Genomic DNA, 72,089 nt, shown 5'->3' with positions numbered 1-72,089 from the left:
AATGCAGACAAGATAAGAAGGGAAGCAATAAACTGGAAAAACATTTTCACAGTCAAAGATTCTGATAAAGGTCTCATTTCTAAAATATATAGAGAATTGACATTAATTTATAAGAAATCAAGCCACTCTCCAATTGATAAATGGTCAAATGATAGGAACAGACATTTTTTAGATGAAGAAATGGAAACTATTTGTAGCCATATGAAAAGATGTTCCAAATCATTATTGATCAGGGAAATGCAAATTAAGACAACTCTGAGATACCACTACACACCTCTCAGATTGGCTAGGATGACAAGAAAAGATAATGATGAATGTTGGGACACTGATACATTGTTGGTGAAATTGTGAATGCATCCAACCATTCTGGAGAGTAATTTGGAACTATGCTCAAAAAGTTATCAAACTGTGCATATCCTTTGATCCAGCAGATAAGACTGGACTTATATCCGAAAGAGATCTTAAAGAAGGGAAAGGGACCCTATGTACAAAAATGTTTGTGGCAGCCCTTTTTGTAGTGGCTAACTGTGAATGGATACCTATCAAATGGAGAATGGCTGCATAAGTTGTGGTATATGAATGTTATGGAATATTATTGTTCTGTAAGAAATGAGCAGCAGAATGATTTCAGAAAAGCCTGAAGAGACTTACATGAACTGATGCTGATTGAAATGAGCAGAATTGGGAGATTATTATTCACTTCAACAACAATATTATATGATGATTAATTCTGATGGACGTGGCTCTCTTCAACAATGAGATGAACCAAATCAGTTCCAAATGTTCAGTAATGAAGAGAACCAGCTATACCCAGTGAAAGAACTCTGGGAAATGAGTGTGGACCACAACATAGCATTTCCACTCTTTCTGTTTTTGTCAGCTTGAGTTTTTGTTTTTCTTCTCAGGTTATTTTTATCTTATTTCTAAATCCATTTTTCTTATGCAGCAAGATAACTATAAAAATATGTATACATATATTGTATTTAACATATATTTTAACATATTTAACATGTATTGGACTACTTGCTATCTAGGGGAGAGAGTGGGGGGAAAGAGAGGAAAAGTTGGAACAGAAAATTTTGCAAGGGTCAATGCTGAAAAATTATCCATGCATATATCTTGTAAATAAAAAGCTATAATAAAAACAATATCAGATTCCAAGTCTTTCGATCCTTTAAAATGTAAGCTTCTAGGTCCTGGGTAATTCTGATTGTGGCTCCTTGGTATTTGAATTTTTCCTTCTGGCTGCTTGCAATATTTTCTCCATGATTTGATAATTCTGAAATTTAGCTTTTTGTTCCTTGGAGTTTTCATTTTTGAGGTCTCTTTCAGGAAGTAATAATAAATTCTTTCAATAGTTCTTTTACCTTCTGGTTCTAGAACATCAGGGCAGTTTTCCTTGATGATTTCCTGAAAGATGATGTCTAGGTTCTTTTTTTCTTCATGGTTTTCAGGAAGTCCAATAATTCTTAGATTGTCTTTCCTAGATCTATTTTCCAAGTCAGTTATTTTTCCAATGAGATATTTTACATTTTCTTCTATGTTTCCTTTTTTTTTTTTTTTTTTTTTGGTTTTGTTTGACTGATTCTTGAAGTCTCATTGAGTCATTCACTTCCATTTGTTCTAAAGTTTAGTGAATTATTTTCTTCAGTTAGCTTTTTTTTAATCTCCTTTTGAATTTGGGCAATTAAACTTTTAAATGAGGAATACCATTTGTTCATTGCATTTTTTTCCATTTCAAACATTCTGTTTTCAAAGAATTGATTTCTTGTTCATATCTATTCTGTAAGGAGTTATGTGCTTTTCCCATTTCACCAAATTTTTAAGTAGTTTTCTTCAGGCAATTTCTATTTTTCCAAGTGCTCATTTCATTTCACCATCTTTCTTCTAATTCTTTTAAGATCCTTTTTGAATTCTTCTAAGAGAGCCTTATGAAATGGGGATCAACTCTTATTATCCTTTGGGGCTTCATCTGGAGATGATTTGCCTTTAGGATCCTCAGGGTTCGAGGTCTGTTCTCTTTCTCCAAAAAAAGATATATATGGGATCAGCTTTCTTTTTGCTTGTTTTGCTCATTTTTTAGAAAAGATTGCGGTCTGCTCTTAAGGCAAAGGGGTAATAGCCACTTTAGGTTGCCCTGCGGCCAGTTCTGCTGACTTATGATGCTGGGTAGGCATGGCCAGGTCCTGCATTTTTGTCCTGGGATTCAAAGGCTCTCAACCTGCACTGGTTGCACTACAACCTTCACTCAAGGCTCTGTACTGGCCTTGGGTGTCTCACAGCCAATTTGCCAATCCACTGGCCTGCTACCAGAACAGAGCAACCCAAAGTCCCCCATTAGACTCCCCAGTGTGGGAAGCTGCAAAGCCCTGACTTCCTTCCCCCAGGCTCCCCTTGGCAGCCTCTCCCTCTGCTCAATTGAAATAAACAGTATCTTCTTCTGAAAATTTGTTACACTCCAATTATTTGTGGGTTCTGTCACTCCAAAACCAGTGCAGAGGCTTGATCTGAGGGAGATGAGGAGGAGTCCAGATAAAGATGTGTCTATTCTTTGCCATTTTGGCTCCACCCTGGATATGGCTCTTTTCAATAATCTGTTGACTCAGGCCAATTCCAATAGACTTGTGATGGAGAGATCCATCTGCATCCAGAGAGACTGTGGTAATTGAATGTGGATCACAATATAGTATTTTCACCTTTTTGTAGTTATTTGCTTGCTTTTTGTTTTCTTTCTAATTTTTTCTCTTTTTGATCTGATTTTTCTTGTACAGCATAGTTGTTGTGGAAATATGTATAGAAGAATTGTACATGTTTAATGTATTGGATTAATATCTACAGTAAGGATAGGGGGAAAGGAGGAAGAAAAAAATTTGGAACACAAGGTTTTGCAAGGGTATATGTTGAAAGTTATGTTTGCATATATTTTGAAAATAAAAAGCTATTGTTTAAAAAAATAATAATCTCTATTTCTTGCTTGGTCATAAATTCCTCTCTTGTACATAGATATCCAACAGGTAAATTATTCTTTGCTGTACTGACTTACTTATATTATCACAATTTATGTCTAAATCATGAACCCATTTTGACTTTATCTTGGTATAGTGTGTGAGAGGCCTCTGATGATGCATGTTACTCATCTCCTAACAGAGAAGTGATAGACTCAAGGTGCAGAAGAAAACATATACAGGACATTCCAAAAATCTTTACAAAAAAAATCCTTTACACATGTTTAACTTACATCCCATTGCTTGGTATATTAGGGCGGGGGGAGGAAAAATTTGAAACACCAAGTCTTACAAGGATGAATATTTAAAACTATCCTTACATATATTTGGAAAAATTAAATCCTATTGATTGAAAAATTAAATGAATGAATGAATGAATGAATAACTAAAGACAACCACAAAAAAATGCAGTCCTTTCATCTGTGTATAATTCTTTTGTAAGGTTTTTGGAACACCAGGTATTTTGGCTATGGTCAGTGCATGAATTTGTTTTGATTGATTGCATATTTGTATAAGGATGACACCTTTTTTCCCTTTTTGTGAAAAGAAGAGAGAATAAGTGTTATTTCTTTTAAAAATAAAATTTTATTTAAAAATTAAGAAATAATGTATAAGATTTCTTGAATCTCTAGAGCTTTGATTTTATGAACTCTCACAGGGCAGATAAAGGGAAAATTTGGCTGGATTTTTAAAGGAAAATTACAAATAAATTGTATTTAATACAATTAATTAATTAATAGCAATTAATATGCTTGAAATACTCAAGTATACTCAAATTAATGTTTATAGATGATCTAAAGTGATGTGATTTTTTTTTTTTTTTGCATCCTCTGTCTTCCTTATTACAACTTTACTATTATCACTGGAGAGAGTAAACTGAACACTTAAGATTAAGGATCATTTTTTAAAATTTTCTTTGTTTACAGATTACCACTTTTTAAGTTGTCAAACTAAGTCCACCAGTGTCCTTCTGGAGACATACTTGAAGTCCTTATATAACACTTGCCAGAATTCATATTTTACTAGCAACATATTCAAAAACCTAGGTTCACTTCTATGTTACAATAAGGCACAAGAATAGGACTTTTTCATAAATTGATACCTATGCTAAAAAATTGTTTTCTTTGAGGCTTTCTTTTAACTGTTTTTTTGTAATTTTCTTACGGTGAGTTTGTATCTTCATCTTCACTATCACCATAGTGGCTTTTTATGGTCAGATTCGTTTTTATTGTTGCTTGTTTGCTCATTTCCCAGCCTATTTTTTTTTTTAAACTTTGAACTTGATATTCAGCTAAAGGAGAATCACCATCCCTTGCTTCAGACTTTTTTGCACAGCTACTTCTGGGAATTTGTAAGTTTTCAGTGCTTCCAAGGTAATGTGATCTGGGGAAAGATATGGTCACTATTTTCCAGGCCTATGCTCTAGTCCTTACCCAGATAGCAGCCTTGCTCCACTGTAGTGAAGTACATGTACTAGCACTTCTTTCCACCTTGCAATTTCTACCAGAGCCCATGCTCCCTTATGACCAAAATAGCTCCTCATTCAAAATTAGATAAGTACAATATCTTGCCAAACAGTTCCAGGTCATACTCCTGTACTAATCCAAGAAGTTTCTGTAATTGCTTTCTGACTGGTTTTCCAAACTCTTTATTTGGCTGAGAGCTCACAAAACTCTCTCCAGATGTCACCAATGATGCTCTAGATCAGTCCTTATCCTACTGTCAAATACCTCTTTTTTCTGACACCCTAAATCATCTTGGGCTAGAAAAAAGTTTCACCCCAGCCTTTTGTTGAGTGTTCTAGAAATTTGATTTGATATATTATTTTAAAGTCATTTGGAGAGGAATATTGGAAGAACTTGGCTGAGTTGCTGCCTCTATCTACCATTTTGGCTCCAAGGTCCCCACCTTGGTTCTTCAAAGATGAATAGCTGTAAGGGAAATGGGTGGGGATTAATTAACTTGCATAATTCACAAGTTGGATAAGAATAATTTGAGAAAAGTGAGAGAAGAGGTAGGATCCTGGACCAACTAGGAGGCTATTAAAATAGTACAGTAAAAAGTAATGAGTCCCTGAACTAGAAAATTTGCTGTTTAAGGAGGGAAGGAGTCCAATTACTAAAGCAAAATTGATAAGAGTCAGCAATTGATTGAATATAAGGGATGAGAAGGATGATGACAAAGAAGGAAGAGATGAGGGTGACTTAATTTGCAGACAGGAATAATGGGGGCATCCTTGATTTTAAAAATAGGAAAGATAAGACAAGGATTTGTTTTAAGGAAGGAAAGATAAAGGATTCTGTTAGGCATGTATTGAATTTGAAATATCTGCAAGACACTTAGTTGAAGATATCCTATAGGTAGTTGATCATACAAGATTGACACTCAGGAGAAAAATGAAGATTTGTAGATTTGGCAGTTCTATGTATAGAAATGGTAATCAAATCTACTGATGAAATGTTGAAGAGTATATAGAGGGAAAAGAGAAGAAGGTCCAAGACAGAGACCCCTCTCTATAATATTATTCTGTTTATTAGTGACATACTTGTCACTGTGCAACTTTGAAAATATTGACAGAAGTGAGACATTTTTTCAAGGGGCAATCAGAGTTGATTTAGCCTCCTGAAACAAGAAAGTGTCTTTATTTTCCTAAGGATAGGAGTGCTGAAAGTAACATTTTTCCTTATTGTTTTACATTCCTGCAGTTGCCTCTGGCCTCTCTAGATCTAGTAGGATCTGTAAGAATCTGTGCAAAAATTCATTGTGGGACCCTATTGACCCTTCACTCAAAGTCTACTTAAAGCTGAAAAGCATCAGGAATACAATGACCCTCTAAGAATGCTTTTACATTACATAGGTTTACAAAGGAAATCAATTATATTGAAATACAGTTAATAGAATATTTTTAAAAGGTCAAAGACGCCAGGTTAAGTGTTGCATCTAAACTAATGTGATGCTCCCATTTATGATAAAGTTTTATAGGTGAAGGAAGGTTAGCATAATTGAATAAAGCTCAATCATCTGAACTCCATGATTCTTATTCAAACCTCTCTCAGGCCTCAGAATCTCTGTAGAGTTTTCTCATATGTATATAGACAAAAGATCTATTAAAACACTTGTGAAAATTCAGCACATGATGGTGTAGAGACCTTTAGAGACAAATATTGCCCCTATTCTGAATCCCCTTATCCTCCTTAATATTGGATTCATGGGAAGGTAGTAACTTTCATTATTCCCATTTTCAAAAGAGATGACTGACTTGCAGAGACATTAAACTAGTTTCTGGCTTTCCTCATCAAGCAAACACATGGGTGCATTAAAATTCTACCAAATTTTCAGAAATAGCCATGATACCTGAGAAGATTCCAGGGATTTGAATTCAAGTCCTCCAAATACAGATTCAAAGTTTGACTACATTACAATATTGTACTTTCAAATCTACTTGCAATCACTATGTGTTCTAGTTACTTTTTTTTTTTTTTTTAGAATTACAGGATAAATTTGAATTAATTGGTGGGTTTTGGAGTAAGTAATAGGACAAATAGAACTCAAGAGGGGAAAGCAAGCATATGAAATTTAGGGCCCTAATTTACAGATGCTATTTAGAAATCTAAAATTTGTTCTTTGCATACAAATTTACTTATTATGCATTGCTGAGAGCAATGAGTGAAATGGGGAAAAATTTCCAGGTCCACAGAATGGTTTAATTTAGTCCCATAGGCTGTGATTTAGCCAATGAATATTGTTAATGTTTCCGATTTCCTAGGGCTGTCTATTTCAGAAACTTAAGAGAAACAGGTTTTCATTTAGGTATTTTAAAAATAGAAAGAGGCAGTTTTGAAAAACAGGTAACATTCTGATCTATAAGTTAGGGAAACTTGGATTCAATTAGTGTCTCAGCCAACTATAACTAAGTAATAAAAGAGTCTTATATCTTAAATGGTCAAAAGAGTTCCCACTAAGTGGGAGAAATTTATAGAGAATTCCCCATGGTCATGAAATCACAGATGATGCTCATATTTTAGAAAGAAATACTTTGCTTACATAATTCTATCAAAAAAATGAATAAAACCATTTTATGTGTCTACAATGTGCATTAACCTGGTTAATCCCTGATGAGTTGACCTTATTCTACAGGGTAGGATAGTTGTTTAACCTAAACAACTATCCTCCTGCACTGAAATAAATGAAAGAAAGAATAGCTTTTTAACTGAAGTAAGAAAGAATTAAATGACATGAGTAATAGTCTTCATATTTCAAAAATTATAACAATTAAAAAGTTATATATACATGTTATATATGTGTATATATGCCAAATACTGAAGCAATCATCAGTGGGATTTTAAAAGAACACAAAATCATCATTTTTAGCTCTATTTCTGCCTTTAGGAAAGAAAATGGACTTTAAAACCTTGGAGAGTTCCTAACAAACAGACCAGCTTCCAAACTTAGGGTTCTGTATTGGTGATACCCATAGAGCTTATGGAAATAACTTTGACAAACTGTAAATCTCTAAAATTTGAATCAATCCACAGATTTTTTTCACCATATATGTTTCTGGTTTTTTACTATAATTTTCATCCCAACCACGACCATCCCCTTTCACTATTTATGGAAAAGAGAAACTCAAAGTGTCCATCTGTTTCTTTCTTCTTGTTCCTAGAAATAAAGTACACACACACACACACACACACACACACACACACACACACACACCACTTCTATGTTTTGGAACAATACAGAACTGTGATCTAGAATGAAGCGAGAGATAGAATTAATAAGATGTGAGTGACTGAGTGAGTGAGTGTGTGTGTGTGTGTGTGTGTGTGTGTGTGTGTGTGTGTTAGGAGGAAATTAACAGAGGCGTTCTAGGCAAATGCAAGTGGTACTACTCTTCCCCTTAAAGAAGTAAGCTCCCCATATAGAAGTTTTCTCTTAATAACTGACTTTCACCTTCTATCTTCCCTCTTTAAAAAATAAACAATTATTGGCTTGGAAAAGTTTAGATACTGGTTTAAGTCGGTGCAAACTAGCCTTTCAACATTCAGAATGTCTCCCTGACTTTATTATTTTGTTCTGCTTTTTCTGGTCTTTCTTTATGTCCTTTTAGGATTTCAGAAGCTCAGAAAAGTAAGAAGTTGAATAGAGAATTAAAATAAAAAAATTAAATGAAAATGAAAAATAATTGAATTAAAATTAAAGAGTGATTAATCCATGAATGAGAGTGAAACAAGAAAGTGGCTGTAAACAGAAGTCAAGTGGGACCCATATTTCACTCTTCTGCTCCCTTGAACTTCCACATGATTAAGAGGAAAAGCATTAATGAAGCACTTAGTGCTATTACATGTTACAATGCTTAACAACCCAAATATTATCTCATTTGATCCTCTCAAAAACTTTGCAAGGTAAGTGCTATTATTATCTCCATTTTATAACTGAAAATACTAACTGAGACAAAAGTTAGTTGAACAACTTGCCTAGTAAGTATCTGAGGGTGATTTTAAACTCAGATTTTCCTGACTTTAGGCCCACTACTCTTATCTATTATACCATTATCTGCTCTTAACATACAAAAAATTGTGAAGTTCTGCCCATTCTTCTACCTTAAGGCTTCTCAAGGTATTAATTCTCCATAAGTCATCTCTTGATGTCTCCTTGTGGATTATAGCTAACTTTGTGTTACCAAAGGTTATGCAAGAGGAAATCAAGCTCTAATCAGTTCTATCATGTTGGAAAGTCTCCATAATTACTCCATTATCAGTATGAGTTGGTTTTTCAGTAAAATAGAAGTGGGAATATATTGATTCATGTTCAATGGGCATTGCCGATCCCCATCTTCACAGTGTCACCTGGGTCGCACTCTGATTAGTTGCATGTATCTGCTGCATGGATGATTCATCAAAATATAGAATGTTAGATAGATATGGAAGGGAATTTAGAGACCATCCAGTCTGATTAAATTAAAATTAAACTGAAACCTTGAGAGTTTAGATTACTTATGGGAGGTTCAAAGCTATAGTAGTAAATGGAAGAACTGAGATTCAAATTCATTTTTTCCTCCTATGAGTCCCTCCATTACCCAGCTTGGACAAACAAACATAATTAGGATGTAGACACTGCTCTCAAGGAACTTAATGTTTTAGTTAAGGGACAAAAGGGAAGCAATGGATAGAGTACTATGGCTGGAGCCAGGACCACCTTAATTCAAATCCAGCCTCAGATACTGAATAGCTGTGTGACTCTGGGCAAGTCCCTTCAACTCTGTTTTCTTAATCCATGAAGAAGGAAATAGCAAATCACTCCAGTACCTCTACCAAGGAACTATTGGACACTATTGATATGATATAGTCCAAGAAGAGACATGACAGAACAACAACAAAGGAACAAAAAAGACATAGGAAAGTTATCAAATATCTTTACAGAAGGGAACCAATGAATAAGTGTGTAATCTATGTTTACATTTACTTTTTCAAGGCAACAATACAGCAATAGTCTTTTAATTGAGGACAACAAATATGCATTAATCACACTGTATGCAGTAAAACACTGCTTTTGGAATTCAGAGAGGAATAGGATACAATTGTTGCACTTTTTGCCCTTCCAATCTACTAACAGAGATAAGACAGGAATACAATTCTAATGAAAATTAGTATATATCAAATGATGTAGATCTTGGAAACATCATTAGATAATAAAACATATGTGTAGATTAATCGGTTAAAATCTATGAACCAATATAATAATTAGAAATAATCCACATACAAACATTGGGGTAAACAAATATTTGGGTAACGTGATGGAATTTTTTTTAGTCTTGATTTTTTCATTAAGAAAAGTTAAGGAGTTGGGATTAAGCCATCAATCTTAACTAATTCAGATATTTTTCAGGCTGTCCTATTATGAAAATTAGAACCATAACTAAGACTCTGATTTGCTCTAAGGATTCCAAAATCAAGCATCCAAATGCATGCTTCCTCCTCACAATGATCCTCCTATATTTTGGAACTGTACCTCTCTATCCTCTGCCAACCTCTCTTCAACCATTCTCCATTCCATCAAAAAGAGGAAGCCTCTCTAGACCTCACATTCCAAAGGACCTTTTCCTATCCCTGGTCTCAATCTGTTCATCTTTTAGAAGCCAGTCTAGCAACAGTATACAGGATTATCCACCCACAAATGCTATCCTGGCATCTCTGTCTATCTCTGGGGTGGTTTTTCTCTCCCTTAGAACTCATTTACTAAAGTCTTAGATATTTTCCTAACTTTTCAAGTCTTCCTTGACATCACATGGATTTTCCCAAGTGCCAGAATTTATCATTATACTTTTAGCCAAAATGTTGGTTTCTAAGTCCTCAGGATAAAATGTCATAAGACATATAGAACTGAAAGGTCCTGAGGGATCAACTGGTCCAAACCTTCCCTTTCCCTCTGAATTTTGCAAGTAAGTTTGCTGAGATTCAGAAAAGTAAAATAACTTACTCAAAGTCACACGTGTATGTAAACTGCACATTAAACCAAACAACATTCTATTTGCAAAAATATTTATATTTGTAAAGGAGAGATATACAATTTCCTCTCTTCAATTAATGTACATAGAAAGCCCAAAAAGTATTTCACAAAGTGATAACAAGATATTAAAATGATTGTAGTCATATCTACTCTCTTAACCTTTTATAAAGATTTCTCTAATTGGGTTAAGGAGAAAGAGATTGGTCAATCAATAAAATTAGTCATGACCTTAGATACTTTAAAAAGATAAACACTGAGTGAATTTTAGCAGTTTCTGGAGGATTTTAAAGCTGGAAGTTTTGTGTGGAGAAGACCATCACATGGATATAGGAGGGAATTTCCCTTCCTTCCCCTTTTCTATCATCAACCTTAGTTGCTAGCAACAGAATGAGAGCATCCCATTCATTATATTATTAGTTTGACACAGTTTGAGACATAGTTGTGGGAGCAGAGATACACATTCCAAAAAAAAAAAAAAATCAATACATACAGAAAGACAGGCATCTGAGAGAGGAAGAATCTTCAAATTTCATAAATTTTGACAATTAAGATTTGGGTTGTGCAAAAGGGTCCCACTAGAAACCTATCATGAGGATTCTTTAAAAAGGAAAAAAATACTTTTAAGCTCTCCAATAGCAGAAGTTGCAATTTGCCTTTGCCACATGCGTATACTACACATGTGTCTCACTAATATTCAACTCTAAATTTACTCTTATCATAGATGTATATATTGTAGAAAAGTGCATTCTAGATTTATGGGAGCATATTTTTTTTTTGTGTAAGTGCTATTCTTGATATGCCATTTAAGTAAATGCCTTTGCCAAGAGTTAATGTCTTTACTGGTTGACATTGGGAAAAACAAGCCCTCTGGTGGGGGCTTATAATTTAGCTTAGTTTGGAATGTAGAACCAAAAGGTTACCCTTAGAACCTAAAATAATAGACACCTTAGGGGAGGCTCAAACTACAAGTTAAAGGTGAAATTGGGAAAGCAGATCAAATAGTATATTATATATTGATTAATAATAAACATCATTTGTGCTCTATAAAAGCCATCTTCCAATGGAGATAACATGGAAATGGCCTTGGTTCATGAATTCTACTAAAAGAGTATATGTTACAAAGGCTTCAAATATGAATCAATAGCTGTGTGTCTATCATCTAAAAACAGGAAGCTAAGTTCAAAGAAATTTGTTACTGGAAGGTTGACCATCAAGTACTAAATTATTCAACCATGGCAACCCATAAAATAGGGAGAAGTTAGGATCTGTGCTGATAGAGGAAGTACTTTCATCAACAAAATCAAGGATGTTTCATATGAATCAACAAAAATTGAAATAGCTTTAAAGTTGTGATCCACAAACGTGTGTTGAGTGCCTATTATTTATAAAACAAGGCAAGAAATAATGTTAATGGAACAGACTTGGTACAGGATGGATATGCATTGCAATGACATCTTAAGATGACACCAGGTAAATATTAACAGTGTTGCTACATGCAGGCCATGCTTGGTTTTCTGTAAATCTATGGAAAAGAACACAGTCACCTAATTAATTAATTAATCCGTGAAGAGACTCCCTTCAAACCTTACCAAGAAGTTCCCTTATTATGGATCTAGGCCAGCTTCCTGGCCCATCAGACCATGTAACTTCACATGACTAGACAAGAAGGAAACTCTTATTAATCCAAGTTAAATATTGTTAGTCATAAAATATTACCATAAAATTATCAGACAATTATCAGAAACATGGTGTTTCTACCCCCTCGCCTCATATATAGGAAATATTCTTACCTAATCTATCCTTCTGTAATTTACATGAACACAGGAAATTGAATTTCATATGATCATATAATGATATAATATGGTAAACTTAATATAATATGAATTATTACTAATGAATATAACATGGTAAAATTATAAAAAGAAACAATTAAGTATCTAACTTAAAGTAAAATACTTTACATACAGTTGTCTGGAAATCTCTGCCTGCTTATTCTTCTATTTTTTTGGGAGTGTTTTGGGGGACCACCTTGCATTTTTATGCTATGGAGAAGGAAAAGATAAAAGCAGGAGGGGTATGTGCATGTGTGTATGTATATATGTGTGTGTGTGTATTCCAAGTTTTTTAAACAAAAGACACTATGAAAGAGAAATATCGGTCTCCTGCACCCTTGTTCTTTCTTATTCCACTTTTGCAATAATTATCATACTTTACACTCTTCAATCTAATTGGAGTAGAAATAATGGATTTTCTCTTTTATCATAATCTTATGTACATATATATATATACATCCATGTATATCCTTATATTCACATATATACATGCTACCTATATATGAGTATATTTTATATGCCTTTTGTATATACATATATATCATATGTGTATACATATATACATGTTTATACATTATATATGAGTATGTGTATACACATATACATATAGCTATACATGTTTTCTCCTACATGTATTATTGGCAAAGATCTTTTGTTTTTATTTTTTCCATCCTTAGTCCTATAGGGCTGAAAGTAGGCAATTGATGTATACTTTCTGATTATTTGATTAATTCTCTCACTTCCATTCTATGAACCTGAAATCTCTCCAAGGACTCTACAAGGGAGAAGAGGCAGTCAAAGGTATTCTTGTAAGGAAGAAAGAAAACCTGATATTCCATTGTTTTTCCCTCTGTTCCCAAACTATCACTACTTTAGGCTCTGATGTAGATGACTAACTATAATGGAAGGACTTACTAGAAGCATTCTGACCCAGATCTTTTCTACTGGTTGGAGGAGTTAGGAAGAAGAGAAAACAGGATAGGATGGGACACTGAGCCCAGTCACATTCAAGTAACCCATCAATCAGATTAATGAGATTGAAGGAAGATGAAATGAAATAATTTAGCATACTTCATCTCCATTCTTTACTGGCTTGGTTCCTTTCTATAAGCCATAGTAATCAGTTCTCTCAAAGACTTCTTGCATTCCAGGCTCTTTCATCCCTACTGAATTCAAAACAATTGAACAAGCATTTATTAGGTGCCTACTATATGCAAGGCACTGTAGCAGGCATGAGAAATACAAAGACAAAAAACACCCTTTTCTGTCCTCAAGGATTTTCCATTTCACTGGACATCAGGAAGAGAAGGAATAGTTAAAGAATTTGAGCGAATGAATAATGCCTAACTTTTATTAGCAGTGAATATATTTTGTGGAACTCTGTACAAGTATTAAAATTGGCTTATTTAGAAGGACTCAAGTAATTAATTCAACTATAGAGTGAGAAAAGTCAGATATCTTAGTCAAGAAAACATTGAACCAAAACAATAATGGACTAAACGTTCTCTAGTGCTGAACTACTAGACATTGTCCAGGTAAATTTATTTGCTGGGCTACCTCTAACAGCTTCAAAATTTAGATTACCCCTGTGAGATATCATTGTTAACTGTGGGAGATCCTACCCTAGGCCTGGTAGATAAATTGCATTGTCTTCATCTACAAACATAACAAACACAGTCCTTTCAAATCAAAATTCAGCAAAAAGTTCATTAAGTCTCTCCAGGCCTCTCTGAAATCATCCTATTGATCACTTTTTTTTTGAACAGTAATATTCCATAACATTCATATACCATATCTCATTTAGCCATTCTCCAACTGATGGGCATCCACTCAGTTTCCAGTGCCTTGCCACTACAAAAAGGGCTGCTACAAAATTGTTAGCACACTTTTCTATTTTTAATGATTTCTTTGGGTCCAGTAGAGACACTGCTGGATCAAAGAATATGCATAGAGAGGAACAATATTTTTTAAAAACCTGTAGCATAGAAATATGTGTCATAAAATATTAGCATGAAGTAAGAAAAAATAAATATGAGAAATTCAGAGAAATAAAGGGAAGACTGGTATGAACTAATGCAAATTAAACATAACCAAAAAAAAAAAAACAAAACACTATACACGATGACTTCAATAATATCAATGAAAAGGACAATAAAATGAAAGTTAGATTTATTTAATTGTATTGATTGATCTTTCCTCTATAGAAAAGGTAAAGATGTTAGAAACTATAAGTGTAGGATGCTGCTACATTTTTGTCAGCTGGCTTTGAGAAAAGGGAGAAGAGAGGTAGAAATGATTATGAGATAGAAACAAAAAGCATCAAGAAAATAATACCATCAAATAAAATAATACTAAATTGGGAAATTAATTTCTGGCAAAATATGGGAGATAGTATCATTAGTGCATCATATAATAAATAGGACATGTATACACACACACACACACACACACACAGCCTAAATCTTGTTCTTATTACTATTTCTTCTTACCTGAAATCAAACCCTAAAATATATACAAAGTATTCAAGGCCATCATCACATAACATCCAAAAGATATGTGCTCTTAGCAATACCTCGCTCTGATCAATCAAAAAATAAAAAATAAAAGGGACCCTGGAAGCTATCTATTGGCCTGACTTCACAACCCGTCTAAGGGATTAATTATTTTCAGTTGTCTGGGCACTGAGTTTCTTATCACATATAGTGGTCTCACAACATAAACTTCAAACTTCTGTTAATATGGACAGATAGACTTTTAAAACTCTAGCAGATAGTGTACAATTAACTCTATCCTGTCAGCTGGAAAATCAGTCACTAGCCGCTCAAGTCCTTATTTGATCCTCTTTAGAGGGGAAAAAAAAAAAAAAAAAGATTAATTTAGCCAGAAGATACATGCTTGGGGCCAACAGAGTAGAGGTTAAATCTAATGATGATGAACATTTTAGGGGAAAGGAGTATAATTATAATTTCTTTCTAGAGGCATTTATTAAACAATCACTATGTACAAGGGGCTATGTTAGATGCTGGTTATACAAAGACCAAATAAAAAACCCTCCCCTCAAAGAGCTTACATTCTGCCAAAGAAAATGAAGCATTTAAACAGATAAATCAATCAAAGACATTTGAAGAGGGATGGTATACAAGGGGAGATCAGTAAAGCTTTCTCATGAATGGTACTTGAGCAGAGCCTTAAAGGAAGACAGATTGTGTCTTTTAAGTATCCTAAGAAGCAGTAATAAGAAAAAAATGTCCTTTCTAAGATGTAAGATTTGTACAATGACATGGAGATGGAAGATGCCAGAGAATCACAAATAAATTAGTTTATCTGCAACAAAAAATAAGATAAAATGTATGGAAAAGTAGGTTAGATCCAAATACTGAAGCTCAAGCATTTGTATTTTATTCTAGCAACAAAAGAGAGCCATGGACAATCCTTTAGCAAAGGAGTATCAACTCTATACTTTCTAAAACTTATTTTAGCACCTTTGTGGCTGAGAGATTAGAGAAGCAAAAGACTGGAATCCAGGAATCTAGATAGAAAAGAATTGTAATAGCCTAGGCAAGAAGTGATTAGAGGTCAAACTGGTGGTTATGTTTTCAAAGAGTAGAGAACAGATATATTAAAGGAATATTGTAGATAAAGTTAACAAAACTAAGAATCTGGCCATGAGTATATATTTATAAATGCATAGAGTTCTAAGCCAAACTAATGAATATTACTTTTTTTTTTAAAAAGTAGTTTCATAGTTAAAAATAATTTATCAGCCCATGTTATAATGGTGTTGTTTTAAACCAGTCTGCTGGGTACCTGAAAGTTGTATGCAATAAATGAATTTGCTACTCAAACTATAAATATATATTTTGTGTATGGAGAGAAATGGCTACAAAACTAACTATGGATTATCTACATCAATCAATCAGAGACATCATCATGGATAACTAAGGACATCTCTGATAATCCACTAACCTGGACAGTAGGGACATGTTCTTCTGACACAGAAATTGAGGCCATGATTACCAATTTAGTCTGAAAATAGTTCTAGAATCAACAGTGACCACAAGTTTCATTTTAAAGCAAAAATATCTATTATATGCAGAAGGTTTATTACTTCTACTTTCTGGTGTACTGCAAAGATTGTTAATTTGTTAATGTTTGGATTTAAAGATAATGGTTCATTATCAACATAACTCCTTAGAAATCTACTTTTGATTCTATGCTATATATTTTTAATCAATGATTTGGATAAAGCATAGGATAGTCCTTAATCAAGGATTTGGATAAATATAGAATGTTTATCAAATTTTACAGAAGGGAAAAATTTGGGAGGAATAGCTAACATTCTGGAGAACAAAAGGACTGAAAAAGATTATGATAAGCTAGAGAATTATGCTAAATGTAACAAGAAAAACAATTCAATAGGAATAAATTCAGTCTTTGGGAAGGCACAATTAAGGAGCAGCTATTGGGGAGGGAGATAAGTTTAATATGCACAAGCAATGTAGTAGCTAAAAAAATGTAATATAATCTGCATTAAGAGGGACATAGCTTCCAGGAATAGGGAGGTTATGGGTCCCACTGTACCCTACTTGTCTTAGACTTTATCTAGAACATTGTGATTAGTTCTGGGTATTATAGCTTAAGGGCAACAATAAACTTGATAATGACCAAGAGAGGAAAACTTTATGGCCCCAGAAGACAGAACTAGAAGCAAGAAGTCTCAATTACAGAGTTAAATTTCAGTTTGATATAATGAAAAACATCCTAACAATTATAGTTGTCCAACAAAGAAATCCCCTGACTCAAAAGATTGTGGATTCCCCCTTGTTAGAAATGTGTAATGGTGGTCAACCATTTGTCGGATATAGTAGAATAAAGATTCCTTTTTTTTTTTTTTTTTCAGTTTAGGGTATTCTAGATCAAAGGCTCTTAAAATATTGTCATGACTGCATATGGGAGTCACATAACTGAATGTGGGGGACTGTGAAATTATGATTTATCATTAGTAAATGTTTGATTTCTATAAGATTTTATATACCTAAAGTCTTGAAAAAATTTCTCAGCCAAAAAGTGATCATAAGTGGAAAAATTTTAAGAAGCCCTATACTAGTGACTACTGAGGTTCCTTCCAAATCTAAAACTCTGTGCTTCAGTGATTTTATAAAATAAATTGAATTGAATAGTGAAAACAGAATGGAATGCCTCATAGGAGGTACTCATCATGATTCCATGTCCAGTTTTCGGAGACTTCATGAATCAGATAGGTGGCTACTAAAGTGTCCTCTTAGTCTAAGATTTTAGGATTTTATTAAAAACCTAAGAATCTCACTGTGATACCACTGGCTAATTTGAAACATATAATTTGGGATTACAAACTCACTGATTATCTTTGGAGGTAGTGGAGGAGGAAACATTGTGGAAACTGTGTTTGTACAACATCGGAATTAGTCTATCTAAGTTACTAATTAAGTCTGTAACTAACAATTTTTGTGCTTGGGGCATGAAGCACTAAACATGTTGAGAATGAGAAGGAACTGAGCTAGAGAAATCACCTGGAATTAGACTATAAAAAAAAGAAGTTTTTGAAGATTCCTATTTTGATTAAGTATTCTTAATAATTATATGATGAACTTAGATGTCTCCACACTGCTAAAGATTTAAAAGTTCTTTCTAAATTTCAGTGCTCTGAGACAAAGTTCCAATCACTTCATCCCAATAATAACTCAGCTATTAAGATTAATTCAGAGAAGAAAAAAATTTCAGATTTAGAAAAGTAAGAGATGTCAAAAGCCAAAATGCCTAACAGAACTTCAGGAAAATCAATGTCAAGAAAAATGTGGGATTGTTATAGAGAAGAATATAATATCTATCCAGATGTTGAGGTAATACTACATCTGATTACACTACCCCAAAGTCTTATTTCTCAAACCATTATCTCAGATAATATAAAAAATCCAGTTAGCATAAAATTCTAGGGTGATAAGACAGTTGTTTTTTGTTTGTTTGTTTGTTTTGCTTCCCTGGCATCTAGTCCATCCTGGCATTTCTAGGATGGGGGAAAGGAATTCTAATTTCTTCCATTGGACTAGTATCAATAACTCTGATCTAATTTTAAAGATAAAGCTTTGCTAGTGACTAGAAAGGAGGCAAGAAAAAGTTGTTATATTGCAAGACACAGAAATTTCTTGTATTTAGAAGAGAGAATTTACCATTTCAACACTCTAAAGTCAATCAATACAATACTATGTATGGCTTTTCATCCAGTGACTGGAAATAACAGTCTTAGCTTGTTTTTTACTAAACTCATTGTTTCTCACACCCCAGTAGTATTCCATCATAATCGTATGCCACTCTCAATTTCAAGTTTTTTGCTACCACAAAGAGAGTTGCTATAAATATTTTTAGAACATATATGTTCTTTTCCTTTTCTCATTTTTCCTTTCTCTTCATTCCTTTTCCTTAAATATTCCTCCTTTATTCCTTATTTATTAATCTTCCTTCATCCTTGATTATATTCCCTAACCCTGACCCTTTCCTTTCATTCTTCTTTCACAGGAATTAAAATTTGGATCTGAAGATTATTTTTCCTCAAATTTTCTCAATGTCTCCTCCTGAACTCAAACTCTGATCTTCATAATTCAAAATTCCTTCAAATTACCTACAGTTTCCTTTTCCTTTTTTCAACTTAATTCCTTCTCTCTACCACCTCTCTGAAAGAAATGAAAAATAAAACATTCCTGATTAATGTTAATCCTTCTATCTGTATGTACACTTGAGTCTATTACCTCTCACACTGTCCATGACTTTCCTCCCTTTCTTATTCATTTTCATTCTCTTCTACTCTCATTATCTCCAACTCATTGGTCTATAAACATAAACAGATCTCTCTTATACTGAGCTAGGTGGAGCAGTGAATAGCGCACAAGGCCTGGGCTTTAGAAGATCTGAGTTCAGATCCAGCCTTAAATGCTTATCTGTTGTGTGACTCTGGGCTAGTCATTTTTTTTAAATAGCGTTTTATTTACAGGTTATATGTATGGGTAACTTTACAGCATTGACAATTGCCAAAACTCTTGTTCCAATTTTTCCCCTCCTTCCCCCTACCTCCTTCCCCAGATGGCAGGATGACCAGTAGATGTTAAATATATTAAAGTATAAATTAGATACACAATAAGTATACATGACCAAATCGTTATTTTGCTGTACAAAAAGAAAATATTAGAAACTATAATATTTAATTGTAGACTAGCAAAACTCAAAATTAATCAAATTAATAAATATTTTAAAATAGATTTAAAACAACTCCATTGCAAGCTAAAATTAACTACTGGGAAAGAAGGGAGAGAAAACTTTGCAGCAAATATCTGTGATATCCAAAATAGAAATAAAATTGATAACATATATATTATAACAAAAACTATTCCCTAATAGACAAGTGGTTAAAGGATAGCAGTAGGCAGTTTTCAAAAGGAAAAACTAATGCTATGCACAACCTTATTAAAGAATGTTTCAAATTACTAATAATAAGAGTCGTGTGAATTAAAAACTTTGAAGTTTCACCACTTATCCTATTGACATGTTGAAAAAAGTAAATGTTGAGATTTTGAGAACACAGGCACATAACTGTCCTGCCTGCAAAGCTGTTCATCAATCCATTCTTGATAAATGGCATGTATGCGTGTGTTTTACCTAATATACCATTACGCATAACATACCATAAGGTCAAAGATAGTGGCAATGGAAAGACTTGCATGAATTGATGCCAAGTGAACATTGTAGCAGTAACAACAAGATTATATGATGACCAACTGCGATGGACTTGGTTCTTTTCAACAATGAGATAATTCAATGCAATTTCAACACACTTGGAATGGAAAGTATTATTTGCATCCAGACAGAGAACTATAGAGACTGAATGTGAATCAAAGGATGGTTTTTCACTTCTTCTGTTGTTGTTTTGCTTGTATCATGGGTTTGTTTTTTTTTTCCCTTTGATCTGATTTTTCTTGTACAGCATTACAGATATGGAAATATGTTCAGAAAAATTGCACATATTCAATCTGTATCAAGTTACTTGATGTCTTGGGAAAAAGAGAGGAAAGAAGGGAAGAAGAAAAATTTGGAGTACAAGGTTTTGGGATATTTTCTTCTTCCTCTGTTAGTTTGGGCTAGCTATATTTTTGGAGGTATTCTTCTATTTCATTTAAGTTGTCGAATTTATTGGCATAAAGTTAGGCAAAGTAACTCCTAATTATTGCTCTAATTTCCTCTTTGTTAGTGGTGAGTTCTCCCTTTTCATTTTTAAGACTAACAATTTGATTTTTCTCTTTCCTTTTTTTAATCAGATTTACTAAGGGTTTGTCTATTTTGTTGGTTTTTTCATAGAACCAACTCTCAGTTTTATTAATTAGTTCAATAGTTTTTTTTTTTTTTACTTTCAATTTTATTGATCTCTCCTTTTATTTTTAGAATTTCAAGTTTAGTGTTTGACTGGAAGTTTTTAATTTATTCCTTTTCTAGCATTTTTAGTTGCAAGCCCAATTCATTGACCTTTTTCTCTATTTTATGCAAATAGGCCTCTAGAGATATGAAATTTCCCCTTATTACCGCTTTGGCTGCATCCCATACATTTTGGTATGATGTCTCATTATTTTGGGTGAAGTTATTAATTATGTCTATGATTTGCTGTTTCACCAATCATTCTTTAGTATGAGATTATTTAGTTTCCAATTATTTTTTGGTCTACTTTACCCTGGCTTTTTGTTGAATGTAATTTTCATTGCATCGTGGTCTGAAAAGGATGCATTTACTATTTCTGCCTTACTGCATTTGAGTTTGAGGTTTTTATGTCCTAATATATGGTCAATTTTGTATAGGTTCTGAAAAGAAAGTAAGTACAAAGTTTTGTAGAGGTCAGTGTTGAAAGCTATCTTTTCATGTATTTGGGGAAATTAAATACTATTTAAAAATTTAAAAAAAAACAAAGATAGAAGGAAAAATCTCAAATACGTTAAAATATTTATATCATAATTTTAATTTTAAAAAAAATATTGATATCTTTTGGTTGTTTTTGTTTTGTTTTGTTTTTTTTTTTTTTTTTTTTTTTGTTTTTTTTTTTTTTTTTTACTAATACCTATTTTTCCTAATGTGGAGCAGCTAGGTGGCACAGTGGACAGAGTGCTGGACCTGGAATCAAGAAGACCTTGGTACATATCCAGACTCAGGCACTTAACAGCTGTGTGACTCTGGGCAAGTCACCTCCCACAGTTTGCTTCAGTTTCCTTGTCTGCTGGGGAACGAAATGGCAAAACACTCCAGTATCTTTGCCAAGAAAACCCAAAGAGGGGTTGGGAAGATTCAGACACAATAAGACAACTAAACAAATGTTTTCCCGATGTACTCCTTTCCTCACATTCCCATAGAAGCTATCTTATAATGAAAATTTTTTAAAGAAAAAGAAAATTCAGCAAAATGAATCAACAGATCAAAAAAAGCAAAACCATAATACTATGCCATGAAGCAGAGGAGTAGTTCTTTCTCATACCTCTTTTACAGGGTTAGGCTTGGTTATTATAACTCTGTTGGGTTCCACTGCAGTTGTTTTTTTGTTGCCCTTTCCATTTACATTGTTATAATCATTGTTCATTCTGTTTTCCAGATGCTACTTCCATCACTTTGCATCAGTTCATATAAGTCTTTTCATGCTTAGGGAAAGATGAGTGCTTGGGCAACTTGGTAACACAGTGGGTAAAGAACTGGATTAGATAGAGTTGGAAAGATCTGAATTCAAATTCTGCCTCAGATACTTACTGATGATGGATGCTAAAGGTCATCAGTACATGGTGCTCACTTGTGAGCAAGTCACTTAATCTCTATTTGCTTCATTTTCTTCATCTGTAAAATGGGACTAATATTACTTCCCAGGGTTGTTGTGAAGAGAAAATAAAATAATAAAGTTATGTTGAGAGTTATTGTGCAGTCTCTAATGACACTTTCAGTCTCATTGTATTTGTAAAGTGTTTTGAAATGTGGAAGTGCTATACGAATTCTAGATATTATTATCATCTATATTTAAATATTTGAAGGGCTTTTATATGGGATGAGATTTTGATATTTTCTTTGATTCCAAAGAGAAGACAAGAATCTATAGAGAGAAGATTCATGGAGATCAATAACATATTAATATAAGGACAACTTTCTAACATTTAGAGCCATCTAAGAATATTGACTAGTGAGGTTCTTAAGACACATTCAGGTACACTGGTCAATCAATGTCAGTGTTATGATCTTGTGACATTTGTCTCCTGCCATACCTCCACCTCCTGACCATATGTATTTTCATTAGCTGTTCCCTTTGCAAGGAAGTCTCTCTCCTCATCCCCACTTCCTGACTTCCTTGGTTTCCTTCACCTAAAATCTCACCTTCTGCAGAAAAATTTCCCTTTCCCTCTTAATTTTAATGTCTTCTAACTATTGATTATTTCCAGTTATGCTATATATAACTTGTCTTGACATGTTTATTTGTACATTGTCTCCTTCTTTGTATTGTGAGCTCCTTAAGGGCCAGGAATGTTTTGTACCTTACTTTGCTTCCTCAGCCCTTAGCATGGTCCCTGGCATGTAGATATTTGATAAATTTTCATTGTCTGACTGGTAGAGCACTGAATTAGTCTCAACTCTGCTATGGACTTGCTTTGTGCATTTGGGTAAGTTACTTAATAAATATTCTTGAAACTCAACATCTTTATCTGTAAAACAGGAGGAATAAGAATGTTTCCTGACCAGCCTTGTAGAATCATTTTGTGGAAATTTGTCTTGCTTAATTCTACATATTTTTCAAGAAGCTTTTGTTTTATTTTTATTTTTTCAGTGAGAAGGGAGAGGGAAGATTTTTGTTCATTGAAAAAATAAATTTCAATATAAAAGAGAGAGAATTTTACTTTCCAACTCAAAACATCACTTTACTTTCCATGCAAAACCTCCTTTCCCCGGGGAAGTTCCCTAGTAGGATGTGAAGGACTGTGCCTGAGCCTCTTGGCCAGAGAAGAGAAGGAAGAGGAGGAAGAGGAAGAGGAGGCTGTTGAGTCAGTGTAAGGAGATAGTTTTCCCATGGAAATGCAATGTGGCTGGTGCCTATTAGCATCACTATGCATAATGAGAGCCTGGCCTATTGTCATGCAAATCAATTCAGATGACAACCCTGCCTCCTGGACAACACTACCCCAGCACCAGGAAGTTTCTCACACTGTCGTAGCCAATATAAACTGGGCTGTGCACCATCTTTCATTATTTTCTTTTTCCTCCTGCAAGATTCTTTCTCAGTCATATCCTCCTCTACTTCTCAGCAACTTCTGGCTGTATTTTGCGCTGGAGTAGCTGACATCACCCACCAAACAAAATAACCCTCAAAATAAAATTTTAGAATTTTATTTTAAATAATATATATTAGATATGAATTAAATAAATAAAGCAAAAAATAAAACCCAAAGTAAGTAAATAAATAGAAAGAAGAAAAAGAGAAAGAAATACTGTGTACCAGAGACTAGAGCTGAAAAATCCAATGCTGAGTACATAGGGTAGCTACATCCTTTCCGACAGCTTTTAACAATCCACTACCTTTCCAAAGAAAGAACTTTTCTTTTCCCTTTTTTCCTTTTCTTCTTTTCCCTTTTCTCCCTTTCAGTATTGTTTCCATCTCTATCCATCATCCAATTTCCCTAAATGATTCTTATTTTCATTTCTCAAGTATATAACCTCTTAAGTACTAAGGATTAAATCACCTTTCCTTATTGTCAGAAATCGCCTATCATCCCAATCCCTCACTTAATTACTCCAAGGAGAGGGGAAAAGGGAGGGAATAAGTGCTTATTAAATGCCTACCATATGTTAGTCACTGTGCTAAGTGCTTTACAAATATCTAGTTTGATCCTACTAGGAGGTAAGTGCTATGATTATCCCTATTTTATAGGTGAGGAAACTGAGTCAACAGAGGGTCACTCAGCTCCTAGATGTCTAAGGCAAAGATTTAAACTGACCTTTCTGACTGACTTCAGGTTCAGATCTCTGTCCACTGTGCCATGTAGCTGGATGTAGTCCAGTCACCTGTGCTTGTGATGTGTCCAAACTCAGAATATAGTTCTAACCCTGAACAGGAAAGATAATAGAAACAGTGCTTCAGAAAGTAGCAAGCTTAATATCAGGCTCTATTTTTGCTGGTGGTACAGTGGATAGAGCATTCAATATAAAATTAGAAAGGTCTGAGTTTGAATCCTGCCTCAATCACTTATAAGCTATGTGACCCTGGAAAATCCTCTTCACCCCTGTTTGTCTCAGTAACCCCCATGTAAAAATGGCAATAATAGTAGCATGTAATTCCAAGGGTTCTTGTGAGGATCAAATGAAATAATATTTGTAAATAATATACACATCCTAAAGTGTTATATTAATACTGGCTATAATTTATTATTTTATTATGTTATCATCATCATCACCATCATCATCATCAACCAGCCAGTCATCCAACAAGCACATGATGCTTCAGACACTGCAACAACCAATAAGCACATAGTAAGCATCATGAGAGGCCAGACATTAAGTATTAGATGCACAATATATTTCATCATGGAGAAAACATATACATATATAAATGTATGTCAAATATATATCAAATAAATAGAAGGTAATGGGGGGATGGGAGGAGGGGAAGAAATTAGCAGATGGGACAATTAAAGAAATAGAAAAGACAAGATTGGCAAATCAGTTTTCCTATTAGGTCCTAATACCCAAGTGCCCATGTTCTTTGATTTAGCATCCTGACCCCCTTATTCTATAGTCCCTTTGCTTGAACTTATGGTATTCACTTCTCTTACCTACTCCTTCATTCTTTTCTTCCCTCTCAATAATTCTATGTACCTACCCACTCTTTTTTTCTTTGGAAAATGATTACCTTGGGCTTGGAAGACTTGTCTCAGGGACCTGCCAATCTATATGATTATGGCTCTTCTGGTTTACTCTCTCCTGCTATTAAGCCATATTCAACCACTAACCCCTGAAATAGTAGAATATAGAACAAGAGTTTTAGGATAATCCATGTATTAAGACCTGAGCCCCAGATAGGAATCTTCTGAGATGAGGAAGCTAAGTCTTTCAAGGGGGAAAGCAGAAAAGAAAATAAGGGAAGTGGGGAAAGAACCAATTTATGGAAAAAATTTAAACTCAAAAGTAGAATGATTACTATACAAACTATGCAACAAAACACCAACTATATGTAAATCATATGCAAACTAACTTATGAATGTACTTTGGACCTTTGGAGAAAATCATGGTTGAGACATTTTCTATCTCTCTTGAAGCCCTCTTTGTAAGTCTGCTTTTTGCTGTCACTTGGCTAAAGAAAGCTAAGTTAAATTCCTGGATATGGCATGAAAAGATAGTAATTGAATCTTGCCAGAGCTGAGTCATCTGGAAATTCTGTGTTAACCCTTTTACTCCGTGCCTTGAGAGAGTAAATATAGATGTTTCCATGAAAATTAAATCCTCTTCTCCCTCAGACTTTAAGACTTGTTCTTGGATTGAGGCAATTTCAGATAGGATAAGAGAAAGTATGACCAGGTAGAAAAGTAGAAGAAGGGAAGAGGGAGAGGACTCCAGAAGCAATTCAACTGTGTCACTGTGTGGTGTGAGGTGACTAACATTCAACATTACAGCAAACCACATTAACTTTTTTTTTTTTTTAAGTGATCTGGGTTGTAGGTGGGTTCTATGTATAAATGCTGCAGGTTTTCAGCCCACAGCAAATAGAAACAGTAAACTAAAAAGGAAGTGGAAGAAGGAGTGTAAACTACAAATGCCATCAATGCAGCGAGAGTAACAGCAAAGGAGATGATAAAAAAGTAAAATCAGACATCAAGCCATATTTCTATACAATGTAATAATGAATGTTTATAATGATGAATATGAGTCATCAAGAAAAAATTAAATCATGTTCAAGCTTCTTTACTTATTGTTGCAGAGAAGTTTACATGTTCCAACATTACACATTCAGATGGAATTTGAACAGAGGCTCTCTGATGCCCTAGCCAGTGCTCTTGCCTCAGTTCCATGCTGCCTTCTCTTCACATAGCTTCTAACAGCAAAGGAGAAAAGAAGGCACCAGACACTAGAACAAAGCAATTTTTAAAATCATCCCAAATTCATCTACTTAATCTGTCTGGTTCAATTAATACATTTCTCACCATGCCCTGACTCTATCTCATTCCTTATTTCTATTGTGAAAATAAACTAAAAGATGGCTGAAAAGGAATGGAATGTGTCCCTGAGGCTTTGGGTGATGTCAGATCATCACATTCTGATATGGTACCAGGGGAGCTGGCTATAATCCATCCTTTTGGAAGGGGCTTTCTCCATGAGATAAATTTTTGTATTTATTTATAAAGACAGCTTACAGTGGGACTGTCTCATTTCCATACTCCCCAAGGAATGACATTCAGGGAAATGGACTCTAGGGAGATTGAAGACCTAAGTCTTTGAAATAACATTTTAAGCATAGCCAAAATGATGGAAGAAAAATAATTGATCTCCCTATCATAACTACTCAAAAGAAATTTGGAAGACACACCTAACCAAATCATTATATGAAAAAATGAGAAAGATAACAGAGTAAATATTTTTTCAGCCCAAATCAACCTAAAGAGATAAATTAAAAGGTCAATGAATATTGAGCTCAGGGTCTAGCTTGGAATGGCATGAAGAACATGTTGATGCAAAAAGAGGCTGGACATAAAGGTGAGAAAAGGTTATAAGAGCATATTAGGGCCTAAATTTGTTTGGACTGCAGAAATATTCTGTTTAGTCACAGATCGAGGGTAGGAAGAGAAGGAGACTTGTGAGTAAGAGTGACCTTTCTAGTTGCAGGACCAAGATTATGTACTAAGAAAGGAGCTAATTGTATGGCAATATGTAGAGGAATAACAAGAATCCCGGATCAAAAAAGAATCTCCAGTTCTATCACTCTGAACCGGAAGAACATTCCATATGGTTGATAATGGCTGAGTCCAGCAGAAGTCTACTGGAACTCCAACCAGAGACAAACCCACAAATTTGTTGCTCAGATTCTAATCCAGGTAAGAAACTTGAAGAGCTCAAAACAAGAGGTTAATAATAAGATTTTGCCCTGTACCAGTTTACTTTGGGAGCACTAAAAATTTGAAATTCCTTAGGCTGAGTTATCCTCAATATCCTGGAAAAACACAAAATTCACAAAAGCAGCAGCAGGAGCAGTCCAGACACTTTCTCTAAAAGCAGACAAAGCCTGAACTTAACATTAAATCCAAGGTCAAAAAGTAGGCTGACAAAATCAGCAAAAAAAAAAGAACTTTAATTAAAAGTCATTTTAATTTAATTTTAATTTTTAAATTTAATTAAAAGTTATAAAGAGGCACTAGAGATATAAAATCAGAAGAAAAGAATTATTCTAAAATATCTACAAGCAAAATCTCTAAGATAAAGAGTACATATTCAATTATAATTCCTAAAAGAATTGAAACAAGAATTTTTTTAAAAAAAATTTTAAAGGGTTTTATAAAGTAAATGAGAGAACTAGAAGAAAAATTGAGAAAGAAACAGGAGTTGTGGAAGAAAGAATTAGAAAAGAAATTAATAATTTGATGCAAAAGAAACTTTGATCAAACAGCAAAACATTGAAACATTGAAATTTTGAACAGCAAAGTCTCTAAAAAATAGGTTATACCAAATAGAAGATAATGATTCCTTTACACAAAAACAAAATCAAAAGATTGAAAAATAGAAGAAAATGTAAAGGCATCTCATCACAAAATTAATTGGCCTGGAAAACAGATTGAGTAGAGATCATTTAAGCATCTTTAGGCTATCTGAAATTAACAATCAATAAAACTAAAAGACTTAGATATTATATTTCAAGAAATTATAAATAAAACTACCCAGTGCAACCCTTCCTTTGACTTCAAGCCTTTCATCTCCTGCTGCATGTGTCTTTTTAAAGTAGAGGATTCCATTCAAAGATGAATATTTTTATACTTGGTCCTGCCAGTTTTCCTGAACTTTTATAGAATATCACTTAAACCCCATTCCATGCTCTCTACAACCTAATTTTTCATTCCCATCCCTCTCAACAGTCATGCCTTAAAATTTAGACCTAATTTCATCCAGTCCTTCCATTGAACCCTCAGGAATGCCCATTCCATAGGCTTCCCATCAAACCAGCTCTTACCAAAACCTGGCTTCTCCTGATGACACAGCCTTCCTGGCAATCTCCTCAAGTCACTGGTTAAGACAAGGGAATTGAAATACTCTTTACTCCTCATTGCCACTTCAAAGTTCTCTCCCTTCTTCCATCGCTCAGTTCTTTCTCTTCCTTTGAGGTATTCATATCTTATCACCAAATAAAAATTATCATGTGCCATACCAATTAAACTGCCAAAAATTATTTTATAGAGCTAGAAAAAAAATAATAACAAAATTCATCTGGAAGAACAAAGAATATAAAGGAAATTGATGAAAAAAGCAGTATCAAACCTAAAATTCTATTACAAATCAGCAGTCATCAAAAACATATGGTACTGGCTAAGAAATAGAGTGGAGGATCAGTGGAATAGGTTAGACACACATGGAACAATAATCAATGACTATAGTAATAAAGTTGTTGATAAACCCAAAACTCCACCTTCTTGGATAAGAACTCACTATTTGACAAAAATTGCTGGGAAAACTGGAAAATAATATGTCGTAAACTTGGCATAGGCATTTGTCTCACACTCTATACCAAATTAAGGTAAATATGGTTATACAATTTAGGTGTAAAGGATGATACTAATAAACAAAGTAGAAAAGCAAGGGATAGTTTACCTATCAGATCTTGGAGAAGCGAAAAAATTGTGACCAAAGAAGAACTAGAACACATTATGAAATGCAAAATGGGTAACTTTGATTACATGAAATTAAAAAACTTTTACACAAACAAAACCAATACAAATAAGATTTAAAGGGAAGTACAAAGCTGGGGGGGGGGAATTTTACAGCCAATCTTTCTAAAAAAAAGTCCTTGTTTTAAAACTATATAAGGAACTGAATCAAATTTATAAGAATACAAGTTTTTCCTCATTTGATAAACGATCAGGAGATGAACAAACAATTTTCAGATGAAGAAATTAAAGACATCTATAGTTATATGAAAAAATGCTCTAAATCACTATTGATTAGAGAAATGAAAATTAAATCAACTCTAAGGTACCACATCACACCTTTCAGATTGGCTAAGATGACAAAAAAAGCTAAGGATAAATGTTGGAGCGGATATGGGAAAACTGGGACATTGATCATTGTTAGTGGAGTTGTGAATTGATACAACCATTCTGGAGAGCAATTTGGAACTATGCCCAAAGGCCTATAAAACTGCATACTCTTTGATCCAGGAATATCATTACTGGGTCTGTATCCCAAAGAAATCAAAAGGAAGGAAAAGAACTTATATATGCAAACATGTTTATAGCAGCCCTTTTTGTGGTGGCAAAGAATTGGAAAATGAGTATATGCCCATCAATTGGAGAAAGACTGAATAAGTTTATATATATATATAATGTGTATATATATTATATATATATATATGAAAGTAATGGAATATTATTATTCTATAAAAAATGATGAACAAGCTGATTTCAGAAAGGTCTGGAAAGTTACATGAACTGATGCTAAGCATAATAAACAGAGCCAGGAAGACATTATACATAGCAACTGCAAGACTGTGCAATGATCAACTATGACAGATTTGGTTCTTCCCGATGATTCAGTGATCCAAGGCAATCCCAACAAACTTTGGATGGAAAACTCCATTTGCATCCAGATAGAAAACTATGGAGACTGAATGTAAATCAATCATGCTATGTTCATTTATTTTTTCTTTTTCTTTTTTTCTCTTGTGGCTTTTCTCTTTTGTTCTGATTTTTTTTCTCCCAATATGGTTTATAAGGAAATATGTTTAACAAAATGAATGTACATGTATGACCCAAAAAAGTCGTTTTTTACATGTAACTGGGGAAAATAAAGATAAAAATATAAATATAAATGCTAAGAGGTATTATCTACCACCCCCCAGGTCACCTTTTCTTTTTTAATGAGTTCAAAAATCGATTCTCAAAGTCTTCACGTCCCTAACTCCTCCTTGAGAGACTTTTACATTCATATTGATTTTCTCTCAAATACGTTCATCCATTCTTCAGTTATTCAACTTATTTACCTCTCATGAGCTATTCCTCCACTGTATGATACCTCAGTCAATACAATGATGGGCATACCATCAATCTTGCCAATACCCACAAATGTACTACTTCTGTGTTTAATAATTCTGAAATCCCCTTATTCAGCCATTGGTTTTTCATCCCTATCTCTACTTCCTGTTATAAAACCTTCCTTTTCATCTACACTGTTTCCTCCAATTCCTTAGACCCTCAATTTTCTTTGAGGCCATCTCCTCTGTACTGGCTACTCTCTTTTCTCTCTTCTTTTCCCTATTTTGCTCTCTTGTTGAAACAATTCAATTCTATACTGTCCTATTCATTTGAATCTCCATTTTATATTTCTGTTTACATTCAGCCAGGTTTCAGCCTTTAATCACTTCCACCATTCATCACTTTCATTCCTTCATGTGAAGTGCTGAATGAAAGTGGAGAAAAGCATGCAACTATTCTGACTGATGCTGCTACCCATTCTTTTACATGATCTCAACTGGGTCCTCACTGGTTCTAGTCAATATTACTATATATCCCTTAGCAACTCACTATTCCACAGTCACTCTTTCAGACATTTACTCCTCCTCAAATCTCCCATGGTTTTCCCTTCCTCTAGTCTCTTAGCTGAGAATCAAAGCCGCATATTTCATAAAAATCAAAGCCATTTGCAATGAATTCCTTCTTCCCTCATCTTCATCTAATATCATTCATATATTGTCTGACACTTTCTCCTCCATTCTCACATGAAAAGTTGACCTTTTTTCCCTTCCCAAGTCTAAACCCTCTACCTGAACAATTGCTCCCATTCCATCCTATTTCCTCCAACTAATACTTATTTTCAATCTCTATTGTCTCCTTCCTTACTGCCTAAGAATATTCCCATTTCTCTCCCATCCTCAAAAAATTCTTAGTTTATCTTTCTATATTTTCTATGATCATGAATCTCTTTTGCCCTCTGTAGCTAACTACCTTGAAAAGGCTGTCTACAATATGTGTCTTCACTTTTCCACCTCCCGTTTCATTCTTTTCTTCAGCCTTTAACAATATTGATCACTTTCTCCTCCTTGATAAACTGTTCCCTCTAGGTTTTCAGCACAACACTTCTGGTTCTCCTATTACCTATCTGACCATTCTTTCTCTGTCTTCTTTTCTGGATCATCCTCTAGATCAAAGCTTCTGATCATCGACACTCCTCAGGGTTCTGCAGGGGCTCTTTTAATTTCTTTCACTATAGCTTTTCACTTGATTTTCTCATTTGTTCCCTATGAATTTAATTTACATTTCTATACTGATGATTATCTATCCTGATACTGATGATCTATCTATCCTATCCCAATCTTTCTGCTGAAATCTGATCTCATTTTTCCAATTTTCTTTCAGACATCTCAAACTGAATGTCCCATTGACATTTAAAATCAGTGTGTCCAAAACAGAACTATTTATCTTTCCCCCTAAATCCTTTCCCTCTCCTATCTTCCCTAATTGCTGTTGAAGATGAAAAAAATGATACTATGCTCTCAGTTCCTCTGACTCACAAACTGACAGTCATCCTAGATTCCTCACTATCTCTCACTCCCCATTTCTAAACTGTAGTCAAGTCCTGTCAACTTCACTTTTGCAACATTTCTCCAAAATGCTTTCTTCTCTTCTCTGATAGCACCACGACTCTAAAACAAGACCTCATCACCTGATGCCTTGATTATTGTAATAACCTGCTTCAAGTTTCTCCCTCTCCAATGCATCATCCATCCACTAAAGTGATTTTCCTAAAACCCAGGTCTTATCATGTCACAACCTTATTCAATAAATTCCAGTGGTTCCTATTACCTTCAGGAGCAAACACCAAATATTCTTTTTGACATTCAAAGCCTTTTATAACCCAGTCCTCTCCTGCCTTTTCAGTATTCTTACATCTTATTCCCTGACACATATTTTTTAATCTACCGACATTGGTCTCTTGTTTAACCCACAACCAAGACCTTCCATTTCTCAGCTCTGAGCATTTTCTCAAGCTGTTAAGATGAAATGACTGAGGAAACAAAGGTTCAATAACACAAATATATACATAGTATCCCCCATACCTGGAATACTCACTCTCACTTCTCTGCTCTGACAATTGACTTGCCTGGCGTTCTTATATTCTCAACAAAAATCCCATCCTCCCCAGTTGTTCTAAATTGCAATGCCTTCTCTCTGTTAATTATTTCCTATTTATACTGTATATAATTAATTTTCTATATAGTTGTTTGTATATATTGTTGTCTTTCTAATTAGACTGTAGACTCCTTGACAGCAGGGATTCTCTTTTTGTATCTCCAGTTTTTATAGTCACACTTCCTGGGACAGAAGAGATGCTTAATAAATACTTATTGATTGATTGAAATAAAGGACTTCCAAGCATTTTTGATGAAAAGACTAGAGCTACACAGAAGTTTTGAAGTGCAAATGCAGGAATCAAAAGAAACATAAGAAGTTAAACATGAAAGGACAAGTATAAGGGACTACAAAATAAAATGCTTAAATTATAATAGAGAGAGAAGACATGTTTCCTCTAAGAATCTTCTCCTTATCTAGTATCAGAAGTAGTATTATTAAACAGAAGATCTGAGAGAAATTCTATTATGCTTTGATAATCTTTTTAAAAGAACAGAAAGGAAAGGTTAGATGATTATACTTGGAGAGAAGGAGGGAAGGACAGGAAAGGTGAGGGGAACCATATCACATAATGAGAGTGTACAGGTAGAAGTCTATGTAAACAAAGACAAAGTGGTTGGGAAAGTAGCAAATACTTTAAACTCTATCTCTGAAGCTGGTCAAAGGAGGAGAACAAGTATGCTGAGTATAGAAATATATTTCCCTCAACAAAGAAACAGGAGAGAAGAGGAGAAAGAAAAGGGGGAAATAAGAGGGAAGGCAAATTAAGGGAGGAATTAGTCCTAAACGTCATGAAACGCTCTTGTGTTATAAGAAATGATGAAGGGAATGATTTCAGAGAAACTTGGAAAGACTTCAATGGAAAAATGATACAGAATTAAGTGAGCAGAAGCAGAAGGATAATGTATACAATGACAACAATATTGCAAAAGAAACAAAAACAAAAAAATTTTAAAGACTTATGAAATATATCAATATTGACCAATCATATATAATGACCAACCATAGTCCCAGAAGATTCATGCTACCTACCTCCTGAAATGGAGATAATAGACTAAGAGTGAATATTAAGAGGCATTTTTTAAACATGATTAATGCAGGATTTTATTTTACTTATAACAGAGTTTTCTTTTTTTAATTAGTGGAAAATGATGGAAGCAGAGAAAGATGGATTGTTATTGATAGCAATGAAATCTAAATAAGTTGAAATTTATAATTATCTCTAGTTTGAAATAAGTATTTAAACCTTTAACTATAAAAATAGCTAAAGTCAATAACTTTACTTCTTAAAAACTGTTTCCTCATCTATAACATCATGAGCTTGTTTTAGATATCTAATACCTTTCTAATATTAATATATGTAATTCTATGATAAGATTCCTTATCATCTGAATTCAGGCTTTACCTTTCTCACCTCCTCTTTGCACAGGTAGGAGAATGTTACCATCTCTGCATCTACTATCCCTCTCTAACTGATGTCACAGAACACTACCAAAACCACAAGATCCACATTTCCATGGGAAGTTAATACAAACCAAATGATACCATAAGATCATCCATTTTTAAGTTAAGAAGGACCTGAAAAGTTTTCTCATTTACCTCTTTCATTTGTAGAAGAGGAATATGAAATATGTGGAAGCTAAAAGTTTTGTCCAAGGTCACAGAGAGAAGTCACACATTGGGCAGAGCTAGCCTCTGATTCCAAAATCTACACATTGTAGTAGAATTTGTCACATTTCTTTCAAACTCGTTTTCTATTATCTCTTCTGTTTGATTCCTCTGGTGCCCTAGAAATGTGTAGCACCCTGTTCTAGTCCCATGTACCACACACCTTAATAATACCAGCAGAATAGTTTCTTAGAGGGTACCCGGCTACTACTTCCCATAGTTTTAGGATCAACGAGAAGTTGTGTCTTTGAATAGTGTATCTCCTTAATCCCACCACAGTGCTCCCTGAAATCAATTGAATGCCATTAGCATTCAAAAGACATTTACTGAGAAGGTATATAAAACTAGTAATTATAAATAATCTTTCTCCTAGCACCCAGAGATGTTCTTTCCCCTTGTACACCCAAAGTCTCTAGGAGAATGAGATCAGATTTAAACTACAATGGGAGTTGAGACATATATGTAGGGAACATATGTGATAAAGAGGTACCTCAAATCCATGCAAGGGAAGTGTTTGCCCTCTTTTGTGAAAACTTCATGAAGTTTCTTTTAGATGTATCTCTGGGATACAAAGAGCCACTACCTTTCTAGAGTACATAGGCAATTCTCTCTATCGCAGGGGATCAAAATTCCTGTAACTACCACTGAACTCAGATGAGTTACTTTCTACACCCATCTCTAGATCTATTGTCAGCAACTACCATGCCAATGGTCATTGTTCATGATTCCAATCTCCAATTGTACGTAAATGAGTATTCAGAATATCCCAATTTATACGATCAATTAGACATTCCCTTCCCAGAATACTATTCATCTACTTAAAAAAATAAATAAATAAATACAGAAGACAGACATATAACAACAAGATGGGAGAGAGGGCAACTGCCTTCTCTTATCACTCTCAATTGGGCTTATAACAATCTTTGCTTCTTATCAAGATTCAGAACAGGCAGAGATAGTCAAAAATATCAAGTAAGCAAAGACTGATGCACTTTTACATGTATTATATCCTACCAAGCTTGCAAAATCACCACAGTAGAATTGGAGAGAGAAGGAGTGGAAAAGGAGATAAAAAGAAAAAGGAAGCCAGCCTATTCAAATTGACCTTTCTCTTATTAGTTCTTATAGGATTCCTCTCTGTAGGATGGGTTATGCTCCTCTATTTCCATCATCTACTTCCCCGAGGTGTCACTGTGTGAAAGGAAGAATCAGTCTGCCTCTTGTTTTCCCTAATCTTCCCTTGTCAAGTAACATATGCATCACTCCCTCTCCCTATGCACTGTTTTGGCAGGTACTTCAAACATCTGTTGCCTGAAGCCAGCTGCAAATAAGCTTCCCCTCATCAAATGACAGGACCAGTAGGCGATATTCTTCCCTTCCTTCCTTTCTGCCAGCTCTCAGTTTGGGGTCCCAAGGACCAGTCACTTGGATCCTGACAAGTACTGAATAAGCCAAGGGCAGAAGCATCCACCCCAGTAAGTGCCTCGTTTTTCTAGAGACACCCCCTTCCCCTTTCCTCCCTAAAATTACACCCAAGTGACCTCCTCCAAAACATTAGTAATTTGTCTTGGAGAACTGCCATACCTACAGCAAACACAGGAAGAATTAGGACACAACATATGCTGCAAAAGCAGCACAAACATGCTCAAGTCTTTGCTGAACCTGAAATTATTAAGGGGAAACTAAAAGAATAAAGAAAAGTAAGAGAGGAGAGGAGAAAAGAGCAGAGAAGAGGGGAAAAGTTCTGATCAGAACAAACATAAAAACTACTACTCTCCATTCCCAAACTCTTCCTATTCTTGGAATAGGAGAAGAAGAAGAAGAAGAAGAAGAAGAAGAAGAAGAAGAAGAAGAAGAAGAAGAAGAAGAAGAAGAAGAAGAAGAAGAAGAAGAAGAAGAAGAAGAAGAAGAAGAAGAAGAAGAAGAAGAAGAAGAAGAAGAAGAAGAAAAAAGAAGAAGAAGAAGAAGAAGAAGAAGAAGAAGAAGAAGAAGAAGAAGAAGAGGAGGAGGAGGAGAAGGAAGAGGAGGAGGAGAAGGAACAAGAGAAAAAGAATAAGAGGAGGAGAAAGGAAGGAAGGAAGAGGGATAGAAGAAGGAAGGATGGGAAGAGGGAGGGAAGAAAGAAAGAATCATGTGGATAGGGAATCTATTCATCTAAGACCAAAGGGAAGTAAGTGGATGCACTCAGAACAATGGTTTAAAGGCTCATCAATAGTGGGTAGGTGTACTTTTGCCAATAAACATCAGAGATGTTTTTTTAAAAATTAAAAAATAAAAACAAACAAAAATAAGTCTTCATTGCCAAGCTCTTACTGCCCTTGGAATCTTAGATAATTGGAAAGAAATGAAAAGTAACCAGATAGAGAAAGAAAAGAAAAGGAAGGAAGAAAAAAGAAGAAAGATTCTAACCCAGAGTCAATACTAGAGAGACTGCTCATCCTCCTTCCTTTTTCCTTTTCCCTTTCTTCCCTATCTAAAGCTATAGGATTATAGACCAAAACCTAAACTTAGAGATAGAAGATATGGGTCAATTGTCCTTCTTGGGCCTTTCTTTCCCCCTTTGTAATTCTATAAGGGCCTTATTAGTTCATTATTCTATGATTCTGAACATTAAGAAGTTATTAAGTAAGATTGGTTTTGTTTTTTGACCAGACATGATTTTGTCAGTATAAGAAGCATCCAGCGGATAAACTTCCTTTACCAATGCAAATAACCACTGTAAATAAACATACTGGCCGAGGAAATGAGAAATTAAATCATTTGCAAAGTCACAGGCCAGGATTTGTGAGAGGCAGGACTTGAACCCCAAGCTTTTCTGATTCCCGCATCAGCTTTTTAACTCCATGCTATATTATCTCTCATGACTGGAAATGCATAACTTCTAGAACTAGACAGTGCTAGATCAAGGGTTGAGCGGACATGTCCTCCACTGATTCACATTTTCAATAACACAACCTGAGACAGTTGCCTGGAGATGTAAAGACATTAACTCACTTGCCCCTGGTCTCATAGTCCATATGTGTTAGAGGCAGAACTTCAGTCCCAACCTATCTAGAATATTTGTTTTAACAATCTGATGCATTTTTAACAGCTATTATTATATGAAAACAAAATTTTTGTTCCCAAATATGTTTGAATTTTACAAGTCTGGTATTTTATATCCAGAGTCCTATTTGATGCTATTATCTGCTACCATATCTAATAAAGACAAACAGGCGTTAAGTAAGCAATTGGTTTTAGAAGGAAAAGTGCAAAGAAAACTAATTCTTCCTTGCTAGAGTCCCTGTCTTTGGATTTTAATCCTATCATGGAGCTTGACATATAGTAAGAATTTAATAAGTATTTACCAACTGTTTGCTGATAAAAACAAAACACCAGAAATGCCAACTAGTACTTACTTCAGCAGAAAAAGATGCTAACCTGCTTTTTCCCAATTATTTCAGCTGCAGGCTCACAAATGAATCCAAAATTCCAAAATCCTTAAGGCTTTTGACTCCAGCTCCCCAAGCAATAGCTTCTCAGGTGACAATTGGATTAAAGCCTTAGCATTATAGTTTTTCTCAATACTTTCTTTCTTTGATCTCTTTTCACCCTTTAGCACTCTCAGATAGCCTCTTCTCCTTGATGAGAAGGGATTATTTCTCGTTCTTTTCTACTCTAGCTTTTCATTACATGGCTCTTTCCTGAGTCTCATTCTACCTGTGTTATCATATCTAAGGCTTCTTGGCTGGATCTGCATCTAAGTCTCTCTCTGTCTCTCTCTCTGTCTCTGTCTCTCTCTCTCTCTCTCTCTCTCTCTCTCTCTCTCTCTCTCTCTGTCTCTCTCTCTCTGTCTCTCTCTCTCTCTCTCTCTCTCTCTCTCTCTCTTCTCTCTCTCTCTCTCTCTCTCTCTCACACACACACACACACACACACACACACACAATACACACATACCATGAATGTCCTTCAAGACTGCTGTCCTCCTCTTCTTTTATACTATTTCTCTTAGTCATCTCATCAATCTCATGAATTCAATTACCATCTCTATACTAATGAATCTCAGATCTGTTTACCTAACCCAGACTAATCTTATGATCTCCAGTCTTACATCTTCAAAGGCCTTTTGGAAATATCAAACCAGACATCTCATAGATATGTTACATTCAACAGGAAATGATCCAAAACTGAACTAATTAATTTTTACCCCCAAGTATTCCCTTCTCCCTAACTTCCTATTATTCTCAAGGGTATCACAATCCTCCTAGTCGCTGTATATCAATCTAGGTGTTATCTTCAATTTTTCACTCTCATATTCCATCTCCACCACCAATATCCAGTCAGTCACCAAGTCCTGTCACTTCTACCTTCACAACACTTTATGTATGCCCGCTTCTCTTCTCAGACATTGACTTGAGATTTGTATAGCCTTTCATCACCTCACACCAGGATTACTGAAATAGCCAGCTGATTGCTATCTTGCCTAAAATCTTTCCTCACTGACAATTTGAGCTTCCTAAAGCACAGGCCTGACCATATCATCCCCCCTATTCTATAATCTCCAGTGTTCTCTGTCACCTTTAGTATCAAATTTAAAATTCTTTTGTGGCTTTGAAAGCTTTTCATAATCTGGAGACTTCCTATATTTCCAGTCTTCTTATACCTCATCCCCTCCACATCCTGGATGTCTCTTTTCCATGGCTGTTCCCCAGGCCTGAAATTCTCTCCTTCATCTCCATCTCTTAGTGTCCCTGAATTCCTTTCTTAAAATCTCAATCTTCTACAGGAAGCCTTTTTCAATTTTTTTTTTAAATCTCCAACTAATGTTTTTATATGTCTTTTGTTTGCTTGTGCTTGTTTCCTCCATTAGATTGTAAGCTCCTTGCGAACAGGGACTAGATTTGTCTTTTTTTTTTTTTTTTTTTTTTTTTTTTGGTATTCTGAGCATCTAACACAAAGTCTGGCACAAAGTAAGTACTTAATAAAATGTTTGCTGACTTGATCATGGTGGGAAAGGGAACACACTCATTCCAGGACAAGGTCACTTGAACAAGAAGCTCTGTCCACCAACAACTGTTCACAGCTGTGGGAAGAAGAATTTAGGTCCCAAGGAAGGAAGGGCAGTGTTCCGTGTGGGAGGAGAGGATCAGACACCCCAGGCGTCTCCAAGTCAGAGGAGCTCCCTAAGGGGAGGAAGTCTGTGTATTTCTACAGCAAAAGCTCAGTATCCCTGCTGGGCTCACCCCAGAGTAACTTCTACTGGATAGTGCTTTGCTCCAAAATCTCTGACCCCAGGCACAGTTCTTTGAAAAAAATGTTTAGAGAAAAACTTCTCTTTTCCTTTTTTTTTTTTTTTAAAGCCAGCTTAATATGCATTTACAGACTTGCTGAAACTGAATTTGGGTTTTATTCAAAGAGGGAAGAGTGTCTATTATTAGGTAGAATATATCTAAAGATTCTTTTTCTGGATTATTCTAAGCAATTTTTCTTTGGAATTTTAGGAAAAGAAGAAACAATATAAAATGGGATCTGGGAATACTAGAGGGGAGGGTCTCTTTCAAGCCCTATCATTAACTGAGTTATTTTCAATTATGCCCAATCCTTTAAGAATCTTCTTGGCAAAGATTCTAGAGTGGTTTGCTCTTTCCTTCTCCAGCTCATGTGACAGATGAGGAAACTGAGGGAAACAAAGTTAAGTGACTTTCCAAGATCACACAGATAGTTAGTACTTGAGCCTAGTTTTAGACAAAGGAAGATTAGTCTTCATGAATCTAAACCCACTGATCTATCCACTCTGCCCCCTAGCCACCTTTGTTATTAACTCGCTATATTATATTAAGCAAGTCATTAACCTTCTCTGAATCTCATCTTCCTCATTGTAAAATGAAAGAATTGAACTATGTTATTCCACAGACCCTTTCTATCTCTGAGATTATATTATTTGTGTGAAATTCATCTTCCTTCTTCTGTGTCTTCCTCCTTAGGAATAGCATTTCCTTTTTGTGGATAGATTGCTGGACTTGAAGTCAGGAAGATCTAAATTCAAATCCTGTTTCAAATATTTACTAGCTGTGTGGCTCTGGTGAATCACTTTCTTATCCTCACATTTCTCACCTGTAAAATGGGAATAATGATAACATCTACCATACAGGGTTGTTGAAAAGATTAAATGAGATAATATTTGCAAAGCATTTTGTAGTCCTTGAAGTGTTATATAAATGCAAACTGTTGTTACTGTTGCTTCTATTATTTGTCTTGTAGTGGGGGAGGGGGGTGGATTGGGGACTGTACAGAGACAATTTTCATGAAGTGGGTGGGGAAAGAGGATGTCCTGATATCAAAAGAAAAGACAAAATCTTTCTTCTTCTTCTTCTTCTTCTTCTTCTTCTTCTTCTTCTTCTTCTTCTTCTTCTTCTTCTTCTTCTCCTTCTCCTTCTCCTTCTCCTTCTCCTTCTCCTTCTCCTCCTTCTCCTTCTCCTTCTCCTTCTCCTTCTCCTTCTCCTTCTCCTTCTCCTTCTCCTTCTCCTTCTCCTTCTCCTTCTCTTCTCCTCTCCTCCTTCTTTCTCTGTATCTCCAATCCTGTTTTAAGAAAACATTCTCAGTGTACATCATAGATATAAGGTATAGCATGACTATTTCACTTACACATAAAATGTTTAAGTTCCTAAAGATTCATAGGTCTCTGTAAACAAATACAGAAAACATGGCATATTAAATAATTCATTATGTATATTAAACTCCACCCCTAGAAGGTTAAGTGTGGTGAACAGATATTTCCCACTGGCCTCAGACATGCAGTATTTGAGCAACTCATTGCATTATAAAAGGAAAGAGGGAGGGAGGGAGGGAGGGAGGAAAAAGAAAGGGAGGGAGGGAGGGAAAAAGAAAAGAGGGAGGGAGAGAGGGAAATCCTTCCCCATCCTTGGGATATTCCAGAATCTGCCCAAATGACCAGGGAAAGAATGAATACTGTAGGCAGCATCTGTATTTCTTAACTTTGTCCTTTGCCCAGGCTGCCTATCTGCTTATAGGACTTAGAATGAGGTAAGAATCAACAACTCCATTCAATCTTTTAAAATAAAGAATAACCAGGTCTTATCTGCCCTGCCACAGCCTTTTAAGATTTTCTATAGTTTACCCATTTTCCTAGACTTAATGCCCTGCAGGGCCTCCCTACTCTCATTTATATAACCTATGAGCCTTACTATCTGTTCCACCATTGCTTCCTTATTACTTTCAGACCTCATCATTTCTTCTATCTGTTGTCTCACCAAATAAAAATATGAGCTCTTTTCTCGTCTGTATCCCTCGGACTTAGCATAAAACTTGGCCCATGGTGCTTCATGATTTATTCATGCACTCATACACAGGTACTTTTAGATAAGAATACATGTGAATCATATGAAACTTATTTTAGTTTCTTAATCTACAAACATATATTCTAGCTTGTTATGTCCAATCACAACTCCCATTCAACTCCTAAGAAGTCTGACACCTAGTTTAATTGTATGTGTGTGTGTGGGGGGGGGGTGTTATATGTTTGTTAGAGTTTTAGATGTTCTGAATAATTCCATTTACATATAATAGAATATCTTTGTTGTTCAGTCATTTTCCAGTCATGTCTAAATCTTTGTGATTCTGGAGTTTTCTTGGTAGCGATACTAGAGTGGTTTGCCATTTCCTTCTATAGTTAATTTTTATAGATGAGAAAACTGAATAAAACAAGATTAGAAGAAAATTATCTATTCCAAAAGATTTTTAGATATCTTGTTGAATTGTTTTTCAGTTTTATCTAACTCTTTGTGATTCCATTTGAGGTTTCCTTGGCAAGGACACTATGGTTTGCTGTTTCCTTCCCTCAGCTCATTTTACAGATGAAGAAATTGAGGCAAATAGGATTAAGTGACTTGCCTAGGGTTACATAATCAGGAAGCGTCTGAGGCCAGAATTGAATTTATGAAGATTCATATTCCTGACTCCAGGCCCAGAATTATAGAAACTGTAGTATGGCCTAGCTACTCTTAGATAATATGTGTCAAAGATAGGATTTGAACCCAGGTCTTCTTGGCTCAGTTCTCTATCCACTATGCCATGCAATTTATACCCATTTTAAAACAAAATATAAATAATAAGTATGCAATTTTATATATATATATGTGTGTGTGTATGTGTGTGTGTGTTTTGTATTTAATCTCATTTTGTTGTTTAATATATTTAGAATAAAAATACTCATCTTTTTTTTTTTAATATGGTTTCTCAAAATTGGATTTGGAAAAGAAAATTCTATGATTTTAAGCATTAAGGACATGTAAAGGACATGTAAAAGGCATACTAAAATAGTATGATATTCAAGCAGGAAAGGACCTGAGAGAACATTAAGCCGAGTCTTGCTCCTTTTTTACAGATGAGGAAACTAAGTCCTTGTAAGTTGATTTAGTTACATTCATATAAAAAAGCAGAGCCAAGATTTGAACCTAGATGCTTTATTTTCAGCTCTATGACTCTTTTTACCATACTGATATAGTAATATGAATTTAGGAGTTTGAAAATCTAAGGAAAAAAAGTACTATTAATTACCACTTAATTTGTTTCTGTATCATAAATCCTGGACTTAAGTAATGATGATTGATCATTGCACTAAGATTTAAAGCCAAGCAAATTGGAGGCAGGATAACATAGTGAAAAGGTTGCTATATTTGGAGTCAGTACACCTTTAAAAAATCTCATCTTGCAACTGGCTATTTTTGTGACCTTGGACAAATGTTTAACCTTTTGGGACCTCAATTTCTTGTTCTGTAAAATTAGGAAATGGATAAGATGTCTTTTATAAGTCCTTCCAGCTCATTTCTCTGTCTTTCTGTGTGTCTCTATCTCTGTCTTTATCTTTATCCCTTTTTTTGTCTGCTTATTTTTCTGTCTCACTATCTATGTATACACACATACACATGTGTACATGTGTATATGTATGTATGTGTATATGTGTATTGTGCTTCATATCCATATATACATGTCTGTATGGATATATTTTTTAATCTTCTGAAATAAAGCAATTTCTCCAAGATATACTCTGATGTCAACATTTCTTGAGTCAGAAAGGGAAAGCATATGCATAAATGCCCTCCACCCACATCCAACTCAGCCAGGAGCCTTGCCCTGGTTGAGTCACCCACCAGGAGCTATGCTGATGGTCCAAGAGGGTATCAAGTCATGTCATTCCAAATACATCGCTCACAGATAGCTCTGCCAACTGCCCCTGCCTTGTGGTTCATCAAAATCACATCATTTTATTCTCTCCAGAGAGACTCCAGAGAGTCATAGAGGCAAAATTTAGGAAAGTTTAGGAAAAGGCAACCAAGCAGCTAAGGTGATCTTGAATTAAAGTCAATCTGATTTTATTCAATTTAACAAATATTTATGAGACACGTACTATGTGCAAAGCAATTTCTCAAGTCCTAAGGATTCTGCAAAGTTGAATAAGAGTATTTTGGACATAGTTAGCTCTTGGGATGCAGGGTGTAGTCAGGGGAGACAAGTACTTCTGGTGTGAAGGCTGCTGAACTCTTTCCACCTTTGGTGTGCACCTAATTCTCATCTGTAGCTCCAAGAAGCTATAGCATGCACAGCAGCCACACTCTGGCAAATCATATTGGCAGATGGAGTAAACCATGCTAAAGGTAACCAAAGAGTCTCAATACTACTGAAATGAGTTAGGGGGTGTCTACTCCAAGCATATAAAGACTTCCCCAGTGGAATGAACAGATGAAAACAATTTGTTCCAGCGGCCACGAAGGCAGGTGAAGCAGGTGTCGTGGAGTGCTTAGAGTTTGGTTAGACATGGAAGACACCAAAATTATCCACTGCATCTTAAGTCAAAACCAGTCATCTTGACTCTGTTCAGCCACTGCTCACCGATGGCTTTAGAAGAGAAAGACTGAAGACTTTGTTCTACTCTGTCTCACTTAAATCCAATTTATGCATGAATCAAAAGACATCACCATACAAATTTACCTTTTCTACCTATTTCAAAGTCCTGTGGCCATAGGTAGTGATGGAGAAGTAGATGCAGATATACTGGGAGCTGCAGTCACAATCCTTCACACATATGGTCCAGGACATAGATCCTCTTCTCACTGGGAGGAGCCATCTGGGTGTCTGAGCAGCCTTTTAAGTATTGCACTGCTCATTTCCATGTGAGGGCTAGAGAGGGCTAGAAAAGGTGCCCTAAAAATTTTCTGCTTACCCAACCCTGGCCTGATTACCACAGCAAGCAGGGGTCCCATTCTGAAATCGAGGCACTAAAAAATACACAAAAGCTTTTGATTAGCTGATTCGTTTCATCATTGGCAATCAAAATTAGAGAACCCCACCCAAATGTTCATGTGGACTATTTGTCTCCAACCTGTAGCTGAGCATTTGCTCTTTTTTTTTTTTAATTTTTTATTTAATAATTACATTATATTGACACTCGTTTCTGTTCCGATTTTTTTCCCCCTCCCTCCCTCCACCCCCTCCCCTAGATGGCAAGCAGTCCTTTATATGTTGGATATGTTGCAGTATATCCTAGATACAATATATGTTTGCAGAACCGAACAGTTCTCTTGTTGCGTAGGGAGAATTGGATTCAGAAGGTATAAATAATCCGGGAAGAAAAACAAAAATACAGATAGTTTACATTCGTTTCCCAGTGTTCTTTCTTTGGGTGTAGCTGCTTTTGTCCGTCATTTATCAATTGAAACTCAGGTCTCTTTGTCAAAGAAATCCACTTCCATCAAAATATGTCCTCATACAATATCGTTGTCGAAGTGTATAATGATCTCCTGGTTCTGCTCATTTCACTTAGCATCAGTTCATGTAAGTCTCGCCAGTCCTCTCTGTATTCATCCTGCTGGTCATTTCTTACAGAACAATAATATTCCATAACATTCATATACCACAATTTACCCAGCCATTCTCCAATTGATGGGCATCCATTCATTTTCCAGTTTCTAGCCACTACAAACAGGGCTGCTACAAACATTTTGGCACATACAGGTCCCTTTCCCTTCTTTAGTATTTCTTTGGGATATAAGCCCAATAGAAACACTGCTGGATCAAAGGGTATGCACAATTTGATAATTTTTTGGGCATAATTCCAGATTGCTCTCCAGAATGGTTGGATTCGTTCACAACTCCACCAACAATGCATTAGTGTCCCAGTTTTCCCGCATCCCCTCCAACATTCATCATTATTTTTTCCTGTCATCTTAGCCAATCTGACAGGTGTGTAGTGGTATCTCAGAGTTGTCTTAATTTGCATTTCTCTGATCAATAATGATTTGGAACACTCTTTCATATGAGTGGTAATAGTTTCAATTTCATCCTCTGAAAATTGTCTGTTCATATCCTTTGACCATTTATCAATTGGAGAATGGCTTTATTTCTTATAAATTTGAGTCAGTTCTCTATATATTTTGGAAATGAGGCCTTTATCAGAACCTTTAACTGTGAAGATGTTTTCCCAGTTTGTTGCTTCCCTTCTAATCTTGTTTGCATTAGTTTTATTTGTACAAAGGCTTTTTAATTTGATGTAATCAAAATTTTCTATTTTGTGATCAGTAATGGTCTCTAGTTCATCTTTGGTCACAAATTTCTTTCTCCTCCACAAGTCTGAGAGATAAACTATTCTATGTTCCTCTAATTTATTTATAATCTCGTTCTTTATGCCTAGGTCATGGACCCATTTTGATCTTATCTTGGTATATGGTGTTAAGTGTGGGTCCATGCCTAATTTCTGCCATACTAATTTCCAATTATCCCAGCAGTTTTTATCAAATAATGAATTCTTTTCCCAGAAGTTAGGGGCTTTGGGTTTGTCAAACACTAGATTGCTATAGTTGACTATTCTGTCTTGTGAACCTAGCCTTTTCCACTGATCCACTAATCTATTTCTTAGCCAATACCAAATGGTTTTGGTGACTGCTGCTTTATAGTATAATTTTAGATCAGGTACAGCTAGGCCACCTTCATTTGATTTTTTTTTCATTAATTCCCTTGAGATTCTCGACTTTTTATTGTTCCATATGAATTTTGTTGTTATTTTTTCTAGATCAATAAAATATTTTCTTGGAAGTCTGATTGGTATAGCACTAAATAAATAGATTAGTTTAGGGAGTATTGTCATCTTTATTATGTTCGCTCGGCCGATCCAGGAGCACTTAATATTTTTCCAATTATTTAAGTCTGACTTTATTTGTGTGGAGACTTTTTTATAATTTTGCTCATATAATTCCTGACTTTCCTTTGGTAGATAGATTCCCAAATATTTTATGGTATCAACAGTTATTCTGAATGGAATTTCTCTTTGTATCTCTTGCTGTTGGGTTTTGTTGGTGATGTATAAAAATGCTGAGGATTTATGGGGATTTATTTTGTAGCCAGCTACTTTGTAAAATTATGAATTATTTCCAATAGCTTTTTGGTAGAATCTCTGGGGTTCTCTAGGTATACCATCATATCATCTGCAAAGAGTGATAGTTTGGTTTCCTCATTGCCTACTCTAATTCCTTTTATATCTTTCTCGACTCTTATTGCCGAGGCTAGTGTTTCTAATACGATATTAAATAATAATGGTGATAGTGGGCAGCCTTGCTTCACTCCAGATCTTACTGGGAAAGGTTCCAGTTTTTCCCCATTGCATATGATGCTTACTGATGGTTTTAAATATATGCTCCTGACTATTTTAAGGAAAAGTCCATTTATTCCTATGCTCTCAAGTGTTTTTATTAGGAATGGATGTTGGATTTTATCAAATGAGCATTTGCTCTTATTGGTCTGATCAGTCACAGTCAGACATATGAACTCAACTCTAACATAGTGATATCATTATGGTCCTCTTCAAGAACGAAGGACAGTAACCAACCAACCAGCTCTTAAAACATAATTGCTGAATGATTGACTCTAAAGAATTCTATTTTCCACAATTTGTAATGAAATCGGGAATACAAGTCTCATATAAGTGGCAATGCAGGAAGAAGATCCCATGATTTAGTTAAAAAAGAAAAACACTATTTGAAATCTGGGAGTCTGTGTTTGTGAGTCAACTGTGCAATTTTCTATCTGCATAACACTCGATTACTCATTTAAGCTTTCTGAGCCTTGGTTTCCTCTCCTGTAAAATGGAAGTTTTGGTCTCTATAATCCTTTCTAATTCTAATTCTATGACCCTGTCATCCTAAATATTGTGAGCAAAAGACCCACAATAGTTTGAGTTCTGTAGTGAGATAAATCACTTCTGGATGAGAAGAGGGCTAAAAGAAAGGCTCATCAAGCAGTATCTCCACTGGGCCTATATTCCAAAGGGATCATAAAAAAAAAAAAGGAAAAGGACCCACATGTGCAAAATGTTTATAATAGTTCTTTTTATAAAGAATAAATAAAGAATAAAGAATAAAAAATAAGAATAAAAAGAACTATTATATGGCTTGGAACCGGAAATTGATTGGATGCCCATCAGTTAGAGAATGGCTGAATAAGTTATGGTATATAAATATTATGGAATATTATTGTTCTATAAGAAATGATCAGTAGGATAATTTCAGAGAGGCCTAGAGAGACTGACATGAACTGATTTAAAGTGAAGTGAACAGAACCAAGAGAACACTGTGAACAACAACAAGATTATATAATGATCGATACTGATGGAGATGGCTCTTTTCAACAGCAAGGTGATTCAGAACAATTTCAATAGACTTGTGATGAAGAGAGCCATCTGCATTCAGAGAGAGGACTGTGGGAACTGAGTATGGATCACAACATAGTATTTTTGCCTTTTTTATTGTTGTTTGCTTGCATTTTGTTTTCTTTCTCATTTATTTTCCTTTTTTTATCTGATTTTTGTGTGTGTGTATCATGATAATTGTGGAAATATGTATAGAAGAATTGTACATGTTTAACATATATTGGCGTACTTGCCATCTAGGAGAGGGAGTAGGGGAAGGGAAGGAAAAAAAAAACTGGAACACAAGGTTTTGCCAAAGTGAATGTTGAAAAGTATCTATTCATGTATTTTGAAAAGAAAAAAGAAATAAAGGAAAAGCTCAAGAAAGGCTTCATGGAAGCAGTGTCATTTGAATTGAACCTTGAAGAACAGAGAGGGAAGATTCTGAGAGGCAGAGCTACAAGGGAGAGCATATCAGGAATAAGAGATGGCTGAATTCATGTATAAAGGCAGGAAAATATTGGATGTCTTTGGAATTGAGAAATAGTCCACTTTGCAGCATAGATTAAGTGAAGAGGTATGGTATGAATTAAGTCTGGGAAGAGAGATTAGGCCTAGGTTGTGAAGGGTCACAAATGACAAACTAAGGGGTATGGAATTTATTCAGTTGGCAATGAGAAGACTAAAAAGTTTTCAATCATGTATGGTGGTATATGTATGTACAATTATGTAAGGTGCTAGGGAGATTGAGACTGATGGATTGCTTGAGTTCAGGAGTTCTGAATTGCAATAGGGTTAAAACCAATCAAATGTCCACATTAAGTCTGTTACCAATAAGGAGCTCTTGGCAGCTGAGAAAGAGTAAACAGCTCAGGTTAGACACAGACAGACAAAGAGAGAAAGGGAAAGAGAAAGAGAGAGAGACGGAGAGAAAGAGAAAAAAAGACAGACATTCAGAGAGACCAAGAAACAGACAGACAGAAAGAGAGATAGACAGAGATAAAGAGAAAAACAGAGACACACAAACAGAAAGAGAGAGACAGAGACAAACAGAAAGAGAGAGACAGGAAGAGAAAAAAGAAAGAGACATTTAGAGACAGAAAGAAAGAAACAAAGACAGAGACAAATAGAAAAATGGAGACAGAGAAAAAGAGAAAGACAGACTGATAGAGACAGAAACATAAAGAGATAGAAAAAAAAGAGATACAGAGACAGAAATAGAGACAAACAGAGAGATAGAGACACAGAGACAGAGAAAGACAGAACAGATTTAAGCTTTTGTGACAATCACTAGTGGAATCTTACCCTTTCTATAGTTCCAGACTATGCAAGGTAGGAAAACACACTACCAAAATGGAAAATAAAAAGTTTTCAGCATGAGAGTGACATGAACAAACTTGGAACTAGGAAGATTATTCTGGTAGCAATGTAAAAGGTGTATTTGGATACAGAAAAAACCGGAGGCAGTTAGGAGTTTTTTGTTCATTTGTTAGGAGATTATTATAATACTTCAGGTAAAAGGTAAAAGATAAAAAGGAAATAAATAAAGGTAGTGGCAATGGAGAATTAAAGAAAGGATGTGAGAGCTAATATAAGTGCATAGAAAGAAATGAAATGCTATAACATTTCTGGAGAACTAAAAAATATCTCTGCTTTAAATTGATAAGAAATGGAAAAATGTTTCAGTGAGTCAATAGATCTGGATTCAAATTCTGCTTTTCCAAATGAAGGTGGCTTAGCTGTACCAGATCTATAACTATATTATAAAACAGCAGTCATCAGAACCATTTGGTACTGGCTAAGAGATAGACTAGTTGAATGGGTTAAGCTCACAGAACAAAATAGCCAATGACTATAACAATCTAATATTTGACAAACTAAAATGCCCCACCTTTGGAGATAAGAATTCACTATTTGACAAAAACCTTCTGAGAAAATTGGAAATTAATATGGCAGAAAGTAGGCATAGACCCACATCTAACACCATATACCAAGATAAGGTCAAAATGGATTCATGATCTAGACTTAAAAGAATGATACTATAAACAAATTAGAAGAACATAGTTTAGCTTACGTAACAGATTTGTGGAGGAGGAAGGAATTTGTGACCAAAGAAGAACTAGAGATCATTATTGATCATAAAATAGACAATTTTTATTATATTACGTTTAAAAGTTTTTGTACAAACAAAAGTAATGCAGACAAGATTAGAAGGAAAGCAATAAACTGGGAAAACATTTTTACATCCAAAGGATCTGATAAAGGCCTCATTTCTAAAATACATAGAGAATTGACTCAAATTTATAATAGTTCAAGCCATTCTCCAATTGATAAATGGTCAAAAGATATGAACAGACAATTTTCAGATGAAGAAATTGACACTATTTGGAAGCACATGAAAAGGTGCTCCAACTCACTACTGATTAGAGAAATGAAAATCAAAAGATATCACTACACACCTATCAGATTGGTTAAGATGACAGGAAAAGATAATGATGAATGTTGTAGGGGATGTGGGAAAACTGGGACACTGATATATTGTTGATGAAACTATGAACAGATCCAACCATTCTGGAGAGCAGTCCGGAACTATGGTCAAAAAATTATCAAACTGTGCATTTGATCCAGCAGTGTTTCTACTGGGCTTATATCCCAAAGAGATCTTAAAAGAGGGAAAGGGACCCACATGTACAAAAATGTTTGTGGCAGCCCTCTTTGTAGTGGCCAGAAACTGGAAACTGAGTGGATGCCCATCAATTGGAGAATGGCTGAATAAATTATGGTATATGAATGCTATGGAATACGATTGTTCTGTAAGAAACAACCAGCAGGATGATTTCAGAAAGGCCTGGAGAGACTTACATGAACTGATGCAGAGTGAAATGAGCAGAACCAGGAGATCAATATACACAGCAACAACAAGACTATATGATGATAAATTCTGACGGATGTGGCTTTCTTCAACATTGAGATGATTCAGACCATTTCTACTTGTGCAGTGATGAATAGAGCCATCTACACCCTGAGAGAGAAATGGGAACAGAGGGTAGAACACACCATAGCATTCTCACTCTCTCTGTTGTTATTTGCTTGCATTTTGTTTCTTTTTTCTCAGTTTTTCTTTTTCTTCCTTCTTGATCTGATTTTTTTGTGTGTGCAACCAGATGTCTGTGTGAATATGTATACACATACTGGATCTCACATGTCTTTTGGCATATTTGGCATATGTTGGACTACTTGCTGGGTGGGGAAAAAGATTGGGGGGAAGAAGGGGAAAATTTGCTGCAGGAGTTATGCAGGGTTCAATGTTGGAAAAATTATCCATGCATATGCTTTGTGAATAAAAAGCTTTAATAAAAAAAAAAGAAGAAGAATTCTGCTTTTCCCCTTTAAAAAACATTTAACTATTGGTCAAGTAATTTAAATTCTCTTGGCTTCCTGTGATTCTAAATCATACAATTTCTGATTCCTACTGAGAAAACCATACACAAACCATCCCATATCTTCTTTCTCTCTCTCCAGCTATCAAGAAGGAGTCAGTTAGTAGGTCCATCTGACTACAGATGGACCAAATATTATTTTTTCCCACCACTCATCCCAAAGACAGCAAAAAAGAAAAGTGAGATAAAATAATAGTTAACCTACAGACCTTGAAGAGAGTACTTTCAGGGTTGCTGCAAGTCCTTGAAGGCAAAGGCTATATTTTATATTTCTATTTTATTCCCACTACATAGCCTATAGTAGACATTCTATAAATACTCAGAACAATAGGATATCAGAGAGGCAAATAATATGACTTCTCGGAGATCATGTTGTTAGCTGTGGAAGAGCTAGTTCTAATAATATTTGACAGGTATGTAGTATCTACTATGTGTTAACTACTTCATTAAGCATATTTACAAATATTATCTCATTATATTTTCATGACAATCCTGGGAAGTAGATGCTATTATTATTACCATTATATTGATGAGGAAACCAAAGGAAATGACTTGCTCAGGATAACACAGTTAATAAGTGGCTGAGGCTGAATTTGAACTCAGATCTTCCTGACTATTCCAGGCCCAGCACTCTAACTGCCAAGTGGCAACTGTGTAATTACTCTTTCCATTGTGCCCCACTGTCTTATGAACACAATTAACTAAACTGAAAAATTCCAGTCTTTTTCCCTTTAACACGTTCTTGCTCTGTCACCTTAGAATCCAATCCTCTCATTTAAAGATAGGGAACTTGGGGCCCACAGAGTGAAAGTAATTTGCCCAACAATTACACATGTCATAATTAGCTAAATGCTGGATTTTAAACCAGGTCTTCTGTCTCTTTCCATTACATTATCCTGAATACAAGAAAAGATTTACAGAAATCCCAAGAATATTTAGCAACTATTGGAAGTATAGCAAATGTGGAGTGGTTGATACTTTGTTGGGATGCTGAATTTATAGAGTACTGATAGTACTTGCAGGTCTTCAGCAACATAAAAATAATAGAATTGAGCATGTTGCAATAATTATTTGTTTAAATTAGATACTATCAGTTAGTGAATCAGTTGAGTTTCTCCCTTTCTTTCCCCAATTTCTCCCAAGATTCATCTAGGAACAAGAGTGGATCAAAATCATAAATTCAGTACCAGAGGCCAGAACTGACCCTGGTCCCAGACCCCTACCCAGACCAGCAATGAATAGTTTCCCAGAGAGTCAGGAAGCATGAACTCAATGTCCAGAACCCTAATATATTCTCTCATAATAGATTGTGATGAACTAATGCTGAGTGAAATGAGCAGGACCAGAAGATCATTATATACTTCAACAACAATACTATAGGATGATCAATTCTGATGGACATGGCCCTCTTCAACAATGAGATGAACCAAATCAGTTCCAATAGAGCAGTAATTAATAGAACCAGCTACACCCAGCTAAAGTACTCTGGGAAATTAGTATGAACCATTACATAGAATTCCCAATCCCTCTGTTTTTGTCTGCCTGCATTTTTTATTTCCTTCATAGGTTAATTGTACACTATTTCAAAGTCTGACTCTTTTTGTACAGCAAAATAATTGTATGGACATGTATACATATATTGTATTTAACATATTTAACATATATTGGTTAACCTGCCATCTGGGGGAGGGGGTGGGGGGAAAGAGAGTAAAAATTAGAACAAAAGGTCCTACAATTGTCAATGCTGAAAAATTACCTATGCATATATCTTGTAAACAAAAAGCTATAATAATAAAAAATAAATATATGACCTTAATATTAAAGAGTATAGTATAAAAAAGATTGTGAACATAGACTCTGTCCAGAAAAAGCAGTGCAACAGAAGTGATCAAGGATACAGAATCAGCTCTCAGAATTCCCACTCATCCAGAAACATAGACTTGCACAGAATAAATCAGTGGAAAAATGAGTAAACAAAAAAGATAAAGAATTTGGAATTTGGAAATGACCTGAGTTCAAATTTTGTTTCAGACATTTGCTTGCTATATGACTCTGGGCATATCACTTAATTTCTCTAACTTTCTATTTTTCCATTTGTAAAACAAGAATAATAATAGAATGACATTCTATTGTTCTAAGTATTTACAGAATGCCTACCATAGGCTATGTAGTAAGGGATAAAATAAAACTATATAATATATCCCTTGCCTTTAAGGACTTGCAATAACTCTGAAATAGAACTTTCAGGGTTGTTGTTAGACTCAAATGAGATAATACATGAAACACTTTGCAAATCTTAAAGTACTATAAAAACACTAATCAGTAATTCAAGAATACCTAGACACAACCCCAGAAAATGAAAGCAACTATAAAAACCGTATAAGCAAAGCCTTGAAGAAAAATACCACTTAGACATATGATGAATCAGAATACCTAAGTGATGCAAGAATTTTAAAATGATATTATAAATTAAATCATAGCAAAAGAAGAAAGAAAAATTAAATCAACTGCATCAAAAGCAACTAGGTTAGAAAACAGATCATGGAAATAAAATTTAAGCAATTATCTATTGCATTAAAAAATAGCTGAAAATCTAAACCCAAAAACCTGGAGAGAGGGGACAAAGCTTGATATATTTTTAAGAAATTGTGAGGGGGAAAAACTGCCTAGATCTCTTAGAACAAGAAGGAAAATTTTTTTAAAAAATCCATTGGTTACCTCCTGAAAGAAGTCCTAATTGAAAACTCTCCAGGATAATTATGGCCAAAATCTAGATCATTCAAGTCCAAGAGAAAGTATTGCCAGGAGCCAAAAAGAAGGGAAAATTAAAAGGATATTTTTAAGTAAAGAACTGGAATTTAAGGAGGTACACATCAGTTGGGAAATAACAACAAATTGTGGTATATTAATATACTAGAATATTGTTGTGCCATTAAAAAAAGGTGGAAAAAATTTCAGAGAATTTTGGAATTTGGAACTGACACAGAGAGAAGTGAATATAACCAGAAAAACACTTTGTAATAGCATGACAACAACAATATAAAGACAAGCAACTATGAAAGATTCAAAAACTCCTATCAATGTAACGGCCAACCAGAGGGCCTAGGACGACACATATCGCCTACGTCCTGACAGAGATGATTAATTTAAAGTTCAGATTTTTCTGGACATGTTCATTGTACAGATTTTTTTTTTAATTGACTTGTTTTGCTTATTTATTACAAAAGTGTTTTTTCTTTACTTTTAATTAAAGATATGCTCTTTGGGGAGTGGTATTTTAGTTCAGAATAAAAGAAAAAAAGACCAAGGGTCTAGTTCTTTCCTTGAATCAATATACTAACTACTTTAGGCTGATTTAAACTACTAGGATTTCAACTAATAGTTATTCTAGGTTGGACCAGCCCTAATTAAATTAACAAAGGGCAGTAGGAAGAGGGTGAGAAGCTGAGGAGTCTGGGGATAAAGAAGCAAGGATTAAGGAGAGAATTCCTGTGTGCCTCCTAATTCTTTATTCTCATTTCATAGCATCTTCTATACGATCTGGCTACTCAATGAATTCTCAATAGCATGCAAATTTTATGCAAACTCACATGTAAATTGGCACCATTATATGGAGTCAAAAGCTCAGTCACTTTTTTATTTTGTAATAGAACTGCAGAACAGCACAATTCAAAAAAAGCCCTAATGCTAACCAGCGTGGGTACCTGCATTCCCAGGGGAGAACTGAGTCAGACAGGATAAGCTGCTTGCTAAGGAATCTCACCAAGCTGGCAGAAAAGACAGAGATTCAGGAACAGAGAGTGAGACTCCTACCTCTATTCTTAATACTCTCCCCACTCCCATCTTCCAGTCTGGGGGCAAAAATAACTCTCCTTTCTTTCATTATAGGTCAGTGTCCATAATATTGATCAATTTTCCTGAGTCACAAGTCCTTTGTCTATTTGATATGGTATGCATCTTGCTTACTTATAGCTTTCAAAAGAGAAAAGACAATGGAGGAAAGAGAAACAATTTGCTTAAAAGTCTCTACAAGATAGCTTCATGATTTTTCTTAATATAACTTGAACTCAAATCCTGACTGATACTTACTAACTGTATGAACCTGGTTAAGGGTCCATCTATCTCAGCTTTACTATCTGTAAAATAATCCTTCATAGGGTTATTGTGAGGGCTAAATGAGATAACAAGTCATTTAAATTCTCTTGGCTTCTTGTGATTCTAAATCATACAATTTCTAATTCCTACTGAGAGAAACATTTTGTTTTCTTAAAATTTTAAAATACTATGTTTGGGGGTAGTTAAATGGCTCAGTGGATGGAGCACTGGCCCTAAAGTCAGGAGAAGCTGAGTTCAAATTTGACCTCATATACTTAACACTTATTAGGTATGACCCTTAGCAAGTCATTTAATTCCAGTTGCCATGACAAAAAAAACAAAACAAAACACTATACTATGTTTGTTCTTGTTACATCTAAAAATTATATCTTCCTTCTACCTAAGTGTACACACATGCAACCTTCTGATGCAAAAATTCATTCACATGTACAGATACAAATTCAAAACACACACACACACTGACTTTTTTCCTCCATCACTCTAAGTGAAGCATAGGAGGTCACACAGCTTCTGATTGGAGTCCTCTACCATGTTTGTTTTGCATGCCCCAGAGGCCCCCTGACAGGACTTCTGGACAGGGAGATAAGTCAGGGCTGACCCTTCTGGTGACCCATAGCCTCACCCGCCAACTCCTGATTGCAACCTTCTGGCTATGGTAACAGCCTTTAATACAAACCTCCTGCCTGCCCAGAAGCAGCTACGGCAAAAGATGTTATGTTGGTGGGCAGGGATCAGTCTCTGCTCAGCAAGGTCATCCCCCATCCCATATGCGGAAAACCACCTCATTGGTCAAATGAGGAGCAGAGAAGGGAGTATGGGAAGGAACTGAAAGGAAGAGTAAAGAAAGGCACAGAGGACATAGCCAGCTGGCCGCTACAAAGCAGGCTCCTTGTATGACTGATAACATCTTTGTCAGAACAATTCTCTAAAGGCATCTCCTATTCTAGTCTGTACATCCTCTCCCCCACCCCTCAGCCACCACACACATACATAAGGAATGTTCTGTTTCTTAAACTAGCCTTTATTCTGGGCTTTTGGACATTATAATGGAAAGGTAAAGCATTTATTATTTTAACTCTGCACTAGACATTAGCACTGGGGATACAAATGGAAGATCATGTCATTCCCAGATCACAAGGAGTTCATGTTCTATTTAAGAGAGGCAAGACATAAAGTCAGTCAATTAACATGCATTTATTAACTATTTACTATGTTCCAGAGATTGAGCCAAGTTCTGGGGATAGAAAGAAAGATCAAAAACATCATCTTTGTATTCAAGGATTTTACTTTTTTTTAAAAAAAAATTTCAATAGTATTTTACTTTTCCAAATACATGTAACAATAGTTTTCAACTCCTTCCTTCCTTTACCTCCTTCCTCCCCAAGACAGCAAGTAATCTGATATAGGTCAAATATGTGTAATTTTTAAAACATATTTCCATATTTATCATGTGCAAGAAACCAGAACAAAGAGGGGAAAAACTTGAGAAAGAAAAAAAAAGAAAGAAAGAAACAAAGGTGAAAATACTATGTTTCAATCTATATTCAGTCTCCATAGTTCTCTCTCTGGGTGTGGATGGCATTTTCTATTCCAAGTCTATTGGAATTGCCTTGAATCACTACATTGTTGAGAAGAGCCAACATTCATATTCCATAACTTATTTAGCCAATCTCCAATTAATGGGCCTCCACTCAGTTTCCAGTTCCTTGCCACTATAAAAAGGGCACTGTCTAGTGCAGAAGTATAAACATTTTTGCACGTGTGATCCTCTTCCCTCTTTTATGATCTCTTTGGGATACAGACCTGGTAGAGACACTGATGGATCAAAAGGTATGCCCAGTCTTATGGCCTTTGGGCATAGTTCCAAATTGTTACCCAGAATCATTAGATCATTTCACAACTCCACCAATAATGCATTAGTGTCCCAGTTTTCCCACATTCCCTCCAAACATTTATCATTATCTTTTCCTGTCATCTTAGCCTATGTGAAAGATATGACTGGCACTTTAAACTGTCTAAATTTGCATTTCCCTAATCAATAGTGATTTCGAGCATTTTTTATATGACTAGAAATGTTGAAAATGACTGAAAATTGTTCCTAAGGGATCTCACATTACACTAAAAGATGATGGCACATTATACTAAAGAAGATGGCAAGCAAAAAAAATTTGTACATACAATTTAAATGTGGAATAAGAAGAAGCTAATTTTAGAGGAAAGAAATTAGCAAAAGGGAAGTCTGGGAAAGGTCCAGAGGAAGATGAGACTTAAAGGAGACAATGCAGCTAGATGGTGCAGTGGATAGAGCGTCAGGCCTAGAATCTGGGAGATTCATCTTTCCGAGTTCAGATCTGGCCTTGGACACTCTATCATTATGATCCTGGGTAAGTCACTTAACTCTAAACCCTATAAAAAAGGAAATGGAAAAAGAAATGACAAATCACTCCATTAGTTTTGCCTAGAAAACTCTAATTGGGGTCACAAAGAATGGGATATAACTGAACAACGATTTGAAGGAGGCTAGCTTATGGCAAGCTGAAAAGTCAGATGATAATTAGACAGAAAGTAGCAGGAAAGATGGAAAGGGTCAGAGAATTAGAGGGAATAATGGCAGAACAGATAGTCACCTAAAGAATAGTGGGTTAAGGGATTAGAGTGGAGTGGTATGCTGGGTTATTTCCAGCACTCAAGGATCTTGGATTCAGCATCTCACTGATAATGGATACCCTGCATCTGGTGGTAATGGAATAAAGGATTAATCTGTGGCTCTCCTCTTCTATAGCAAAACTTGCTACTCTATTTTTCTGCCCTTTGATAATTTTGAGATAGGGAGAAGAAAGTCCCCAACTTGTCTCCATAGAGGCAGTTGAGGAGACTCCTAGTCATTGGTTCTAGGTTTGATGTGGTAGCAAAAAGAATATTGAATTCACATCCCACTTCTCCTACCTATTAGCTATGTCATCTGAAGAAGTCATCTAATCATCCAGTCTTCAGTTTGCTCATCTATAATCTAGATGATCTCTAATGTTCCTTCTATTTCAAAAATGTTATAATAACATAGTTACCCAGGGAAGTATTCATTTCCAAGATACTTTCAACAGTTTTGGGAGTGGTGCTATCAAACTAGATGTGCTGACAAAAGAAACAGGGAGAACATTGGAGGAGAAAAACGTGGCTCAGAGGAATTGCCCTGTGAATGAAGAAGATCTATATAATATGCAAAACAACATGCCAGTTCTCTATCATTTTTCAATCCACTACTAGGTAATGTTTGGTGATAATGATTTTACCCAACTTTAGTGGCTTATTGGTGCATTCCAAGACATTGTAGGTTTTCTGATCTCTGAACAAGAAGTACCCTTTTCTTTAATAAGTTAGTGAAGACTCAGAGATAGGATATATTAAGAGCTTACCACATATTCTTTGGGTAACCGTCTTTACTTTGTGCCTTGAATTCCATTTAACTTAACAAGTGAATTGAATCAGGCACTGTGACTTGGGACAATTCAAATCTTGCAGTTGCTTCTAACTGGAACTGATGCTCTATAACCATGAAGAAATCTCTTGTAAGATTTTCAGATATGGATCTTTCCAATGTTTCACTGGGTTAGTCAAGAAGTGATTAACTACCAGGACAAAGCAAATAACCTCATTAAACAACTTATCTATATCAGGCACTTATTCAACAACACAAACAAAAAATCCACATACTCATCATTAAAATACTCTCCATTTACTCACATGATATATGGCGTTCACAGACATAGATAAACAGACAAACACACATGCACATACACACATAAATAGTGTATATGACATCCATATTGAAAATCAAGAATTAATGACTCCCAACAAAAGATTAATTTCATAGAAGATTCTATTCATTCATGATAGTCAAAAGAGTTAGTATAATCTATCAAAGCAGTTAGAGCAAAATTTAGAATTTATCAGGGTACAAGCTACATTTTACTCTCATTCCAACCTTAATCCATGCCACCTAACCCATGAGCCCTAGAAAAATAGGAAAAGTTTAAGATACTGCACAAACTAGCTAGAATTAAATGCATATGTTCTCTTGACCTAATACAATAAAAGGTATGGATATGTCATACCCACAATACTATGGAAAGGAGCATTAGCAGGTGCTATTCCAGAGTTGACCATTTGGTGATGTGTTTTGAACTTATATTTATTGGACCAAAGATTTTTTTGTTTTGTTTAGATTTCTGGGAGAGAAAAACTAAAAAGAGAAAGGTTGAGAATTTCTTATCTACCTTGGAACCAATTGGTCAAGACAGGATTTTGGAGAGTATTAAGTCTCTGGCATATGCTTTCCTCTTCTTTACTTTTGAGACTTTGACAGGCTATCACTGCTTCTATTATAGTTGGTGGAGCTGAGTGGAGCTCAAGAGACTTCTGGGAATTGATGAAAAAAATGCAAGTACCCTTCTGAGGCAGTATTCTTTGCCAATTAAGCTATGCCAGAGAAGGAAACAATTTCCATTAAATCTACTCAGTTTGGTGCTTACCCCCATCCTTCCCAGGAAGCAGAAAGAGTTAAAAGCAAAACAAAACAAAACCCCAAAAAACTGATTTCTGCTCAGCAGTTAACTAGTATGATCTGCCTTCTATCCAAATGGATTGTTCCCCTCCACATTGTTCCCTTTCTTTTCAGTCCTAACATTTTATTATCCTGTATATAAAAGGAAATATACTGATCACTACTTCTTGTTAAATGAATAATGTATTTGAAGGTAAAGGTTTGAGGGAAGGCTTTTATTTGAGTAGAGAGAGAAAAATATCCTAATTTCAACCTTACGTAGACAGGCAGAGAGGGAACAGGGAAAGGAAAAGCTGAGACTGTTACAACTTCAGAGGAGATGCATTGAAATGTCCTTCCTAAATTGTACAAGTTTCCATTAACAGAAGCATTTATAAGCTGAAAGAGATTAATAACAAGTGTAAATTGACCCCTAGTTCTAGTAAAGAGAAATCTTTGAAGCAAAGGCTACCCAAGACCTAGAAGGTGATGGGAAGGGGATGGGGAGAATTTATGTTAACTTTTATACCTTACACATGGTTCTTCTTTGCTAACATCTGGACCTTTTCTTGTTAAACCTACTACTATAGCACCTTTCCTTGATAAAATGCTATATCAGAAGATACTTCTCTTCCTTCCCCTTACATTCTTTACATGTGGTAACCTCTCCTCATGTATTTGTAGCACTATCCACAGAACAACATTACATGGAAATGAACTTTATTTATGGGGACTTCACAGATAGAATAAAAAGGAGGCAATCATCATGATCAAGGTCATTGTCAATTTTGTGAGTCAAATGAAATTTCATTTAAGATGAGGTATTGTTTTTGAAAAACTACAGGAGAAAGTATTGTGGGATAGGAGTCAGAAGAGCAATCATTTGCTATTTTTTTTTGTTATTTGTTCTTCATTCTTATTTATTTATTTATTTATTTAAATAACTTTTTATTGATAGAATGCATGCCAGGGTAATTTTTTACAGCATTATCCCTTACATTCACCTCTGTTCTGATTTTTCCCCTCCCTCCCTCCACCCCTTCCCCCAGATGGCAAGTAGTCCTATACATGTTGAATGGGTTGCAGTATATCCTAGATACAATATGTGTGTGCAGAACCGAACAGTTTTCTTGTTGCACAGAGAGAATTATCATTTGTTATTAATTGAACCTATCATCCAGCTTCTCTGTGACTCTCACTTTCTTTCTCTACAAAGAGAGGGAGTTGGACTATATGCTTTCTATTCTAACATTATATGAGTATTTGATAATGTCTGGAAACTATTATGGCAGCTGACTTAGCCCTATCATCAGATTTCTACTATTAAAAGTTTCTGATACAATTTTATTCACCCAACCAAGATCTCTCAAATTCCTCTAACCTAAACTCACACAGCCTGTCTTTGAGGGAATTTGCCTTTATACTTCAAGACCCTGTTAGGCTCAAGGATTTGCAAAACAAACAATATTTTTTAAAAGATGAAAGTTGGATAAAGGAAGCCAGTTTTGATAAGAAGCCCTTTACAGAGCTTTAAGCACCTCCTTAGCATCTACTATCATCCCCATACACACACTACCTTCTGTCTCTAGAGGAATAAGTAGGATTGATTTTCAAAACCTTTCTGCCAGCTCAGCTCACTTCCAGAGCAGGTCAGGATATCAGCTCCCAATAGAGGAAAATTGGCTGCCTGAAACCCTGCTGCTTACACACATATTAAACACACTCCATCAAGGTGAGACAGGCTTAACATTTGACCTGACTTTCATTTTTCTTTTCTATTTGCTAGAGGTGGGAGGGGAAAATGTTTAAAAAGAAGTTTTAGAAGTATTTTGCTGTATTAAAAAGAGACCAGTGATAATTACAAGTTATGCTCACTATAATTAACCAGCATGGAGAACAGCACCAAATGCAATAGATTCTTCACTTTCTCTCTCAACTTCTTCCCCTTTTTAAGTCACCCCACCTCCCACATAGAAGTAGTGTTCCAATAACCATCTGGTCAAAAGCCCACATTCACGAGAATTTGTACAATGGCATACTCCATTTTCCATGAGGAAAGTTGTCAAGTCTCAATAGGATTAGGGATTTCTGTTTCCAAGGGGCCAAATTCCATTCTCAATAGTGATTGGGGGTAGGAAAGCAGGCTAAGGAAAATTATGAAAATCACTTGGATACAATACTTTTAACCTTTTTGGTCCTGGGAAGCTTAGTATAAATTTGTCTCTCCAGAGTGCCAAATAAGTGATAGCTGAGCTATTGGAGACTGTATGTCTAGACACCTTTCCAATATTTTATTCCTCAAGTTAGGCTTTATTAACAAGCTTTTCATGTTCTTGTTTGCCACTTATAAGTACAGAATAAGGTAGACATAGCTATAAAGCAAGTGATATGAAAAAAAAATTTGGAGAGATTTTAATGACATGGGCAGGATGACACAAGAGAATGGCGTGATTTGTCAAGCAGAAAGCCAATGCAGTGTCAAGATGTATAGAGCTATTTGTGATCTTATCATCATTTATACAGACTAGTAAACTCAATTCTGGAAAGTGGATTTTAAGAGGAACCTTGACAAGTTAAAATGTAGCTGACCATGACGGTGATGGGCCTTGAAGCATAATGTGAACAAAAGTTTGAAGGAACTAGGATTGTCTCACCTGAAGAAGAGGGGGCTTTAAGGAGAAAGAATAGTACTCTTCAGATACTTGAAAAGTTTTCAAGAAGAGGGATTACAGTTATACTTTTTGACTCCAGAATACAAAATAAGCATCTATGAGTAAAGGACCAACGAAGATGGGAAGAAATTTGTTAACAATTAGAACTGTCAAAAACAGAATATGCTATCTCATAAGGTAATGAGTTCTCTATCTTTGAAAGGATTGAAGGTGAAACTAAATGAACTTCCTCTGTAGAAAATTGGGGATTAGATCTCATATCTATCATGTGAAGTTCCTGTCTTCCTCCCCCTGAGCTCCCACTGACAAAGCAGCAAGAGGATCTCCTTTCTAAATGCTGAGCTCTCTTTTTAGTCAGCCACACCTACAGAGGTCAGATTGTTAAAAACAGAATTGATCACTGTCCTTAATCCACTACCCAAAAGCCCTCAGTATAGAAAATTAAGGATTTGATCCTATAATCTCTAAATCCCTTTCATCTCTAGGATTCTAGGGTTCTCTATTTCTCTTTTTCTAGGACAGATGTATCCACCATTCTCTTACAACTTTGTTTCCACCTAGAAAAAGGTGGCTTCTCTTGTCTCTATAAAGCTCCACAATCAACCCAGCACAACTCCCTGTTGGAATTAAATGAAATACTCAAAATCACTGATGACATACAAAGCATCATGAATGAGGCTTTCAGCCTGCATTTAGGGTCATGTTGTTCAGTCACGACTCTTCATGATCTCATTTGGGGTTTTCTTGGCAAAGATACTGGAGTGATTTCTTTCTCTAGATAATTTTACAGACAAGGAAAATGAGACAAAAACAGAATTATATAATTTGCCTAGGATCACAAAGCTTGGATTCAAACTCAGGTCTTCCTGACTCCAGACCTAGCATGTTATCCACTGTAGTACCTCTCTGTCTTCTTTGGGGTCATACAATTATAGGATTTAAAACTAGAAGGAACCTAAGAGATCATTTTACAGTTGAGGGAAATAAAGTCAAATTCCTACATAGTCTCCCAGGCTTATCATCACTTCCAGAAAAAAAAAAAGAGAGAGAGAGAGAGAATGAAGGACATTAAAGCATCCCTTAGCCAGTCTCTCTCACTCTGTGTGGAAACCTGCTGGGATGGTGCAATGTTTTCCAGAAGCCAAGACTGATCACTTGACCACTGAATCGCCAGAATTAACTTAGAGTCATTCCAACATCGCAAGGTGTCTTGCCAGTGTCTCCAAGAAGCCCAGCGTCCAGACAATTGGCCCCTGCCCTGATGGGAAAATAACTTTGCTAAACAACCATTCATTAAAGTTTAAAAGACACATGCAAAACAACAGAAGTGGCAGTGTAATTAGTGAAATGATGGAAAAAATATGTAAGCCACTCAAATGTAATTACAATCTTCTTAGATGCCCATAGAATGTTCCTATATGTCTCTTTGTTTATACAGGATATAAAACAACACTTGGTATTTATATAAGAACTTCTTGCTCCAAATACTTTACAAACATTACCTTCCTAAGCCTACTAAGAGCCTCAGGAAGCAAGCAAGAAGAGTGTTTGCCCAGACTTTATTGTTGGGAAAACTAATGGGTTGTTTAGAGTGATTAGTTACATAGCAAAGGAGAATAGCCCTTGTATGAATCTTACAAATGCTTCCTCTGAAGCAGTTCTATTTGATCTACAGAATCTGCATCAATCCTGCTCAGATTACTAAATAATATATTTTCCCACTTTTAACCAACTTTATCTTTGCCTTCTGGGATATGAATTCAAGCAGCTGTCTAAAATTGACTTCTACTAAAAATTGACCTCCATGTTTCAGCATCTTTTTTAATCCAATTAATATCTTTTATTTATTCTTTTTCTTCTCTAATCAGAATCATTTGCTAATATACCTTACCGTGTTATTAGTTCTCTTTTATAACAAACAAACAAAACTCTGAGTTAAAAATTGAGAAAGCTGCTTTGTCTTCTCTTTTCCAAGCTAAATATCTTCAATTCCTTTTAAGTAAGTACCTAGGGAAGGGACTACTGAACAATCTAGGTCCTTGTCCCACGGCAGAAAGTAAAACAAATAAAACATCCTTTGGCTTCCCCCTAAAAAAGTGAGGGACTGAAGAATTTCAGAGTTAACAACAGACTAACTAGAGGAGCTAGACAGATGTGATCTAGCACTCAAATTTCTAATACAGAAAAGACAAATTAAAAAAATTATTCATGGGTGGAGCCAAGATGGTGGAGAATAGACTCAGCTATATAGAGAATAAGCTTATAGCTTATATACATAAGATGATGGTTCTCTCTGGGGGAGAAGGTTTCTCGAGAAGATTTTCTGGAGGCAGTCTTAATTGTAATTGAAAATAATAAGCACCCAAATGCAGCCAGCTGGTAAAAATGCAAATGTTTATTTTCTCCTTCCAAAATAGCCCAGTTAGTTGAGGCCTATCTTTCTGCTTGGTTCCAAGAACTCTTTCAGATTGTCCTTTGCTTCTGCCACTGCTTTCTTCAGCCTCCAATTCACCTCCACTCTTCATGTAATTCCGCTGAAATCTGCCCAAGAGCCTCTGTCTGTTTCTTTTATATGAGAGAGAGGAATTGTGGAATATGAGAGAGAAGGATTATGGGTTTTCTCCCATAGTGTTTTCTGGCTTTAAGAGCTTCAAGGGAGGTGTGAATTCACAAAGTTACACAGTTAATTTTGTGAATCTCCCACACTTGTGAACTCCAATGAGTAAAGGTGTGAACACAAGCATTGTATCAATTAGTTCTACTTAGTACCTTGTTTCAGGGTCTGGCCCAAAACATCTTCTTGTAAGATCAGATCAATAACCTATCAACTCTAATGAGTTAGCAGTTTGTAAAGATTCCAACAGGTCCCCATTTCACAAGGCTCTCTTGGAAGAATTCAAAAATGATCTTAAAAAGAAGAAGAAAAATGGGGAAAGGAAATAAGATATTTGCAAGAGGATATGAAAAAAGAAAACCAGAGATTATCTGAAGAAAATGCTTTAAAAATAGATATGATAAAAAGGGAAAAGAGGATAACTTCCTACAAAATAGATTTGATGAAATGGAAAAGGCAAATAACTCCTTACAAAATAAGATATGAAAAAAAAAATTGTTAAAAAGCAGAATTTGTAAAATGGTTTTAAAAAATGCAATGAGCAAAACAACTCATTTAAAAATTCAATTGGCTAAATACAAAAGGAACTAAAAAAGATAATTGAAGAAAATAATTCACTAAAAATTTGAATTGAACAAATGGAAATGAATGATTCAATAAGACCTCAAGAATCAGTCCAAATAAAATCAAAAAATGAAAAATCAGAAGAAAATGTAAAATACTTCTTTGGAAAAATAACTGTCTTGGAAAATAGATCCAAGAGAGACAATCTAAGGATTATTGGACTTCCTGAAAACCATGATGAAAAAATCAGCCTAGACATCATCTTTTAGGAAATTACCAAGGAAAACTGCCCTGATGTCCTAGAATGAGAATAGCCTTTGAAAGAATTCACTGATCATCTCCTGAAAGAGACCCCAAAATGAATATTGTAGTTAAATTTCAGAATTATCAGATCAAGGAAAAAATATTGCAAACAACCAGAAAGAAACAATTTAAATATTGAGGAGCCACAATCAGGATTACCAAGGATCTAGCAGCTTCCACCTTAAAAGATTGAAAGACCTGGAATCTGATATAAAGGAACTTGAATTGCAAGCAAGAGTCAACTATCCAGCTAAATTGAGTTAAATTATCTTTTAGGGAAGAAGATAGACATTCAATGATACAACTTTGCTTTAGCAGAATCATTCAGCTCCCTGAAGAGCACAGGACAATTACTTAAGAATAAACAAGGATCAGGGAGCCTCCTGTTCATTGCTTCAAAAAATTATTCATCACCACTGCCTGAATTACCATCAAGCTAAATTTTGATACCCAAGGCCCTATTATCAAAGAATGATAGAATTATATAATAAACTCATAAAAAGAGTTGTGGATATCTCTTTGAGTACAAACTGAGCAAGATACTCATACAGATGCAGGATAATCAAGATACCATATTCCTACTGCCCAGATGCAGTACCTCTGAGACACTTCTCAGCAATACTCAGGTATGAAAAGTGCAAAAAAAAAATGCAAACTGATCCCTAGTGGTATTATATATACAAAAGTTTAACACTGGACATTTCAAATCACCTCTGAAATACCTGTGTCGATTGACAAGCAGAAACCACAGACAGACTAGTTGAGGTTACTACTAATTATGCACAATGCTAAGCTAAAATCTCAAAACTGAACTTATAACCTTATAAATACAAAGACTTGAAAACTGAGCTGTGGGTAACCCAGAGATATAAAGATGGATAATAGAGATCAAGGAGAAGACTGAGGACCCCTTTGCAATTGAGGATCTCAAGAGCCATGCCCAGTAGGCATTTCCAACTGCTTATGATGAGTGAAATACTAAAATAATGAATGTCCAAATTGTCCCTTCTTGAACATAAATGAACAAGAGAATTCTTGTTCTTAGAGTTAGGACAACTGAGTTCAAATCCTTCTTCTGCACTTCACAAACATTACCTTCCTAACCCTACTAAGAGCCTCAAGAAAAAAGCAAGAAGAGTGTTTGCCTTGACTTTATTATTGGGAAAATTAATGGGTTGTTTAGGGTGTCTAGTTACATAGCAAAGGAAAATTGCCTTTGTATGAGTTCTACAAATGCCTTCTCTGAAGCAATTCTATTTAATCTACAAAGTCTGCATCAATCCTGCTCAGATTCCTCAATAATATGTCTTCCACTTTAAACCAACTTTACTTTTTCCCCTGAGGCTATGGAATCTAAAATTATTCCTATAATTTTAAGCAAGTTATATACCCTTCCTAAGCCTCAGTTTCTTACTATAAAATGAAGGGATAGGATAAAATAGCTTCAGGGCTTCCTTTCAATTCTCAATGGATGATCCCAAGATCCTACATCTGCCATTTTTTTTATTTTTTACCATGTATGAAGGCACAATGTCAATTTCACATTTTGTGCCCTATTATTTGTGAGCAGTAAATAGGAAGTTTTCCTGACTATAAATGGGAAAACTTATTGCTTCTTAACCAAAACAAGATCAACACACTCCACTAATCCTAACTTCATTCTGCAAAAAAGGGAGATTTTCTTCTGTTCCTTTTACAGAGGAAATAAGTCAGATAGTGGAAGTGTCCATAGCTTTTTGTCTCGCCCTGATTCCCAGCAATTATCAGTTTCTATGGGGCCTCTTACCTCTAACCATTCCTTCCTTCCAAGCCCAACTCCCCCATCAACCTTTTAGATCATAACCTCTTCTGCAGTCTTGGTTGTATCCTCTAATGCACCCCAGATGGAGTCTTTCTTAATGTCCTTGCTAGGCATGGTAGAATAAATCTACTATGTGAAGTTCTTCCCTTCCTCATAGGCATCCCCCAACAAAGCGACAAGTTTTTCTAATGTTGATCTCTAGTTCTGATCAACCACAGTTATAGAGATCAGATTATTTAAGACAGAGATGAACTCTATCCCTAAGCCATTACCAAGAAGCCCTCAATATCCATTGTAACAAGAGACAGGCTCAGAGTTGCTTTTTTCTGGTTACAGTGAGCCATGTGGGAATTTTTAGGCCTAATTCTGACCACGTGGAAGCTTATTGCTGGGAGAGACATGGCAAATTCTGAATCATGTCTTGGTTCTTTCCTTGTCTTGTGATAGGGCAGGAAGCAAGGGTGATGTATCTTTGAGGGCCAGCTCAGTTTATTAGTTTTTGTTTTACTCTACAGGTGGCATATAACTTTGAGAATTCCAGTAAGGGGTGAGGAGATTCTGGCCTTTTTCAATCCCAACATCATGGTGACTGTGCCCATGTGGTAACTAGTTTTGGGAGAGGGAAGAATCAATTGGGTAAAGTTGTGCTTTCATCTTGCCTCCTTTTTCCTTTTTTGTGCTTCCTTTCTTGAGGAGATGATTGATCAACAATTTTGAGATGACCATGTCCAGGCTTAGAGGTGACTTTGTGAGTTAGGGACATCAAAAAAATCTCTAAATATGAAGGCAAATGCATCCATTAGAAGGGTGGTGTTGGAATCCACTAAAAGGTAATGGGAGATAGAGAAAAAGCTTTTACATGAAAGAAAATGACCATCAACAGCCTAATTTACTGGAAAATGTATTGGAAGTATAGAACAAAATCTTGATAAAATGTGAAATGCTATAAAGTGAAACATCAGCCTTCTAGTAGATTATAATAATAATTATCATTTATGTAATGCTTTAATTATATATATATAGTGAAATCCCTATAACATTATGTGATAGAATATATATAATATAATGTAAACATTTAATATAATATAGTCCCTATAATGCAATCTTTGCTAGGATAAGATATAGTCTCCTCATTTATGTCCTCACAACCTTCCCACTGTCTCAGTCAGAAAGGTAAATTGTAAAGTTTAGCAGTTTGGTTAAGGCCTCCATGCAAGTAACTAAATAGTATAACCACATTTTCATATACCTAACCAGCCACCATTCTTTATCCAGACAATAAACATTTATTAAACATCTCAAGAGTAAGTGCACTGTGCAAAGTACTGGGAATATAAATATGTAAAAGGAAAAAAGTCCTTGCCCTAAAAGAGCTTATAATGTATTTATGTAAAATAGTATACAAAATGAAGCTGAAAGGCAGGGAACATGATGGAAAAATCTAAAGGAAATTAGATGTCAGGAAATGAAGAGATGGCTGGTCTAGACCCCATCCTTAAATGGAGGTTCTGAGAGGAGATCTTCATCAGAAGGAAAGGGCTTTTATTTCTCCAAAAGTCTCATAAGCAGCCTCCTAATCCCCCCCTTAGTATCTTGATTAACCACTGCATTTTATCATCTCATGCATGTTGGCATGGAGGAAGTACAAAAAAATTCCAAAAATTAGTTAGTTGTCCCAACTTGCATCTTTTGCTGAGTCCCACTATATACCCTTCCATTCAAGTTCCAATGTGGACAAAACTTTAATTTTAAGGCCATAATTCAGGTTTCTGAAAAAGGCTCATTCCTTAATCAACAAATCAACCTCATTCAGATACCAAAACATGCAGAGTAAAATAGATAGATAGATAGATAGATAGATATAGATATAGATATAAATATAGATATAGATATAGATATTCTCCAGTTGGGGAGAGATAATCTTATATCAAAGAAGTTGTAAGACCATCTATCCCCCACTGGATAATTCTAGATTTACTCTATAGTGATTGAGGAACACATTTTCCAGGAAAAATCATGTAACACCTGCTGAGATTCTAAAAAGTAAAACATCTCCATCCCTTTTGCCATCTTCAAAGTTTAGGTGCAGAATGGGATACTTAAAAACAAATTTGCAAAAATATGTGAAGAGACAGGACTAATGTAATAAAATACTTACATCAAGGATCATATCCTTGAGAACATACAGACTTACTCCTTATGACATCCTAACAGGCCAGGCCATAAGACTTTTATCATCTTTGCCATCAGTTGATTTTATCACTGTTCATAGCAACATGACAACATACTACTGAAAATGAATACAAAAGAGAAGGTTTTATATTCTTAGGTCTAGGCAACATTTCAACAGAACTTAACCATGAATGTTTTCAACTATTTAAATACAGAAGGTCGGATATATATAAATACGCACCAGAGAAAAGTAGCCTTCGAGCCCAGGAGGAAAGGGTCACGTTTGATAATGCTCAATACTCACATGGCAACTAAATTGAATGGCGTCAACTCCTACATATATGCTAAAATATAAAAGAACCATCCTGTCAACTGAATCCCATTTAATGTGGCATACACTGAGGGGTCCTAGACACAGGCAAACACTAAGGAGTGAATAGTAGCAAATGATCAAAGATAAAGACCTTAAATTCACTTTAAGGAGGAGCAAAAGTCCTGAGAGCTTGGAAGAAGCTGATTTCTGAGGGTAACCAACATCCCTTTCCATGAGATATAGGTATAGAGAAAAAAAAATCCCATGAAAACTTGAAAAGTGCATTATGATGATGATAATGCAAATTGGGAGGCAGCTAAATTACTCCTTTATAAAGTGCTGATTATGTAGCCAAGAAAACCTGATTTCAAATCCAATCACAGATATTTCTTACCTATGTCACCCTAGGGAGTTTAACTCTGCCTTAATCCTCTGGAGAAGGAAATGGAAAACCATGCCAGTATCTTTGCCAAGAAAACTCCATGGACAGTATTGATGAGGTATGATTCCCCGGCTCTTGAAGAGATGTGCACAACTGGACAATTGTGCAACATCAACTCAAAATCTTGGGCTGGGTAAATAGACTTGCTTAAGTACTGTATAATCAGCCTAATCATACTCATTGCTTATGTAATTCTATTGCAAATATTTTCCTGAGTAAGATGATGCATAAACAAGCTTGATGGGATAATAGGCAAAGTTGAAAGATGGTTAATGCTATTCCTATTCAAACAAGAAACCATATGCATCCCTAAAATGTCAGAAGAAGAGATTGTGGAAACTATTTTAGGGAAAAAAAGACTTTGTAGAAAACACAAAAAGCTATCAGAGATGATGTGCCTGTGCCTCCTTTTAAGGAAAATATAATGAATCCACCACCTCACTCACCAGTCTCCTTTCTCGAAGATCATATGCATTTATCCAATTTATCCATTTATCCCATTCAATATCTCAACACAGGGAGGGATCTTTTCCATATAGGGAAAAGCAACTGAGTACTTGATAAATCCCTGTGTTGCAGCTTCTGACTTCAATGTAACCAACAAAATAACTATTTCTGATAAAATATTCAACATTCCCTACCAGAATCTCCTATCATTCTAAGGAAAGGAAAAGGTTTATTTCCTTTTTTTAAGCCCAGAGATGGTTCTTTCAATTAATCTGAGTTCAGCAATGCTTGTTTTCATTTACATTATTGTAGTCATTATATATATATATATATATATATATATATATATATATATATATATCCCTCTTGATTCTACTTATTTCTTTTTTGCATAATTTTATTTGAATCTCTCCATATTTTCTGAATACCTCATATTTGTCATTTCTTACAATGTAGTAATATTCCATTACATCATATACCAAAATTTGTTGAAACATTTCCTAATTGATGGATGTTAACTTTGTGTCCCAGTTTTTGTTATCACAAAAAGTGTTGCTTTTTT

This window comes from Antechinus flavipes, chromosome 4, assembly GCF_016432865.1.
Source record: "Antechinus flavipes isolate AdamAnt ecotype Samford, QLD, Australia chromosome 4, AdamAnt_v2, whole genome shotgun sequence".
Classification (NCBI taxonomy): domain Eukaryota; kingdom Metazoa; phylum Chordata; class Mammalia; order Dasyuromorphia; family Dasyuridae; genus Antechinus; species Antechinus flavipes.
This window is presented reverse-complemented; position numbering follows the sequence as displayed.